This window comes from Ziziphus jujuba, chromosome 12 (assembly GCF_031755915.1).
Source record: "Ziziphus jujuba cultivar Dongzao chromosome 12, ASM3175591v1".
Taxonomy (NCBI): Eukaryota; Viridiplantae; Streptophyta; class Magnoliopsida; order Rosales; family Rhamnaceae; genus Ziziphus; species Ziziphus jujuba.
This window is the reverse complement of record NC_083390.1, coordinates 3924972-3994418: the sequence shown is the minus strand read 5'-3', so window position 1 is coordinate 3994418 and position 69447 is coordinate 3924972. Positions and strand designations below refer to the sequence as shown.

At 34.2% G+C, this 69447-nt stretch overlaps 8 protein-coding genes and 4 non-coding genes across 21 annotated transcripts; 3 read left to right on the top strand and 9 right to left on the bottom strand.

Annotated features, from left to right (window-relative positions):
• Positions 1–4960: 4960 nt before the first annotated feature.
• On the bottom strand, positions 4961–9532 carry LOC107433969 (receptor-like protein EIX2). Its single transcript, XM_048461948.1, has 6 exons — positions 9083–9532; positions 7352–7545; positions 6837–7125; positions 6209–6723; positions 5916–6107; positions 4961–5462 (listed from the first exon to the last, which is right to left on the bottom strand). The coding sequence occupies exons 1-6, from the start codon at positions 9530–9532 to the stop codon at positions 4961–4963; spliced, it is 2142 nt and encodes a 713-aa protein (XP_048317905.1).
• Positions 9533–13194: 3662 nt separating this feature from the next.
• On the bottom strand, positions 13195–16782 carry LOC107433971 (receptor-like protein EIX2). Its single transcript, XM_016045372.4, has 2 exons — positions 13754–16782; positions 13195–13617 (listed from the first exon to the last, which is right to left on the bottom strand). Exon 1 carries the CDS (start codon positions 16778–16780, stop codon positions 13754–13756), a length of 3027 nt encoding a protein of 1008 aa, XP_015900858.3. The 5' UTR covers positions 16781–16782; the 3' UTR covers positions 13195–13617.
• A 591-nt stretch (positions 16783–17373) lies between these two features.
• On the top strand, positions 17374–25240 carry LOC107428386 (mannosyl-oligosaccharide glucosidase GCS1). 2 transcript variants are annotated; one of them, XM_016038919.4, is made up of 22 exons: positions 17374–17920; positions 18045–18118; positions 18273–18524; positions 19201–19372; positions 19538–19624; positions 19741–19809; positions 19914–20010; positions 20273–20355; positions 20585–20692; positions 20821–20942; positions 21162–21269; positions 21353–21426; positions 21673–21798; positions 22080–22147; positions 22904–23053; positions 23142–23192; positions 23494–23550; positions 24001–24150; positions 24308–24399; positions 24506–24615; positions 24717–24780; positions 24880–25240. In XM_016038919.4, exons 1-22 carry the CDS (start codon positions 17609–17611, stop codon positions 25022–25024), a joined length of 2571 nt encoding a protein of 856 aa, XP_015894405.1. In that variant the 5' UTR covers positions 17374–17608; the 3' UTR covers positions 25025–25240. The 2 variants fall into 2 exon arrangements, with proteins under 2 accessions (XP_015894405.1, XP_015894404.1); XM_016038918.4 differs by having other exon boundaries at positions 20579–20692.
• Positions 25241–32778: 7538 nt separating this feature from the next.
• On the bottom strand, positions 32779–36837 carry LOC107428389 (F-box/kelch-repeat protein At1g67480). Its single transcript, XM_016038922.4, has 4 exons — positions 36502–36837; positions 35176–35245; positions 34195–35079; positions 32779–33574 (listed from the first exon to the last, which is right to left on the bottom strand). The coding sequence occupies exons 3-4, from the start codon at positions 34722–34724 to the stop codon at positions 32947–32949; spliced, it is 1158 nt and encodes a 385-aa protein (XP_015894408.1). The 5' UTR covers positions 34725–35079; positions 35176–35245; positions 36502–36837; the 3' UTR covers positions 32779–32946.
• An 8862-nt stretch (positions 36838–45699) lies between these two features.
• Positions 45700–45850, bottom strand: LOC112493268 (U4 spliceosomal RNA). The gene has a single exon (XR_003057695.1). It is a non-coding gene; the product is annotated as a U4 spliceosomal RNA (small nuclear RNA).
• A 1386-nt stretch (positions 45851–47236) lies between these two features.
• Positions 47237–49965, bottom strand: LOC107428381 (large ribosomal subunit protein uL22y). The gene is made up of 7 exons (XM_016038912.4): positions 49843–49965; positions 49682–49718; positions 49452–49492; positions 47975–48205; positions 47792–47894; positions 47633–47700; positions 47237–47536 (listed from the first exon to the last, which is right to left on the bottom strand). Exons 1-7 carry the CDS (start codon positions 49843–49845, stop codon positions 47468–47470), a joined length of 552 nt encoding a protein of 183 aa, XP_015894398.1. The 5' UTR covers positions 49846–49965; the 3' UTR covers positions 47237–47467.
• LOC112493262 (small nucleolar RNA snoR74) lies at positions 48548–48681 on the bottom strand. Its single transcript, XR_003057690.1, has one exon. It is a non-coding gene; the product is annotated as a small nucleolar RNA snoR74 (small nucleolar RNA).
• LOC112493261 (small nucleolar RNA snoR74) lies at positions 48925–49058 on the bottom strand. Its single transcript, XR_003057689.1, has one exon. It is a non-coding gene; the product is annotated as a small nucleolar RNA snoR74 (small nucleolar RNA).
• On the bottom strand, positions 49209–49337 carry LOC112493263 (small nucleolar RNA snoR74). The gene has a single exon (XR_003057691.1). It is a non-coding gene; the product is annotated as a small nucleolar RNA snoR74 (small nucleolar RNA).
• An 829-nt stretch (positions 49966–50794) lies between the features above and the next one.
• Positions 50795–59607, bottom strand: LOC107428382 (uncharacterized). 5 transcript variants are annotated; one of them, XM_025078550.3, is made up of 22 exons: positions 59450–59607; positions 59089–59332; positions 58507–58592; positions 58186–58287; positions 57863–57969; positions 57666–57766; positions 57087–57174; positions 56571–56659; positions 56191–56330; positions 55924–56089; positions 55640–55775; positions 55361–55457; positions 54756–54885; positions 54285–54344; positions 54048–54166; positions 53797–53936; positions 53196–53420; positions 52794–52954; positions 52023–52186; positions 51344–51426; positions 51141–51226; positions 50795–51026 (listed from the first exon to the last, which is right to left on the bottom strand). In XM_025078550.3, exons 2-22 carry the CDS (start codon positions 59287–59289, stop codon positions 50883–50885), a joined length of 2625 nt encoding a protein of 874 aa, XP_024934318.1. In that variant the 5' UTR covers positions 59290–59332; positions 59450–59607; the 3' UTR covers positions 50795–50882. The 5 variants fall into 5 exon arrangements, with proteins under 5 accessions (XP_024934318.1, XP_015894400.1, XP_048318519.1 ...); XM_016038914.3 differs by lacking the exon at positions 59450–59607 and having other exon boundaries at positions 53797–53921; positions 59089–59428; XM_048462562.2 differs by lacking the exons at positions 53196–53420; positions 59450–59607 and having other exon boundaries at positions 59089–59431.
• Positions 59608–61986: 2379 nt separating this feature from the next.
• On the top strand, positions 61987–65095 carry LOC107433981 (probable arabinosyltransferase ARAD1). Its single transcript, XM_016045382.4, has 4 exons — positions 61987–62575; positions 63365–63661; positions 63749–63844; positions 64317–65095. Exons 1-4 carry the CDS (start codon positions 62072–62074, stop codon positions 64740–64742), a joined length of 1323 nt encoding a protein of 440 aa, XP_015900868.1. The 5' UTR covers positions 61987–62071; the 3' UTR covers positions 64743–65095.
• A 1723-nt stretch (positions 65096–66818) lies between these two features.
• On the top strand, positions 66819–69180 carry LOC107428351 (flavonoid 3',5'-methyltransferase). 5 transcript variants are annotated; one of them, XM_016038872.4, is made up of 5 exons: positions 66819–66977; positions 67950–68038; positions 68173–68314; positions 68410–68541; positions 68684–69180. In XM_016038872.4, the coding sequence occupies exons 1-5, from the start codon at positions 66939–66941 to the stop codon at positions 68972–68974; spliced, it is 693 nt and encodes a 230-aa protein (XP_015894358.1). In that variant the 5' UTR covers positions 66819–66938; the 3' UTR covers positions 68975–69180. The 5 variants fall into 5 exon arrangements, with proteins under 5 accessions (XP_015894358.1, XP_015894357.1, XP_024933900.1 ...); XM_016038871.4 differs by having other exon boundaries at positions 68681–69180; XM_025078132.3 differs by having other exon boundaries at positions 66820–66977; positions 68170–68314.
• The last annotated feature ends 267 nt before the right edge of the window (positions 69181–69447 follow it).

Genomic DNA, 69447 nt, shown 5'->3' with positions numbered 1-69447 from the left:
ATCTTGAACTCATTTTAAGGCTTTAGCTTATTCGCGTTAACTTGTAATTTGTTTGTGATTTATGACCTAATTAAGCTCGTCGAAGACATAGTGTTATCATGCCCTTCCCTGCTCACAACAATGGACATCATCCTTCAGGTAAAGCGTGAGTAGGTGATTTTGTGAGCGTGTCTTCGACAATAACCGATAAGAAACAGGTTCACTATATTTATCAATTTTTGTTGAGGATATATATGTGTGTGTGTGTGTGTGTGTGTGTGTACAGTACTTCACGAACAATTTCTGGTATTTGTTTTGCTGGGTATTATAGGTACTGTTTTGTGAGTTGGTTTTCAAGTCCAGAGTATTGTAATTGTACTGCATAAATGAGAAGATAAATTCTAAATTTTTCATGTTAGATAAAAAATTAATAGAATTAAATATATGAATTAAGATTTGGCATATAAGCTGGTGTTTGTTATTAACTATGACAAATTACAAAACACTTTTAAAAATGGATTAAGCAGGAAATTACTTTCAAATTGACAGATAGTTGATGCAATTAGTGGCGGCTTGCTATATATTATTTCCTTTTATCAACCTTTTTGCATAAAACGTTGACCTATAAGTAATCAATAGTTGGTATGACTTTAATTAATAGTTGGTAATATTTGACTTTCGGGTGAAATTTCTTAAGAAAAAAATTCAAACTTGTAGATACATTAATATTTTAGATTAAGGCGGTGTTTATTTTATACAAGCGAAATTATCATACAATATTATAGAATAAGGATAATGACGATGAGATTATTAAATATTGGGACAAACCTCGTACCTTATGCATGCAACTTGCTATTTTTATTTATTTTAAAAAAGGAAATCCAGTCTTTAGGAAGTTTAAAAGGACAAGTAGAATTAAAAGGAAACTAGAGGTGGTGGTTCTGCACTCCATCGGCAACTCTAAATTAAGCCGCAGTTTGGGAGATACTGCAAAAACGTATTAAAAATTGCTATTTTTTCATTAACTAATATATATATATATATATATCAGTGAAAGACAATAAAAGTAATCAACTTATATCTCTTGACTATAATTGAATTATGTCTCTTGAGCATCTCAATGAACAACTAATAAGTCAGACTTTTATTCACTTCTTTGACCTTTAATAATTAATTAATGGCTTAAAAACTCATGCTTTATTTTTTGTTTAATGCTTTTTATTGAAATTTTTGAAGGTAAGCTTTAGACTGGAGTTGCTTGCATGTTTTTGAGGAAAAGACTAAGTTTGGAGCAATTTTTACAAACATAAAAGTACTCCACGGTAAAATGGAGTAAACTAAAATGGAGTAAACCAAAGATTCACCGCTTGCTCTGTGCCATTTACCCATGCCAGGACCAAGCTCCACGCCTTTCTTCCTTGCTCCAAGCCAAAATGGAGTAAAGCCTAAGGTCTACATCATGCTCCACGCTAAAATATAGTGAACCCTTATAGCTCCATGCCATGCTTCATTAAAGGAAGAGACTCTATACTTTAATTTATGCCAAGCTAGCGCATTCAGCCAAGCTCCATGCCAAGGGGGGCATGTTCAAGCCTTTTCATATCTCACTTTACACCAACAGCTTTAATCACGTGAAAAGAAAAAGTATCTTCATAGTGAGGATGGCGTGAAGCTATGCCAAGTTGGCATGTATCATTTAAGCTCCATATTTCTCATCTTCCTTTATGGAGTGTTCATCAACTTTACACCAACACTCACGTCACAAGTCATTTCCACACAAGGGGAGAGCTGTATTTAACAGATTCAGTAGTATGGTTCTATTCCAAAATGGCGCGTTGTCTCTTTAGCTCCATGCCATGCAGATCCCTCTTTTTCACACATCATTATTTTTCCTGAGCATAAAAAAATGATGATGAGGTGTAAAATGGGGAGGGCTTTTGATCAAAATGGAGGGTTGATCTTCCATTTTAGTAAGGTTTAAGAAAGGAAAAGGCTAATTTTTTAAAGGAGAGAAGAAGAAAGGAGGCACAAACATCAAGGAAGATTTTAAAGAGAGAAGAAGAACAGCTAGATAGAGAAAGCTTGGATTAAAGGAGATTGAAGTCTTTCAAGACATTGACATATTAAGATCTTTTATCTAATAAGCTTTTTTTCTTCCATCTCTTATTCACTAAGTTGTATTGGGTTTATCGAATTATTTACTGAAGATTATGCTTTCCTTTATAGATTTTTTCTTTGATTTTGGTCAGGATAATTATTATGAACATGTGTAGCTAAATTTTTGTATAAAATTTTGATAGAACCTCTACTTTGATAATATTTGATTAATGGGTTTATTTTTATTTTGCTTTTATCCAATTTTTTTGTGAATCTTGTATTTGTTATTTAAGAGCATCCCCAAGGGACTCTCTATATGTTTAATTTGAAGATCTAATATATAAAATCACCCTCCAACCCACTCTGTATTTTAACTTTTAAAATACAGAGTGAGTTTGGTTCTCCAAATTTGGAGAGCCAAAAACACTCTTCATTATTTAATGATGATCAAATTCCAAGACAACTATAATATATTTTACTTGCTAAAAGAAAAAAAAAAAAACTAAGGGAAAGAAACATAATAATAAATGTTTATTGAACAAATAAAAATAAAGAGTGTTGTTAGAGAAGATTTTAAAGCTTAACTCTTTAAACATAAAAATGCTCTCTATTTGACAAAAGATGCTCTTTATTTTTAGAGAATCCATTGGGGATGCTCTAATATACTCTTGCATTTGTGAATTTGCTTGGCTTTTGGATAGATTTACTAGTTTATACTTGAAAATGTTTAATTTGGTGAATTGGTTACTAAATTTATACAACTTTGGTCCTAATTGATATTGGGAAGTTTAATTGAGAATTGGTTAGCTGAAAAAGAGAGGGCTTAAGGTATGAGGACTTAGTAATTTTAGAAAGAATTTCTAATTTTTATTAAGGACTCATAGATTCTAATTTCACTTTGGAAAAAAAGGGATTAGATTAAATTGAAAACCCTTTAGGCTAGCAATTGTATAAAATTTGGTTTTTTCTCAAACTAGTTAACCAAATATAGGAAGGGTAGAGGTAAATCAAAATCTTAGGTTTCTAAGTTCATTTTAATTCCATTTTAAGTTTTTAAATTGTGTGTTTGTGACTTGAATTTCTTTTATTTTGTCATTTACTTTGGTTTAGTTTACAATTCCATTGTTTAATTTTTGTTTTGTTTTTATTTTCATTGTCTAATTTCAATTGTATACCCAGATAAGAACAATTAACCAAAATTTTGGTAATTAGTTAAAATACCAATCCATGTAAGAATGATACCCTCTCATCATTCTATTACTTGATACGACTTGTATACTTGCAGAATTCACACACAACAACGTATCTTTTTGGTTTGGAATCTATGGAGAAGAAAGTCAATTGGGGACCACATAACAAAATTCCAAAGAAAATGACAAGGAAGAAGAAATCTCATTCTATGCTAATTAAGCAGCTAGTATTTCTCGTACGTAAAAGTAAAAATGTATGATAAAGAAGCGTGAATGTGAACCATCCATGTGTATTGGTTACATGCTTTGTTACTAATGAAGTCCTACAGTTTTATTCTTGGATAATATCTTTGTAAAAGAAATTGAAAATTGACAAAGAAGTCACAGGTAATGTCCAGCTTGACGTCCGTCCCGTCTCATCTGGATTTGGCTGGCTGATAGTAGATGCAATTAATGTTGGCCTGCTATATATCTATATATGTATGGCTTTCTTAACCGTGTTATATAAAAGATTGACGTATAAATGACGTCGAACTTGTTTCACCGGCCATTTCCTTGAGACTGATAGACATATGGTAGAGGCAATTAATGTTCGCATGCTAATATATCTTGTTTTCTTATACCGTGTTAGATGAAATGTTGACTTATTATAAGTTACTTCCAACTTAATAGATATTTAAATGCCTTTGAGGGCCAGATTATGTGTCTTGGAGTCGTGGAGGCACATAAAATTCTAAATACTGTAACATAATAAACTGTGGATTACATTAATAACAAATGCATTAAATTTGATCTTAAACCAAAAAAAAAAAAAAAAAAAAAAAAAAATGAAAGTTGCAAACCCAAGATCTGAAAGGAAGGGACTTAACCATCGGACTAGGACAGAGATTGAGGAAAATATATCTATACCACAAGTAGAAGAACTCCAGATCAACTGCACATATATATGGCCAAGAGCGACAAAAAAGTGTCTCCTTTATTCAGCATCTTCTTCATTAATGTTAGAGTAATGACACTTTTGTTGCCGGTCATTAGTTACTTTTTGATGTTTAGTTGCTTTATATTCAGCTTTATGTAAAAATACTGTTGTATTAGATAACCAAAATATGGTTTGTCTTTTGGTAGTATGATTACTGCAGTATTAGGTGAAAATTAGGTGTATTACTGTTGTAAGTTTGTGTTTATATGGTTTTTGTCCAGAAGTGAATGCAGAGCAGTTTTCACACCAGATTATGCTTCATTTTTCTTCTCTTCATTGTTGCTGTGTTTTTTGTTTTTAAATCCTACAACTAACGTTCACTAGCCATGACTCAGTTAGGATATCAAACGTCATTCACTGCGTAGACCAAATAAAAAAAGATAAAGTTTTGTGAAAATAATAATAATAAAAACAGAGAAAAGCAATAAAGAACACATATGGTTATTTTTCATGTGGTTATGTACCTAGCTAGGTGTTTTCCACCTCCCTCATCCTTCGGAAGCGAGTCACATTGATTGAATGACAAGGAGGAGCCTGTCTTTAAGTCGGTTGAAGAACAGGAAATAGGCCTCTCTCCACGACTTCTTAATTGCCAGACTCCCACAAACTGTCCGAAATCCCATGATGAATCCCAGTCCCATGCTGACGTAGAACCAAAACTTGTCGTTGGACTCATCATCTTCAGCAAAATCTTCTTCTGTTCCTCCATCTTCATTCATCGTAGGCTGTGACTTGAGCACATGGTTGGTAGTGGTGATCCACAAAGTCCTGGGTTACCCTCGTAAATCGATGGATCATTGAAGGTCTGGAACTGGTTGGTTAATGGAATTGGTCCAGACAAGTTGTTATTTGACAGGTTCAAATGGCTCAATGAAGTTAGAGAAGCCATGCTTGTAGGAAGTGGACCTTCAAGATGGTTGCATGAGAGATCAAGAGTCTCTAAACTCTTCAGGTCTCCAATGTTATCCGGTATATTTCCTGTCAACTGGGACCGTGACAAATTTAGAGTTCCCAATTTCGAAAGATTAGTCAAAGCCGCTGGGATTTCACCCGAGACATTATTTCTTGAAAGATTAAACGCTTTTACTATCGAAGTTTGATCATCGGTGTACTCATTTTGTCTTCCCTTGGTAACCAAATCCATGTACTCGGGGTAGAATTGTTGTTCTGTGGGTTGTAATTTGAAATAGAATTCTGGAACTTTGAAGCCAGCTAACCTGTCCAAACATGCAGGGATTGGTCCAGAGAGGTTATTATGTGCAAGGTCCAAGATATGGACAGAGGTGAGCTAACACAATTCTTGAGGAATAGTTCCTGTAAGAAAGTTACTTCGTAGGCGTAATTCGCCTATTGATGAAAGCTTCTTGCCAATCCAATTTGGTATGGTATCGGAAAATCTGTTCATGCTTCTCCAATGGCTATGGATTTCTCCTGATAAACTGTTGTTTGATAAATCAAGATTTATCAGACTTGTTACTTTACTTATGAATGGAGGAATGCTACCATTTAGAAAGTTTCCTGACAAGTCTAGGATTTCTTACTGTGACATTTCTTGGCCCAATTCTAAAGGTATTGGTCTAGAAAGTTTATTGTTCTTCAAATAGAGTTGTGTAACATTGCGCCAAAGCGGCATCGAACCTTCAAACTTATTAAAACTCAAATTGACGTACCATAGGGATGAAGGAAAATAGACACTAGAAAGATCTCCTCTTAAGTTGTTCCTAGAAAGGTCTAATTCCCCAATCGATGGAAGAAATTTACTAAACCAATCAGGTAATATGTCTGAAATTCCAGTTCCACCAAGAGTTAAAACCCCCAGATTTGTTTGACTTTTAAGCCATAAGGGGAATGCTGGACCTACTCTGCAATCAATGATCACAAGTGAGTCAGACTGAATGGAGGAATCCAGTCTTTAGGAAGTTTAAAAACTGAAGAGTTCTTGGTAGATGAGAAAGAAAACGACGATAATTTCGTAAGATTCATGAAATGAATTTCAGTTATGATGCCTTCCCAGGAATTTGAAAAAAGTTCTAGGCTCTCTAGCTCAGCAAGCTGTCCTATACTTTCCAAGACAGTCCCATTCAAAAGATTGTTAGAAAGGTCCAGTTTTTCCAAATGTGTCAAATCTCCAAGGGATGGTGGAATTGGACCAGAAAACAAGTTTGAATAAAGAAAAAGGTATCTCAAATGTTTGAGGTATCCAAGAGAATTTGGCAAATTCCCTCTAAGTTGGTTACTACTCAAGTCTAAAACCTCTAGGCTAACATTACTACATCCGGATAAAGCGTCCACAATTCCATTTATATCACCATTAATATCATAATTGCCGGATAGATCAAAAGTATGCAAATTGCATAGACATCCCCTGGCAACCTCAGGAATTGGGCCTCTAAGATTAGACATGCTAAGTTTGAGGTCTGTGAGAGTAGTGATATTAAACCACCATTGAATAATTGAAGAAGAGTTGAAATAATATAGCTGAGATCAATAACTGAAAGTGAAGTTAAATTTATAGATGGAGGAGACTCGGGAAAGTTATGGAGTTGACATGAGGGCAAATGCAGCTCCAATAGAGAAGGAAGCATATTCACAGTTTGCAGCCAATGATTAGCTGCTTTGCTTATGTTCACGCTTCCTAAATTTAGATACTGCAGAGAAGAAAGGTTAGGAAGCCAGTACAGATCCGATAACCAAAGATTTCCCGAAGAAAAATCTGGATTTAGATCAAGATATAGCAACTTTGAGAGGTTCCCAAGATTAGAAGGAACCATTCCAGAAAATGATGATCCTGAGAGATCCAAGTATCTCAAATTCCTCAAAGAACCCACAAAGTTTGGAATATTAATTCCTCGGAAGTCATTGCCATGTAGATCCAGGTAACTCAAATAATTTAGCTCAAGTAGTGAAGGACTTAACTTACCACCTCAATGCAGCTCCTTGCATGAAAATCCTGTTTTGTCTCCTTCTTTGGATTCGGTACAGACAACTTGGCCATGGAGGTCGAGTTCTATCACATGCCCTGTTTGATTGCTGCAGCTGACACCAAACCAGTTGCAACAGTTGTGGCCAATCCAAGAGGAAAGTGCATTTGAATGATCTTTAAGACCTTGTCTGAATGTAAGAAGAGCGTCTCTCCTTCTTGATGCAACCGATAGTAGAATTTCCATCACTAGAATTAGACCATATGGCTAGAACAAGATCTGCTTTAGCCAGTAAAACAAGGAAAAGTAGAAAAACAAGTGGATCAAATGCTGTTCTTCTGCTATCCATTTGCTTTTGAACAGTGAGGCTTGGTTGACGCTACACTATATACACCAGAGCTACTTATAAACTTACATGGAATTGACATCCTCATGTTCTATTATTGTTAAAATTTTATTTTCCTTTTTTAGTTTCTTAATTTTCCTGGAAATCACAAGGAAAAGACAAGACAAATAATTGAATCAATGTAGAATTACACTTTCTAGTTGGATAGGAAAGTTGTGTGTGTTTGATAACGAAGCAACTGAGGTAGCTTGTAACTGCATAAAAAAAATGGAATTTAATTAGGTAGAACAATCCCATTCTATATTATGTTTCATCCTCTGGCATAAAAATGATTTATTAATTGATTTTGTAAGTTTAGTCGGTTGCCATACATTCATTTTTTTTATAATATTTTTTGGCCCTTATGATCGTGAGGTAAAACATTACTACCATCATTGACAATTAAGTCCTTTCATTCCTAGAATTTCTTATTAAAACAAGAAGAAATCACTATTAGATTCCTTTGTGTTGTATATATTATATCACTATTGGATTACTTATAACTAATTAAGGTCCAAAACCCAGCATTAAAAAAAAAAAAAAAAAAAAAAAACACAAAAATGAACAACAAATTAGAAGTCACTCGTTACAACAACTCACCAAGTCACTGGCAGTTTCCCAGGAACAGATATATTACTGATGTAAATTTTAAGAACAAAAGTCAAATATTTAGAGCAAGGCTTGGTATATATTATTTTCTTCAACCGCAATTTTTTATTTCAAACATTGACTTGCAAGAGAACATTAGTGGTTGTTAATTTTTCGATTTCAAGTTTGCTTTTTGAATTAAAAAGTAACATTCAAACACACAGATGGTTTACTCTATTATTATGTGTATTCAACTAACGTTATCTAGTCTTTCCCATAAAAAAAAAAAAAGAAAGTAACATTTTCTAGGCGTGGCATTAGTTTAGCATATGGCACTGCATGATACACGGATCGAGTTAATCATGACGAGATTATTGTGCTACCGAATTCTGATCCCTTGGTGGAATAATCTTCCATTCAAAAAGAGCAACAAAAAGTTCATCAACCAAAACACTTTGTTTTTATGCTTTGTATTGCCCGGAGAAGTAGTTAATTAATAAACAGGCATTTTTTTTTTTTTGATTTAATTATCATTCTTTATTAGATGATAATTAAGCGTAAAGAAAACTAAAAGTACATTTAGTTTTGACAACGTAGAAAAGATTGAACTCACACACCAAGCTACTTCTTTGAAATACAAAGTTCCATGGTTGATACAAAATAGTCATTATGTATACCTGCCTTTATTTCATGCCTTGAGATCTTCAGTTTGTCTTTCGAAAATTGTTCAGCATCTTCTTCCTCTCATGGTCCGTTAGGTCCTCAATGAAAAATATTCACTGCACAACTAAAGCACTATAAAAGTTTTTAAAAAAAGGGGGAAAAAAAAGTAACAAGAAAAATAATATTAAAAGAGAGATGGAAATGGGAAAAACAGAGTAAAAGACATAGCTCTGTATATCTTTCTCTAATTACATACCTACTTATCTTCCAACTTACCCACCCTTGGCAAAAGAGCCATATTCATTGCAATGAAAAAGAGGAACTTATCTTTCACATGGTCCAGGAACCGAAAATAGGAGTGCCTCCAAGACTTGTTTATTGCCAAACTGCCACAAACTGCCCAAAATCCCACAATGAATCCCAACCCCATGCTTACATAAAACCAGAACTTGTCGGACTCATCTTGATCTGCATCCTTGTCCGTTGTTCCTCCATCTTTAGACACCGAGTCTGCGCACATGGTTGGTAGTGGTGATCCACAAAGTCCTGGGTTACCCTCGTAAATATATGGATCATTGAATGTTTGGAACTGATTTGTCAATGGGATTGGTCCAGACAAATTATTATTTGACAGGTTCAAATGACTCAACAAAGTTAGAGAAGTTATACTTGGAGGAATAGAACCTTGAAGATGGTTGCAAGAGAGGTCAAGTGTCTCTAACTGTTTCATGGTTGCAAGAGAGGTCAAGTGTCTCTAACTGTTTCAAGTCTCCAATACTGTCCGGTATATTTCCTGTCAATTGATTCCACGACAAATTGAGGGTGCCCAATTTTGAAAGCTTGGTCATTCCTGCTGGGATATTCCCTGAGAGATTGTTCCTCGAAAAGTCGATCATTTTTAACAGGTCATCCGGATACTGATCTTGTCTTCCCTTCAAAACCAAATCCACATATCTGGGGTGGGATTGGTGTTCTGAGGCTGGTAACTTGAAGTAGAAGCCTTGGTTTTGGAAGCCAATCAACCTGTCCAAACATGTAGGGAGTGGCCCAGAAAAATTATTATGTGCAAGGTCCAAAACAGGGACACAGTTCTTGAGGAATATTTCCTGTAAGAAAGTTGCCCCGTAGGCGTAATTGACCTATTGAAGAAAACATTTTTCCTCCAATCCATTTTGGTATGGTACCAGAAAATCTGTTCTCTCCAATATCAAGTGTTGCCAATCGACCTGTGCAATTTTGCAAAGACGAAGAGAGCTCTCCCGAAAAATAATTGCCACTCAATTTTAGCCAAAGAAGTGAAGGTAGTGAGCACATGGAAATGGGGATTCTACCAGATAAGTTGTTCCTGGATAAATTTATTGCCCATATTTTTTTTCATGCTCCCCCTTTGGTTATGGATTTCTCCTGACAAACTATTGTTGGATAAATCAAGGGTTGTCAGATTCGTCAGTTTAGTTATGGAGGAAGGAATACTAACATTTAGAAAGTTCCCTGAGAGATCTAGTTCTTGTAAATCAAGCATTTCTTGGCCCATTTCTAAAGGTATTTGTCCAGAAAGTTTTTTGTTCTTTAAATAGAGGTACGTAACATTTGGCCAAAGTGGGACTGAACCTTCAAACTGATTAAAACCCAAATCGACCCACCATAGGGATGAACCAGTATACAACGAACTAGAAAAATCTCCTTTCAAGTTGTTACCAGAAAGGTCTAATTCAACAATCTGTGGAAAAAATAATTTCCAAAACCAATTAGGTACTGTGTCTGAAATTCCAGAATTAGCAAGCGTTATAGTTGTAAGTTTTGTTTGAGTTCTGAGCCATGCAGGGAATGTTGGACCTAATTGGCAACCACTGATCTGGATTGTATATAGATCGAAACGAGAAATCCAATCATTTGGGACTTTAAAAACTAAAGAGTTTTTTGCAGATAGGGAAAGCCAAATTAAATTTGTAAGATTTATGAAATGAACTTCGGTTACTATGCCTTCCCAAGAAATTGAAAAAAGGTCTAACATCCATAGCTCAGCAAGTTGTCCTATACTTTCCGGGATTGTTCCATTCATAACATTAAAACTGAGGTAAAGTTCTTTCAAAAGTGACAAATTTCCCAAGGATGTTGGAATTGGACCAGAAATTGAGTTCGATTGAAGATTAAAGTTTGTCAAATGTTTGAGGCATCCAAGAGAATTTGGCAAATTCCCAGCAAGTTGGTTAGCGCTCAAGTCTAAAACCTCTAGGCTAGCGTTGCTACATGTGGATAAAGCATCTATCAGTCCCTTACTTCACCAATAATATATGAATTTCTTGATAGATCAAAAGTATGCAAATTGCAAAGATATCCCTTTGCAACCTCGGGAATAGGGCCTCTAAAACCAGAGGATTGAACTTTAAGCTGTGTGAGATTGGTGATATTATACAACCACTTAAGAATTATTGAAGAAGAAGAGTTGAAATCATTAAGACTGAGATCAAGAACTGAGAGTGAAGAAAAATTTATAGATGGAGGAGAGAGAGGAAAGCTATGGAGTTCACATAAGGTTAAATGCAACTCTAACAGTGACGAGCATATTCACAGTTTGCAACCAATGAGTTGTTGCTTTGCTTAGGTTCACGCTTCCTAAATTTAGATATTGCAAAGAAGAAAGCTTAGGAAGCCAATCTAAATCTGATACCCAAAGAGTTTCTTGAGAAAATACTTAATTGAGATCAAGATATCGCAGCTGTGATAGATTCCCAAGATTAGGAGGAATCATTCCAGAAAACGATGATCCTGAGAGATCAAGGTATCTCAAATTACTCAAAGAACCCACGAAGTGTGGGATGGGAATTCCTTGGAAATCATTGTCTTTTAGATCTAAGTAACTCAAATATTTAAGCTGAAGCAAAGAAGGATTCAACTTACCACCTAAATGCAATCTTGTGCATGAAAATGTTGTTTTGTTTCCTTTTTTCAGTTCAGTGCAGAAAAATTGGCTGTGGAGATCAAGTTTTTCCACATGGCCTGTTTGATTGCTGCATCTTACGCCCAACCAGTCGCAACAGTTTTGGCCATTCCAAGAGAAAAGACAGTTTGAAGGATCTCTAAGGTCTTGTTTGAATTCAAGAAGAGCGTCTCTCTCTTTCTTAATACAACCAAGAGCAGTGTTTATTTCAGCTAGTAAAGGAAGGAAAAGTAGAACAAAAAAAGGATCAAATTTGGTATTACTACCCATCTGCTTCTGACGAGCCAGGGATGGTATTCTTGCTAGACAATGCAATATATTAGTGCCATTTATAAACATTCATTGGCATCTTCAAGTTCTTTTTTCAAACAAAATTAAAGAAAAAATTATTATTATTTATGTGGATTGATTGGAACATGGAAAAGAAGAGGTACTATTGATTAATACAAAATCATCGAGCATATATAACATATTAAAATATGCCCATAGAGTGGGAAGGATGAGAAGTCTCATTTTTATGCTATTTCCATACCCTATCATATAAAAATGATGTCTGGTTTAATTAAGATGAGTCGCTATAGTATCAACCATAGCGTTGCATTTTGCAATTTCTGATCCTTATCATTAGGCAACATTACCATATATATCACTGAAAATCAAGTACAACTTTCTTTTATAAAAGAATGAGATTTTCATTAGTTTTTCTTTCATATATGATATAGATTAATTCTAATATTCAAAACCCATAAATAAAGAAAGCAAAGAAAAACAAATCAATCTTTAAAACTTGAAAAGACTTTCTCCAACAAGTTGCTGCCGATAATGCATGCAGCTTCCTTAAAATTTCATAGAAACGTATGCAAGTTTATAAGTCAAATATTTAGAGCAATAAATCGTGTATAATATTGTTCTCTTGAACCGGTTTTTAGGGAAAACGTTGACTTGTGAATGGCACAGATAGCGTTTGGTAATCTTTCACTTTCAGATGAGTTTTTATAAAATATAATTCAAACTTTTTTTTTTTTGGGTAAATAAATAAAATTCAAAAATTCAAACTCAGGGATATTATAAAGTTGAGTTTTTATCGCCAGCTTTAAATATTATAAAATTGAGTTTTTATCGGTGACTTGGACTTCAAACTTCTACATGCCTAACATAATTACTTTGGAAAGCAAATTACACAATTATCATAGATCATCTCTCTGCATTTTGGTCTTTGATACAGTAGTCTTCAAAAATAGCCATCATGAGGCCTCCTTGGATTTTAGAAGGGCTTTTGCTCTTATAAATGCGAGCAGTAGGAAGGTCCCTAGAACTGAATGCTATTATTAATTAAACAAGAAGAAATGGAAATCATGAAGCTTTTCCCACAATCAACGGACTCTGTTTGTTTTCATATGCTATGCATTGCAAAGGACAAAGAGAAGCAGTTAATTATCTAAATTGTTTATTACATCATAATTAAGCATAAAAAAAGTAGAAGTACATTTTAGTTTAACTTTGTAAGAAACATAGAATTCACAGACAAAGCTAACTTCTTCAAACACTTACATGTTGATACATAAAAAACATAGAATTCACAGACCAAGCTAACTCCTTCAAACACTTACATGTTGATACATAACTTCTTCAAACACTTACATGTTGATACATAACTTCTTCAAACACTTACATGGTGATACACAAAAAACATAGAATTCACAGACCAAGCTAACTTATTCAAACACAGGCTAACTTCTTCAAACACTTACATGTTGATACATAATTGCTATGTATCCTAGTCTTTCCATTCCTTGAGACTCAATTTGTCTTCGAAATTTATTTAGCACCTTCTTCCTTTCATGACCTCCGTTAGGTCAATGAACACTTATCCACTGCACTAATAAAATGTAATATTATAAAACTAAAAATGTGAAAAAAAAAAAAGAAAAAAAGAAAAAAAAAGTGTTTATTATAATAAAACCACCGTAATAAACAGAGTAATAAAGATTAAATTGTCTGATTACATACCTAGGCGTGTTCCATCTTCCTCGTCATCCTTCGCAAACGAGCCACATTCAATTCAACCACTAGGAGGATCCAATCTTTAGCATTGTTAAGGAACCGAAAATATGAATCCCTCCAAGACTTCTTTATTAGCAAACTACCACAAACCCCCCAAAATCCCACGAAGAATCCCAGCCCCAAGCTTATGTAGAACCAGAACTTATCAGACAGAGATCCATCTTCATCATCCTCTGCTGTTGTTCCTCCATCCTTAGGCACTGAGTCTGAACTGCACATGGTTGGTAATGGTGAACCGCAAAGTCCTGGATTACCTTCATAAATTGATGGATCATTTAAGGTGTTGAACTGGTTGATTAATGGAATTGGTCCAGATAAATTGTTATTTGACAGGTTCAAATGGCTCAATGAAGTCAGAGAAGTCATGCTTGCAGGAATTGGACCTTCAAGATTGTTGCATGAGAGATCAAGAGTCTCTAAACTCCTTAAGTCTCCAATGTTTTCTAGTATATTTCCTGTGAACCGGTTCCATGACAAATTTAGAGTACCCAATGCTGAAAGATTTGTGACTGCTGCTGGAATTTTCCCTGAGAGATTGTTTCTTGAAAGATCCAACATTCTCACAATCATGATTTGGCCAGGGTCATATTCATACTGACTTCCCTTGGTATACAAATCCATATACCTTGGATAATTAAGGAGTGATCTAGGAAATGAACTCGAGTAGCGGCCCTGATTTTTGAACTCAGTCAACTTATCCAAACATGTCGGGATTGTCCCGGACAAATTATTATGTGAAAGGTCCAAGACATGGATAGAGGTGAGCAGACACAATTCTTGAGGAATTTTTCCAGTAAGTAAGTTGCCCCTTAAGCGTAATTGACCAAGTGAGAAAAGTTCTTTGCCAATCCATTTTGGAATGGTACCGGATAACTTGTTGTCTCCAAGATCAAATGTGACTATCCTTGTGCAGTTATGCAAAAATAAAGAGAGCTGTCCAGAAAAATAATTGCTATTCAATTGTAACCAGCTAAGCAAAGGCAGTGAGCAAAATTCACTGGGGATTGTACCAGAAAAATTGTTTTTGGACAGATCTATTATCCATAAGTTTCGCATACCGCTCCAGTCGATATGGATTTCTCCTGACAAACTATTGTTCGATAAACCAAGATATCTCAGACTGTTTAGTTTATTCAGGGACAATGGTATGCTGCCCTCAAGAAAGTTTCCAGACAAATCTAGGACTTGTAACCCAGGCATTTCATGGCCAATATCGGAAGGCATTGGTCCAGAAAGTTTGTTGTTTCTTAAATACAGTGAAAGAACATAAGGCCAGAGTTTTAGCGGACCTTGAAACTGATTAAAACTCAAATCAACCCACCATAAAGATGAACCAAAATTCAATGAAGAAAGGTACCCTTTTAAGCTGTTTTGAGAAATATCAAGTTGAGATGGACAAATTTTCCAAAACCAATCAGGTATTGGACCTGAAATTGCCCCATTGCTAAGGATCATCATTGATCCTGCATAAATATTGGTTTGAGTTTTGAGCCATGCAGGGAATGATGGACCTAATTGGCATCCACTTATCTGGATGGATTTCAAATTGAAAGGAGGAATCCAGTCATTTGGAACTTTCAATACCAAAGCATTCTGTCTAGATGACAAAGAAAGCCAAAATAATTTTGTAAGATTCATGAAATGAGTTTTGGTCATAACTCCTTCCCATGAATTAGAATAAAGCTCTAATACCCTCAGCTCATCAAGTTGTCCTATACTCTCCGGTATGTTCCCGCTAAACATTAAGTTGTTAGAGAGTTTTAATTCTTCCAAATGTGACAAATTCCCAATGGACTGTGGAATTGGACCCGATAATAAGTTTGAGAAGAGATCAATGTCTCTCAAATTCTTGAAATTTCCTAGAGAATTTGGCAAATTCCCTGTGAGTTTGTTTGTTCTCAAGTCTATAAACTCAAGGCTGAAATTATGACATCCTGACAAAGCATCCCAAAGTCCTTTTAAATCACCATTAAGAGAATTGGCTTCTAGATCAACAGTATGAAGATTGCAAAGACTTCCTCTTGGAACCTCAGGAATGGGGCCAACAAGATTACTCCTTTCGAGTTTGAGGCTTGTTAGAGTAGTGATATTAAACCACCAACGAAGAATAGAAGAAGAGTCAAATTGATTATTACTGAGGTCGAGAACTGAGAGAGATGTAAAATTTACAGATGGAGGAGACTGAGGAAAGTTAAGGAGTCCAGAGAAGGACAAGTGAAGCTTTGACAATGAAGGAAGCATATTCACAGTTTGCAGCCAATGAGTAGTTGCTTTGCTTAGGTTCACACTTCCTAAACTTAGATACTTCAAAGAGGAAAGATTTGGGAGCCAATATAAATCAGAAACCCAAAGTTCTAGACTCAAACTTAGATCAAGATATTGCAACTGAGAGAGGTTCCCAAGATTAGGAGGAACCATTCCAGAAAAAGATGATCTTGAGAGATCTAGATATCTCAAATTGCTCAAAGAACCCATAAAGTTTGGAATGGTAATTCCTTGGAAATCATTGTTGCTTAGATCCAAATAACTCAAATACTTCAATTCAAGTAAAGAAGGATTTAACTTACCACCTACGTACGACCTGTCGCATGAAGATCCAGTGCAGAAATATTGATATTGGTTCTGAAGGTCAAGTTTTGTGACGTGGCCTGTCTGATTGTTGCAGCTTATACCGAACCAACTGCAGCAGCTTTGGCCATTCCATGAAGAAAGAAGATTTGAAGGGTCTTCAAGATCTTCTTTGAATGCAAGAAGTGCGTCTCTCTCTTTCTTTATGCAACTGGGAGTAGAATTTTCAATACTAAAATTAGGCCATACAGCTTCAACAGGATGTGTTTGAGCTAGGAAAAAGAGTAGCAGTAGGATAAAAAAAGGACTAAATGTGGTGGCTCTGATATCCATTTGCAATTCTCCAGAGACAGTTTGCTGATACGACAAATATATTAGTGCTATATATACACTGAAGTCGTTCATAGGAATTTAGTTACATACTTCAAAGTTACTTCTGTTATTTTCTCAGGAATAGGCACAAGCCAAAGACAAGACAACACCTGCTGATCAGGAATATATTTAATTATAGAACCTTTGTGTTTGGTAAGGAAATTTCCTTGAATTTGGTAGATAGTGGATGCAATGAAAAAATAAGTAATTTATTTAGTGTAAGTGCTTTCTTTTTTTATTATTTTTACGAGGGAGTAAGTGCTTTATTTTTGGGCTTTATTTTTGGTGAAAAGGGGGTCTCACTGTTTTCCATACAACACTTTCTTCGACCATTTTATGTTAAACATTGACTGATAAAGGACTTCAACAGTTGGTAACATTCGACTCCGATTTGAATTTTAGACAAGTGACGTTATTGTTTGGATTGGCATGACAATATTAAATTACTATATATGTAATGAGTAGATTGAGAGTATTTTGTCACTAAAATCCATACATGGAGACCTGTCCTCTTTCGTAATTATCTCTCATCATGAGCCTAATCCTAAATTCCTAATACGCGTCTATCTCAGTCTTTCTTTATTGTTTTCTAAAATAAAAATATTATATTTTTCAAGAAAAAAGCATCCATACTCGGCCAAGCCCTGCTGCGGCCTTTATCACGACGTGTCGTCCGTGGACCGGCCTGGACTTTGGCCTTACACGGGTCGTCAAGTCAACCAATACCTAAGGCCGGGCATCCACCCGACCCGAATAACTTCAACAGGTCCATCATTTTCGTTTTGTCTCTCAGAGCTGGTTCTAGTTAGCGGGAGAGCTCGTATATTCTTACTGTTAACCGATCGTAAGACCCTGGTCAACATGAGCGGGAGTGGTAGAAAAAATGCTCGAACCAGAACCAGATCCTCCGCCGATGCCAGTAAAGACGACGATGGCGACGATCTTTCTCTCCGTCAACCAAAACCTGGTTTCAGACCTCGTAGAGATAGAGGGAGAAATCAAAGTTCGCTTCGGATTTTCAATGTCGATCTCAAAGTCATGCTAGGGCTTAGCGTATTGGCATTCTTCGTCATCTTGTTCGTGATCTATAACCTAATTAAGCCCGCTGAAGAAGTTCAGAGACCTAGAGTTGTCACGCCCTTCCCTGCACCAAAAATCATGGACCTCCCTCAGGTAAAGCATGAGTTTGAGTGTGAGTTTGTGAGTATGCCAGCGTGTGACTTTGTGTCCGCGCTTGCGAGTTGTGTGTGTTTTAAGTTGTGGAGGTGTCGTATGGATGAACTTTCGGCTATGGCAGTTTCAAGGCGAGCACAAGGAGAGCTTGTATTGGGGAACTTATCGGCCTCATGTTTATCTCGGAATTCGTGCTAGGTATTTGCTTCTCTTTGCTTCGAAATTGTTCGTTCTGAAAATGTATAAATTAAATTCTTTAACTAAAGGATGAGGGATTTATGAGCTTTAATTGATGCTATATTTTATCGAACTTCACCGGTTGTGGTGGTAATTTGTTGTTGCAATTGTTCAGAACTCCTCGGTCATTGGTTGCTGGATTGATGTGGCTTGGTGTAAAGGACGGAAGGTATTTCATGCGGCATGTCTGCCAAGATTCTGATGAGCTGAGCAAATATGGTTGGACTCATCATAATGGTCGCGATTTTGGACGTCAATTGTTGATTGACCAGGACATGACCTTGGAAACTAGTTTCTTCAAATCAAAAGAAGCCGGTAGTGGCTATGGAGGAGATTGGGCAGTTCGTGTTGATGTGCAGAATGAGAAGTAAATATTTTTCACCTTATTCCATAACATTCGCTTTAAACCTTTTGTTTCATAAGAAATATATGTATCCTTGACATGTTAAGACTTTTTAAGTCTTTTGTGCTAAGAGGTAGGTAGTCAAGGTAGTTTGAATTGATTAATATTTATAGGGAACTGTAGGGAGTGTGGACAAGTAATGTTTGGGAGTTTGTCTCCATCTGTTATTTTTACGTGCTTCAATTTACAATTTTAAATTACTAATCGTTTATGCCTGTCTATTTTCTGTAGATTTTAGGTTTTCTTTATACTGCCGGCGTGCAGTTTTCGTTTAGTTAGGCTATTGGACACAAACTTTGTTGGTCAGTTCCATGGAAAAATATGATTGAAAGTTCAAGGCTAGTGTTAGAATTTTAATTCTGTTTGCTTTCTCTTGTTAGAGTATCTTTGAATGATACTGGTTAATTGTGTGAAATAGTATATACTTTCCTAATTATAAGTTTTTTAGCATTTTCCATATCATGTATTGGTTCTTTGATACTGGTTAGTCTTATTTCCTGCTGATAGTTGTCTGTTCTTGTAAATTAACCTCAATTACACTGTGCATAAAAATTGCAAATGAAGCGTGATTTACCTTCACTACCCAATCACTGCTTACATTCTACTATGTGGATGCTCTTTTATCATGTTCCATTCACAGATCTGGCGATGGGGAACCCTGGAGAAGTGGACATCTCTTTTTCTATGTGGCTGATGAAGATGGACATTCTTTAAGTTTGGGTGGAGATAGCTTGGACATCCATGAGAGTTCTCTTCTTGCATCCGGTTCCAGAATGGATGTTGGAAGATGGCAGCTACATTTAAAATCACTGGTAAGCATTACTGAAACGATTGCTCTTCTAATTCTCTTGTAGATGGTTTTTCCAGATTGCATGTACCCTCTCTGAGGTCCACCCCTTCCCAGTTCTTAATCTTTTCACTTGAAGAAGGTGTTTGGATACTGACATTTATCCTGCTTTGTTTTTGCCATTATACAGGATGACATGGAAGTTCATTATTCTGGCTTTAGGACACCACATATTCACAACTTATCTGATCTTGTCCAAGAAAGTCTCGTTGAACAAGTATGTAGCTTGGATATGCATGCTCTTTAAAGACAGATTTTGTTCAATACATTTGTACGCTTTTTTTTTTTCTTATTATTTTTTTAATTACTCTGATTTTTTGCCCATATTTCCAGGCAAGAAAGTATAATCGACTGCAGCTACCTGACAGATCAGATAATTCTGCAAATATTTTGGTTTTTCAGGTATGTGGTCATCGAGGTCACAGAGTATTTTGGAAAATATGGAACTACATTAACTAATTTTGGGCAGTGCATCTAAATTCTTCCAAAATACTATGTTCATGCAGATTTCTGCTAAGTTTCCTTTCAAGATAGATATTGCATTTGTATCTGGAACTGGTTTGGATAGCTCAAGAGTAGAAGAACGTATCAGCAGCCTTACAGGTTTATTCCACATCCATTTGATCTTGATAAGTAATAAGGAAGAGCAAATGGATGGATGATACAAGTGATAAGGAAGCTCAAAGGGGCACATGATGTAGATTGTAGAATTTTTTTTTATTATTCTTTTTTTTGCATGCTTTTCTTGATTTTATAGACTGGTGCAACTTCCAATTGAGAGTTGGGTTTTTTCTTCTGGGGTAGGGGGGCAGAACAATGAAGAAGTTGTAGTATTTGTTTATAATTTTAAATTTATAATATTCAGGCACCTCGCTGACCAGCAAACTGAAAGAGAAGCAAAGAGAATTTGATGCAAAATTTGAGAAGAACTTTAATATGAGTAGCAAGGTAACTGGAAAGTATTTTCCATTTTCCTTTATTTATGAACTGTTACACCTAGCTATTATCACAGTTGATGCTAAAATATTAATTTCATTTATTTTTGCCACATGGAACTTGTGTTTCAGAGAGTAAAAGATGTAGCTCCTGTTGGCATGAGAGTTCAATTATTCATTAGAATATTTCTTGAAATTTTATTTTGATGTCTCCACTATAAATCATGTTATTCTAGCTTCAGATTGATTCTGAATCTGCTGTTGCTGGTAAAGCTGCTATTGGAAACATGTTGGGTGGAATTGGCTACTTCTATGGCCAGTCAAAAATTGCAATCCCAAGAGATTCCAATGTAAGTAATTCAAATGTGTGCTATATGCCTCTTTCAATCTAAGAAACTGCAATTTTTTGTGCTTATGATCAGACCTTATCTATTTGGGCATCTGACAAAATCATGCAGTGGAAACTTTTCTCTTGCAGCTGGGAAGTCATGAGAATTATATTTATTACTGGCCAGCTGAGCTCTACACTGCTGTTCCAAGTCGACCGTTCTTCCCAAGGGGATTTTTGTGGGATGAAGGCTTTCATCAGCTGTTGATCTGGTCTGTTGCCTCTTTCTTAGTCTGTTATGTTATTTCATATGCCACAGTAACAACCATTATACATGCAATTTCTGGTGATGTCTTAACATATGATGTCAGTTGATCATGTTATTTAACTAAGTTATTTTGGATTTTTCAATAAATAAATAAAAGTAGTTCTTTTGGAAACTCTTTTTTTTTCATTTTTTTTTTAATCAATTTACTTTTAACGTTGAGCAGGCGGTGGGATATCCATATTTCCTTGGATATCATTGGACACTGGTTAGATCTAATGAATATTGATGGGTGGATTCCACGTGAACAAATTTTAGGAGCTGAGGCTCTAAGGTGAACTTGTTCAATTATGTTCATCGCTATGGTGTTTTAAAATTGTATAAAAAATAATCTTTCCATTTTTGGTTTTGTTACAGTAAGATCCCAGAGGAATTTGTTCCTCAGCATCCAACTGATGGAAATCCACCTACTCTATTTATGGCATTACATGGTAAGGATTTTCCCCACAATCAATTTTTCATCAGTTTATTTGCAGCAGGAAAATTTTAAGTATATTGGAGTTTGACTGCAAGACTCCTTACATGATTTTATTTGCTTAATTGATAAAGTTTCTAAGAGTAGATTGTATTGTATTCTATTCGAAGTTCTTAAATTTCCTTTCGCTTGTATGTCTACGGAAATTTATTTCTTTGAAGTGGCATGATCTTAAATGTGTTTTACACATTGCTTGTTTCAGATCTAGTTGATGGTGTAAAGAAAAACAAGTTTACTTCCACTGAGAGCATTGAGATCTCTTCCTTCTTAGAACAGGCTTTTGTACGCCTTGAAGCATGGTTTCAATGGTTCAATACTACCCAATCTGGTAATAAAACAAAATCTGTCATTCCTCTCCCACTTTTTTTTTTTTTTTTTTTTGTCTTGTTCAGTAGGGTAGCGATCATTTTATTGCCGGTAGTTCTGTTTTATGAAAGGACTTATCTTTGATAAATATGCAAGGTCACATCTGTGTGCACTCACATTTTGTTTACTGCATGGATGAAGTATGTGCATGAGTGTTCATGTCTTGAAGTTCTGGAAGTATTACTGTTTATTTTTTACTTAGAAGTCTTTGATTGACTTGGATCAACATCTTTACGAACACAGGTAAGGAAACAGGAAGTTATTATTGGCATGGGAGAGACAGCAAAACAACACGTGAATTAAATCCAAAGGTTTTTTTTCTCACAATATTTCTTATTCTTTGAACTCAAGATAGCAGTATGATTCGGTCAGGACAAGTTGTCATTCTAAATCATGCTTTATCTGTTTTGTCTTTGAACTTGATCTTTAAGTTGGGCTACTTCCTGTGCTCAATTTGCTGTATGAAGCTGCAACTGTTTGGTTGCCTACTTGTTGGAATCTTTATATTTCAAGGTGTCCATTTAGTATTCTCCAGTTGTCTCTCTCTTTTCCTTTTTTTTTTTTTTTTTTTTTAATATAAGTCATCTTTTTTATAGGGTAAAAGATTTTGAAAATTCAGGGCTAGGTTTAGTTATGCAGAAGAGTGATTTAGAATAAAGATATTATGTAAAGCATGTGGAAAGGAGGTTTTAGGAAGCACCAAATTGCCAAAAAAGTTGGTCTAAGGATTAGAACTTGGTGGGATGGCCGTGTACTTAATATCCTGAGGTCTTTTTATCTTATAACTAAGTAATTTGAATTTTTCCAAGGCAGCTTGTTTATATGAATATTCTATGTAGATTTAGTCGATTGATTGTGTACAAGTACTCCTGTTATGATTATGTTCCCATGAAAAAAGCCTCCAAAAACGTGATAGTTGAACCTTGTCAAGGAGCTTACTATTCTTTAACTACAATTAACATGCGAGGTGGATTTGTATTTGTTTTTATTGTTATTTTGGATTTTAGGACAGTTTTAAGGTAGGAAGGCAACAAATATATATTGACATTGTACTCTGGCATCTCCAGACACTTTCATCTGGATTGGATGACTATCCACGTGCTTCACATCCAACTGCAGATGAACGCCACGTAGATCTTAGATGTTGGATGCTTCTTGCAGCAGATTGCATGCATTCTGTAGCACAGCTGCTCAAGAAGGAAAATGGATCTGGAAAGGTAAGATAACTGTAAAAGAAACCTATAAAAGCTACTAGAAGTCTAGAATACAAATAGTACCAATTTAACCTTAATTAAAATAATGCAGGAGTATGGTACCACAGCTAAGATGCTCACAGATTTTGAAGTTCTGAATCAGGTAATTTTTCAGCTTTACAATGCTCTGTGAAATTATAACCCATTACTATTCTTCTTTGATGCTTTAAATTGGTAACTTGTGCTAATCCAGTTTTATATTTAATATTTTTTTTTTTTTACTGCAATATTATTACAATATAGTTCATAAACATACTGTATTCTGAAAATTTTCTTTGTGATGGTACAAGGGTGTCTACTATATGTAGCGTTGAATTATTAAGATGTTTAGATTAAGAGCTGGAAAAATGACATGTAGTTTTCATATGAATCATATCTCATATGTGCATGATGATGCGTAACAGATGCACTATGATGAGGCATATGGAGCTTATTTTGATTTTGGATACCACACAGAAAAGGTACGTTTCATGTACATGCAATTCTCATACTTGAATAAGATTTTCTGATGATTTATTCACAAACATTGATGGCTGTGACGTAGTTCACTAGTCCTTCATAGCTTTTGCTGACATATCAGGGTAAACTTTAAACATTCCAAGAAAGTTTACCCTCTACGCCTTTGATACCCTTTGTTTTTTGTCTCCCTTTTCTTCTTCTTCTTCTTCTTTTTTTTTTTTTTTTTTTTTTTTTTTTGGGATGGTCTGTTCATGTAACTTGGGTAAAATGCTATGTCTAAACCTTGCAAGTGTATTGATCTAAACATTTGGTAAGGAAACAAAAAGACGTTGCTTCCTTAAGTGCTTTCTAGATTGCCTATAAGTGAATGATGGAAATGAATTTTTAAGCTGTTGACAAAATATATTTCCATATGTACTTGGTAATATTGGATGTCGGTTTGCCTGTGCCAGGTCCGTTTAAGTTGGAAAGAAATGAAGGTAGAACATGGTTATCCAACTCGAGAGCTTGTACGAGAAGTATTAGGAAACCCTGAATTGAGGCTGGTCCCTCATATTGGCTACGTGAGCCTTTTCCCACTCATGAGGAGGATTATTCCATCAGTAAGTCACGCATAATCTGATTGTAGACAATTGTTTGCCATTTAGTGATTTTATATTTTATCATTCCTGCATGGAGGTAGGAAGTTCTCTCTTTCTTCTCTCCACCTGCCCTTTTTATTCTCTTGATTTGGTTATAAATTTCTTATCAATCACACAGGAGTCGTGGATTCTACAAAAACAACTAGACCTTATATCTAACCGTAGCATCTTATGGACGGATTTTGGGCTCCGGTCTCTTTCCAAAACAAGGTAATCATGTGTTATATTGTTAGCGTATAGAGCTAACTTTCCCTCAACCAGCTCATGACTATTTTAATTCTAGATATTACTAAATACTGGATCTCGTATGCTACAGCTCCTTGTACATGAAACGCAATACAGAGCACGACGCTCCTTATTGGAGGGGTCCAATTTGGATGAACATGAATTACATGATTCTATCAGCTCTTCATCATTACTCTAAAGGTATAAACTCACAAATAGAAAGTGAAAACCTAGTATGAAAGTTCAGGAAAGCTTTGAGCCCTTATTTTTATGGCTGGCTCATTGTTGACATTGGTGTACAGAGGATGGGCCATACAGAGAGAGAGCGAAAACCATCTATGATGACTTGAGAACCAATCTGATAAGGTATTATTAAAAATACCCTGCACATGTAACGGCTTGTTATGTGCTTATGCTGGCTTGCTTTCTTCAAAGAATGATGGAGCGTTTGCTTCTGTGTTTCAGAAATGTGGTTCGCAATTATAACCGAACTGGGTTTTTGTGGGAGCAGTATGATCAGAAGAATGGTAAAGGAAAAGGTCAACGTGTTTTCACCGGTTGGACGTCTCTTGTCCTATTGATCATGGCAGAAGCGTACGGTGAAATTTAGGACACTATAATTGAAGCATTTTCGCAGAAACCATTAAATAAAATAAAATTAAAATTAGAAACCATTAAATTAAATTAAATTTTGTATTTAGATGTTACCCCTCTTGTGGGAGCACGAAGAATTTTGTTGGGTGTATTATAGGAATACCCTGATTACTTCAAATCGTAGAGCAGGACTGCAAGATGAATAATGATGAAATTACTTTATACTGAACAACCGGAATGAAGGGCCTGAACCCAGGCCCAATAAGAGTGACATGCCTAAACTGAAGGTCCATAGGCCTTATTTAAGGTTCATTATTACTCAAATGAATTCATAGGCCTGGACTGTGGCCCTATAAAGATGAATGGGCCTGATTTTCGGCCCAATTAAGTCAAAAGGGACTCATGTGTCTGAATTTGACTCATGAGGGTTCGTTTCATATGTGAGATTGCTTTGGATTGCAGTGTGAAAAGATAAACCTCTACTAGATTTAACAGTTCAACGTTCCTAGCTAAAATAAATAAATAAATAAAATCTTTATATTAACGTATTGAAGAGTATGTTTAAAAACTATAAAATATATATGCATGAAAAGAAAAGTAGAAAGTGTTTTTTTTTGTTTTTTCCACAAAAAAAGAATTGTGGTGCATTTTTTCATCGTATGAAGTTGCCCTCATTACAACTGCGCACAGTTTAGGTGAGTGCATACAGTTATGATCACTGTCATTATACATACATCTGCAGAATATTATAAGGTTTGTACATCCAATTGTCTTGCTAAATACCCCTTGCTAAATTTCTATGGAGAAATTTGTGTTTTTATACACCCTTCAATTTGTGCTGTGGATATGTAGAGTAATCATCATTTTTCCAACTGCACCTTCAAAATTCGGCTGTATACAGTAATATTCATTACATTTCTAAATACACTGACAATTTTCTATGGTATATGAAGTAAATTTCATTCCTTTTTTTTAGGTGGGTGTATATAGTAATGTTCATCGTACAACTAAATACATTAACAGCAGAATAAAGTAATGCCATCATTAACAGCAGAATATTGTGTAGCTTATAGAGGTAAACCAGTCGTACTAAAAATATCTACTTACAGTCGCGTTGGGTGCATAGTTCTTTATATAATTATTCTAAAGACACCCAGAAAATTTTATGGGTGTAACAGTCCTCAATGTCCTCTTGCAAATACACCCAATAAATTTTGTCAGCGATGTCTTAAGTAATTTTCATTGTTTTTCTATATACACCATCGAAATTTGTTGTGGGTGTATAGAGCAATCATCAGCATGTTACTAAATGCAACTTCAATTTCCTATGGTGTATAAAGAAATATTTTAATTATAGTACTATACACACCCACATGAAATTATGTGTGAGTGCATAGAGTAGTCAACAATATTTCTTCAATCTCACGAATATGGTAGCGTGGGATTGCAGTTGTGTGGGTGCATAGAGTAGTAATCAACATATTACTAAATACACCTGCAAATTTGTGTGGTGAATAGAGAAATCTTATATCTACTACCATATACACTGAAACAACATTTTTATGTGGGTGTATAGAGTATTCAATATTGTAATTATGAATAATCATGAATTGGGGAGTGTACAAAGTAATCATTATTGTATATCCGAATACACCCTGTCATAAGCATTCTAAATACACCCATAGATTGTGCATTAGTCTTTCTAAATGCACCCACCTAATCTCTTTGCTTTGCATATACAATCCTCATCAGGCACAATTTATTTTGGGGTGTACAACGTAATATAAGCATCGCCATTCTAAAAAATTTTCTCGGTGTATACAGTCGGTTTGCACCATCTTGCTAAATGGTAATCCTCATTATATAGCTAAATAGAATTATAAAATTTCTTGTGGGGTTGTATAATGTATTGGGCAGCATCTTGCTATATACACCCTTACAATTGCGGTGGATGTATACAGTGAAGTTCATCTAATAATTTTTATTGCATTTGTTAGTTCATTCTATTGCTAAACACACCCACTAAATTTTGTGTGTTTAAATACAATATTCCTCATCATCTTGCTAATTACACGCGCACAATTCCCACTGGTTTTTAAAGTAGTCATCATCATAATTCTAAATGCACCCACAATATTATTTGGATTTTTGTTTTTGGTATCATAGAGTAATCTCTAAACATTTTGATGAGAAATCATTTCGTTGCTATTGTGTTTAATAATCCTAAATCACGGTTTATTAGTCAAGGCTGGCCAAGTAACAGACCGTGGGCCAATCAGGCGCAATATAAACTGGCTGCTGGCCTAGAACAGGCCCAACACCCAAACGATATGGCTCATCGTTGCGATGACAAAAGTCTACTCTTAAGCTGTAAAGTTTTCGGCAATTTTTCACCCAGAAACTTTGCCGAGATCGATATATAAAATGAACTGAAAAGTAAAAGAAAATTACACATTAATAAAAATCATCACCACGAAGTGATTTGTCTTAAGCCATCTTGCTCATATCTCCTCTCATTTCTATAGTGCATAGTAGCCTCCTTCTACTACGGTAAAACCTCTTGCATTTCAGCAAAAACTTTGTTCGTGTATTTCAATTGATCCTGGAAGAAAAACAGAACCAACACTACCAATAATTTTTTTTGCTTGAACAAGGAAAATGACAAGGAAAATAAATAAATAATTAAAAGAGACAAGGCATATTTGAGTTAACAGTTGTAGATTCAGCTACGAAGAAGCACTTTGATAAGCAAAAAACAGAAAAAACAAACCCAGTTCATTCAGAACCTCAGCTCAGTTGTGAAGACAGAAAGGTTATCCTAGAAGTAGTCTAAAATGCTAAAACATGAAAAGATGGAGAAATCTGTCCATGGATGAGAAGAGAGGGTAAACAGAAATAGTGTGGAAGACAACGTGCAGCAATCAAAATACCTTTGGTTCCCTAGTTTCAACTAATGTGGAGATCAAAATAAACAAGTTATTTCGGCATAAATTTTTCCATTTAAGTTCTATGGAAAAGATTCCTTTATTATATCCAAGGGGGCTGGGGGAGATCCCCCAGTCCAGAATCAGTCTACTTCCAGTCTAGAGCTAAATCAAGAATGATTCATGCATAGATAATTACAGGACTTTACAGAGTGCTGATTTTAAAGCAAGGAGGTTCAAGTGAATGCAACTAATTTAGTACGAACATAACCAGAGAGAGGTTACATAAAGAAGAATGCATTAAATTATAATAAAATTTATCAGCACGCAATTTCCTTGGTAGAACAATCATATGTACATTCAGTGATAAAGTATGAACTGGAAAGCCTGATAATATGAGCAACTGACTGCAAAACCAAGCAACAAGAAGAAGGCTCTCCTGTTTCTCCTTCAACCTGATTTAACATATATGCCTACAGTTAAAATTCTATTTACTTAAAGATAGCACATAAAGTAGCACATGAAGCCCCTGATGAACCCAGATTGATTGCTACACAACTTTTAAGAAAGAAGTTACCTCAGCATTTGTATGAATTGAAGTCATTAGAAGTGAACATATCCAGTGCCACAGAATCAGTTGAGTTTCAATGCTATCTTTTAACAAAAAAAGTTTTACTTGCAAGCTTCAGCATGAGATTCTCAAATGCTTATACTCACTGCTATAATCACCTGCTCATATGGAACCAGCGTCCTGAAAACAGCCAATATAGTCGGACAAAATAAACCTGTAGTGGCAAACCTCAATGAACAATTATAGTAACCATAACCACACCATAACCATAGATGAGTAGTAAATATTGTTTAAAATTATAAAAATGTAACAAACCCAAGACCTCTGAAAGGGCTAATCTTCAGCAATTGGGTTTTTTGGCCTTCCGTATTTATCCTAATATGTGAAACTCAACACGTTGCTATGCAAGTATCACAGCTACTCTGATTAATTCCCTGCATTCTCACCAAAGGAAGAGGCCCAATTTACAATCAACCCAACAGTTGCTTTTGGTCAGCCTCACCATGCTTCACATTAACCTTAAACCTCCCTAAAAGTTCAAGCCTATGGTATCAACTAGGTAAACTACCCTGCTTACAAACCACCTACCATTAACATACAAAAGATAGCGTGTATGAAAAACTCATGTATATAACTTGATCAACTATATGTTGACAGAACACTTTACAATGCATATCACAATAAGCGTAATTTACTAATAACCAAACTGCATATCAGATAAAGGTAAAATGTAAGAGTATCATTCATCAGTAAAAAAAGTCTGGTCATATAATGTTATGTGACTGACATTTAACATGGAAGATAGATTAAATAAAACAAGATAAACAATTTATTAAAAGCCCCCAATAAGTTATAAACAACTGTAGAAAATCTATTGACAGATTCTAACAGTTCCAATCAGCACATAACGATTAAATAAATTATCAGCAAAATAGCCAATGAAGCTTGTTATCTGGTAATACTAACATTAGAGTGGTATGCAGTGACACTTTGAGTCGCAAACCCATTAAACAATGACTCTGAAAGGCTAGTAAAAAGGAATGTCAATAATAATTAAACTTCAAATATCATTCTGACAAGTCTGTCTTATAATAACTTATATTTGTTGCGCATTTAATACATATAAAATACATAATATATCCCCACATGTTAGGCCTATGAAATCAAACACCAGCCCATTTAATTTCTTATTTGCATGGTTATATCAGGACTTATAAAATCCAAAAGAACATAAACGTCCAAGACTCAAAAGGCAAAGAACAAATGCTCTATAATACAAAAAACCTACAATAACAGAGAATCAACCAAAATATGTCTTTTTGGTAGGGTAAGCTATCGAAGTTCAAACAGCCAAATGTGGAGTTGCATGTGGTAATTTTAAATACGATTACTGCCGATTGTTAAACTAGACAAATCTGAACTAATAGGACTATGTACGTATCCAAATGTGTAGCTTCCTAATTCAATTTGCACAGAATTTAAACTAACACCTGACTGGAAAAAAGCAATGAAAATTAAGTTTTCAGAATCCTTCACACTGATAAATAAGATTTATATAAAAGAAAGTTTTCAATAAAAAGAAAGGAATGGGAAAAAAAAAGAAAAAAGAAAAATGATCTTCATGCTGCTTATTAACTACTACTTAACATTCAATACCTAATCTTTGTCAAGAAATACACAAGCACTAAATGCATCCAAGGTGTTCGCCTGTTGTCAATCTTATTAGTTGGAACTGCTAATGCAAGAATGATGTTGGACATTCATGGTTCATGCTACACTTGGCGCCTTCTATTATCTCAATGACCTTTTGGTATCCAAAATAGAAAGATCTCAAATTACACATAGGCAAGCACCAAATGACTAACAATAGGAAAATTGGAAGTAAGTTCTATTTGTCTAGGCAGACATAAAAGCCTAAGTAGGACAATCATGCTTCTGCATGATGTTCAGCAATAGGCAACCACCAGACAGACCACGCTGAAAAAAAGTGGGTTTGCTTAATGGGATAAGACATGTGACTCATGACCACAATGCAAACTAAAAACTGGCCAACCCTTAAAAGGTGCTCTGAAGACCTTGAAATTTATGTCTCATTCATTGGATCCAAGGAAGAGTGTCAGCTGAAAATGTCTTTGGAGCTGCAACAGTATCAATTGGGAACACATAATCAGATTATGTACATAATAATAGACAGACGGTGAAAAGAAAAAGGAGGAAGCATTTTCACATTGCGTTGAGTAGTTCACAAAACTCCCTGCAATTGAAAGAAAGACTTCACCTAGGACATGCACCAACAGTGACACAACATGATTCGGTAACTAGACCAATCACAAAAAAATTATAAAAAGGGAGGAGAACGAAAACCTCATAATAAATAACCTTGCAGTAAATTAAAATGCATGGCTCAACTATCGACCTAAAATTGGAAATGCATGGGATGGGAATTGTATAACACAAGCCTCAGCTACCAGGTACACTTCAATGGTTAAGATTAGGATGTTCTCATGTACATATATTTCTATTGGTCAATGTAAAAAAATTTATTCTGAACAATAATTTATCTAGACACTTCTGTATCAGCATCAACAGACTAAACCACATTGCTTAAGATTACCCAAGCAACAGGTACAACTCATAAAACTAAAGAATACTTATCCTACAAACTAACAAAAACTTCAGAAAGATCTTTAAAATAGTGAAGAAACTGAGGGCATAGGTGCTGTTTGTACTTTCTATGCCTTCAAGCTTCCCCATAGCCTCTGCTCTGCCCACATTATCTAGCAAAGTAAAATACGATAGAAAATTAGCCAAAAGATAAAGAAAAATTATAACAAAAATAGAAGATAGCATTTACAAGTTGCAATAGCCAAAAGAAATAGAATAAAATCGCATCCAATAAACCTGGCGGGATTCACCCTAATACAAAGAATTGGTAACGCTGAAGAGTTAATGCAGCAAAAACCAACAAAAAGAAATAGGTTCTGAATTTTCTGAGCATCCAAACACATTCAATTTCATAGAAGATAACTTAAATCAGGAATACGAACCTTAAAAGCAAATTTAGGGTCTTCCAGGTTCGTCATTGTCAGCGTGCCTAATTCACATAAAAGAATGAGACTAGGTTTAGGTTTTGCTAAAGGTTAAAATAAAATATGACGCAAAGAAAACTACTCGAATATCTTAATCAGCAAGGGAGAAGAGGCCAATGGAACCATCTGAGCAGTCAATTGTGAAGTAGAAAACGGAGTGGAACTGAGGCGGCGTAGAAAATGGAGTTGAAAACCAAAACCACCGGAAGATCCCTCCGACGGCCAAAACAACTGCACTGGCAGTTTCTGTTGTTGTTGAATCAGTGAAAAGAACGGAGTGGAGAAGGAGGAGGAGTCAAAGCCGCCGGTAGCGAAGGAAAGCGTTGAGGGAGTCGTAGGAGGGAGGAATACTGGAGCGGAAGATGGAGCTCCGAATGCAGCTATGGAGGACCGTTGCCCAATGCTGGGGATTGTTGAAGACGGAGTATCGAAAGCCCGCGAGAATGATGAGGTATCGAAGGCAGCTTGAGCTTTGATCGTTTGCGCGCTAGTTTCCATCTCTGTGTTTCAGCTTTCAAGCTAAGCGCCATTTAAAATGGTTACGGCTATCAGCAACTTGTTCTACTATTTTTATAATTATTATTATTATTATTATATATATATATATTTTTTGGTTCTCTCTTTTTTTAACAGTTATGTATAGAGGGAATAAAAATAATGATAACAATAAAGAACGTAAAAGTATACTGCTTAAATAATGATAACAATGAAGAACGTACAAATATACTACTTAAACAGAATACAAAAAATACGAAAATTGATTATGATTAAAAATACGAAAATTGATTATCATTAAAATAAAAAAAAAGTAGTTATTTTAAAGTTTAATGAATAACAAAAATGATTTAATAACTTTATTGAACCTTTTTTTTTTTTTTTGGGGAAAGGAACTAAATTTTAGTCATTCTTACAGAAAGGTTAAAAAGGCACAATGGCATCTTTCTTTGTTTGCTTTAAGAACCTACATTTTTTCTCATCTTTACAGAAATATAATTTGATTAGATTAATCATTATGCTAATTCAAGTGTACATTTTCGTTCTTGTGTCTCAAGCATATGTGTATGTGGCTTTTAATTCACTAGAAACACCGTAACTTTTGGCTAAAGAATGACTCCTTTAACCCCGAGTTTCTTAAGGCCACCTGCATCCACTACTTGAATGTTTTAACGGAGCATCCACTACTTGATTTAGGAACAAAATAAACTGAATTTCACATCCACAGATATCAGCAAGTCTAAACAGTCAATGCATGAAGTTTAGCAGAACCTAGCAAAATAAAGAGAAGTTCAACAAATGTTAAAATACATTCTAGTCTATCAAGATGGTTTATCAACTTTCAGCTGCGGCTTTCAATTCAGGCCTTGATTGTTACACAGCACAAGCACGAACCAGTTGGCTTAATGTCAGAAGTCTGCCACTCTGAGCCTGGGGCTGCATTTGGATCATATAATAGAGTGCTATAACCAGGTTCCTCCTGCAGAGAGAACATTAAGAGTTTCTCACCCAAAATTCCAAACCGAAACCCAATACTACTGCTTCCAGTTATTGGAACTTGCTCCATTTTCCATGAATTGTCATCTGGATTGAAAATCGCAAGTTTGCGCTGGTTCTTCCACTCCATACAGAAGAGCTTCTTTCCTATTACCGCATGAGCAGTCACCATAACACAACCATTCTTCATCTCGCACCAAGAGTGCTTCTCAGGGTAGTAGACATCAACAAATTTCGAATTTCCAATTGTGAAGCTCGATCTTCCACCCATAACATATAGTTTTCCTTCAAATCCACAGGCAAAGCAACCCCACCTTGGGCGGCGAAGACTCTCTATCAGGCTCCAAGTATCATTGTCAGGATTGTACACCTCAGCACTAGAGAGACTGCTGCCATCCATCCCATAACCACCAACTACATAGACCATGCCATTAACTTCTGCACAAGCAAAGTCATATCGAGCTATATTCATATTTGCTAATTTCTTCCAACTGCAATCAAAAAACACCTCAGAGAGTTAGAATAAGAAATTGATCAGAAAAGGGAAAGATTGGCCACGTATACAACAACAAAATTTCAGTTGCATCACAGATAATCACATTTCACATACAATGATGAAATTATAATAATGCAAATTTTCAAAGTCAAATGGAAGTGACTATTATGATGCAAAGCCCCGCTATTCCTCTATAGTTATAACAAGCATTTTTCTGAAGCAGAGAACTTAAAAGAATGTTGAGCCTTTGTATGCTCAGGACTAAGTGCTGGTATTTAAACCGAGACACTGCCTAAGGGATTTCTTCTTCAATAGTTTAACATTTAATCCATATTATGAAAAAAAAAAAGATGACTAAACAATCCAAGACTGCAGAATTAAGCTTACTTAAACAAATAAGCCTGTTGTTTAACCCAAAAACTCAAATTAAACTTGCAGAAACTAAAGAAGACTTCTGAAAATATGCACCAGCCTTTAATATAAATATTGTTGACCACAATAAACCTTTAACTTAAGCTGATTGTGATAAGAATATACAGTCCTTGCTAGTTGAGACATATGCAACACGAGAAGGAAGCAAAACTCCAAACCTTAGAAAGGGAATCTAAAACAAACCTGTTAAGGCAAGAATCATACTGATAAACATCTGGCGAGGCAGAGGCAGTTCCATTAATTACTGAATACCCAGCCATAACAAGAAGCTTTCCATTAAGAACAACCACTCCAAACCCAAATTTAACTGGACCAGGCATCAAAGGAAGAAGACAATGCTTATTCCCCAGACAATCTAAAACCTCCCAGTGGCTTTCCTTTCCTCCATCATCCATAGTTAAAATATAAAGCCACTCCTCAAGCAAACCAGCTAATTTCCGGACAGTGATAAATTCTTTGCTTTGAATAAAAGACCTCCATTTCTTGCACACACCACCCATAGATGGGAAGTTGGAACGAGGTACAAGAGCAAGGCAATATTTGGCAACATCATCAGGCAGCCCAGGTAGAATGGGGCTGTCAAAATCATCTGTTACCTGAGAAGTCAAGCTAGGATAACTCTTTGAATGAATTGGAGTATCTTGCTTGACTGAGTTGGACAAACACATATTTGGTTCTTTGAATCTCTTTTTATCACTCAAAAAACCAGGCATTTGTCTTGGTTAAACAATTAAGTGGATCAAAAGAGACGTAAATCAGTAGTTGATTCTCGTCCTTGATCAGTTATGTTACACAGAGAGTGAATCGATACTTTTTAACAGGAGATATTTGACTAAAGAAATTCATGATAGCCATCACCTATAGGGATTTTACAAGTCCAAGGCATAAAAGATGTTGCAGAGCGGATCACTTGAGCGGTAAATGCCAACGACTTTCTATGTTTCGTCCAATCTGATTCAAATTCCATACCAGAGGTTCTGCTGTTAGAATAGCTGCTACCTTGTGTTTTATACAGTGTATTTGGCAAGCCCCTAGTATTGTATCCTCCACCACACATTGCCCAAATATCTACCAAGTCATGGTACATGGTTATAAGAACCCAGTATAAACAAAACAGTATACATTCATCTTCGATCACAGAATTAGAGAGTTGAGAAAGCATACCAATCAAGGCCATATAACTTAGCAGGTTTTAGCCACCTGAAACTTCCATTATGTTGTAGTTGATAATCACCTGGACCATCATATGTTGGGAAAAAAAATTCGATTCAAAGACTTATCATAACGTTAGTTTAGAGCTTAAAATGTAAAATAATGATCCTGATAGCAATAACAGCAAGTTCTATCCTAAAATTAAAGGCCAAAGGAAAAAAAATATATATATATATATATCACTCCTCTGATTTGACACTCGTTTTAATAAGCATCTGACTTTTAGCTTATAAATTCTCCACGTCATGTATATCATCCAATTGATAAAGAAAAAACTTCAAAATATCTCCTTTTAAATTAAAACTTGGGGAAGGGCTTATCTCAAGGTGAACAGCCCACTGAATCTTACTGCGAACTGCAAAAAAAAAAAAAAAAAAAAAAAAAAAAAAAATGCAAACGAAAGTTTGATAGCGAAGAAAGACCAACCACCCTTCTTTATACTTAAGGTAGCACTGTGCTGCCCCTTCGTTGTACTGGGCTGCGTAAATTTAATTTTCAAGCTACTACGAAATTATTTTTATTTTTTATTTATTTTTTATTTTTTATTTTTTTGAAAACCCAAAGGAACAGAAATGGAGCTAGACATAAGCAGATAGAATATCAAGAAAATTGTTAGGGAATATCCAAATGAAAAAATTTTGGGCTTTCCATTTTTCGCATTCAAATTTTAATCCCGTCAAATACAAACAACTAACAGCTGAGAAACAGGATAAACAGAAAGCTTCGCATTTTCGCTCTTCCGTACACAAAAGTCAGCTTCAGCGAGCTAAAACTTCTTCTCTAACAGCAAATTAAAGACGCAATTTTATCCAGGTTTAAATACTGCAGAAACACATCTATGGAGTGATTTTCCAACCCAAAAAAAAAAAAAAGAAAAAAAAATTATAGCTTTTACTGATTTGGCATTTTGTAATTTCGATAAAAAAAAAATTCATCAAAACCAATCAACGAGATCTACGTTTATTTTCTAGCTCAACTCGTATAACTTTTAGACTAACAAAGAAGCAAATCATGCTTGAAACACGAAATGCAAAAGGAATATTTTTCACAAGACCAAAAATATATATATATATATATATATATAACAATTCGCCAATATGACTTGGGAGGAATAATCAATCAGATTCGAGATTTAATTTTTAAAAAAAAAGGAAAAAAAAAGAAAAAGAAAAAAAGATCAGCTTAAGCTTAATCAGGTTAGAAAATGTTGATAGATCTAAAAGAGAAAGAGAAAATGATGTAACAAAAAACAAGATAAGGAACTAAAAAAGGAAATACCTGAGTAGGAGATTATCCACAGAGAATGATAAAGTATAGGAGAAAAAAGGAAGATATAGAGATCGAATAATGGTGAGATAGGCGTGAAGTGCGTAAAATGAGAGGATTTATAGGTCCCAAAATAGCAAGGTAGCAGGATAAACCTCACACATCCCCCGACCACGTCAGTATGAAATTTCCGCCTAACCGGTAATGAACCAGCACATAGAGACGACTCAACCAGTGTATGGTAATGTTCCCGAAATAAAGGATATTAATGTTATTTATATTTCAATTATTTTTTTATATTTTGGTTTTTGTTTGTCAGATAAATATCGATTAAAATATTTACAATGTATCAATGCTCAGAGGGTGTGATTTCTATGCGGGCGAATCTTGATCGCTGGATCTTTAAAATTTGAGATTGCTTTGATTTGGAGATAACATTCGGTATGGACAAACTTTGTTCACAGCAACAATTGTCTTCGTCTCGCCAACAATAAATAAATAAAATAAAATAAAATTTCTTCAAGTTTAATTATAAGTCGTAAAGATATGTTTGACAGATTGATAAGACTGATTATCGCTTTCCGTAACAGTTGGTCTGAAGTTCCTTTTTTTTTTTTTTTTTTTTTTTTTTTTGGTTGTCTAACAAGCATGGTGGCCACGGACCCAAATAAATAACTCTTCCCTTTATTCACAAGCCAATCAATGCCTTTCTAAGTTTTAAGTTTGTTTTGGTCGGAAATGACTATCTTATAATTTTTCACATTTTCTCTGTAAAAGATGACGTGTAAAACCAAATACTAAAATTATAGTGACATGAGCTGTAAGAATCTTTTAAAATTCTAAAACTAATTGACAACATTTTCTTCGGATAAAAACTTTACTACTAAGAATAAATTGTTGTCTTTTAAAAGACAATCAAAAAACTGAACATTTGAGTTTTCAATAAACATATGTTACCCTTGCTTTTAAAATTATCGCATTAGATATTTGTATTTGTCAAAAATATATAGCCATCTAAAGTAACAACATCTTTGTCAATGGCATGTCAAATCTCTGTATTCAATCTAATATTTCCTTCCTATATGAGAAATGTTTGTGGCATCAAATTACTTATCGCATAAAGTTAAAATATGTGACAGCGATGTTTTTATTCTTTTTCAACCACCAAGACAAATTAACCACACAACTTTCTCTGTCCATTACGATATATATATATATATATACATATCAACAACAAATTTTCATTTCTTAAGCTACGGAACTCACTGAACCAAAGACAAAAGAATCTAAAACGTTTGGTAGGAACAGGGTTTGCTAGTCATGTTCCTAGCATAGAATTTGGTTAGAAAAAATGCTACCCAAAACTAGTAAGTCCAAAATCCAGATTAAGAAATTTCTTGAACATACTTAATTGAGAAATCAAGGTTTTGGAATTGACAAGAAAACATCAAATGCCACATAAAAGTTATGCCTGCGATTTATCAATCGGTCCATTTCCATGTGAACATACTTAATTGAGAAATCAAGGTTTTGGAATTGACAAGAAAACATCAAATGCCACATAAAAGATATGCCTGCGATTTATCAATCAGTCCATTTCCATGTGAACATATTCGTATATTACAAATTAATAGTTGCCACAATTTCAAGTGCAATACTAAACCATGTGTTGGGTTATCGATATTTCCTACAATCTTGGAGGTTTGGGAGTTTATCATGTTAGGTAATATAGGATTTTGGTGGTCCTACGTGGCTCCAACTCTATTGGACACATCCTTAAGGACGTGTTCTATCATATGGTGGTAGGGATAATGGAAATTTCACGTATTTTTTGTTATTATTTTTTTCTCAAATTGCCGTTGCTATTTCTCTATGGCATTGACTTAATTTCCGTTGGAATTTAAAGGCAAAATGGTTGAAGGGGATAAGGTCGTCGACTCGTTATAGTCGTGGCCTCGTGGGCGTGGTGGTTGGCATTTTTTTCTGGGTCAATTGTGGAATACTTTGTTGTAATGGAAATAGTAAGGTTGAAGTTGAAGATGACGGCGGATGGGCCATTTCATCAAATAGGACCCACATAGATAAGGAAGATGATTGGAATGAGGGAAGGGTTAGGTTAGTCTGCCCAATATGGGCAGGGCAGGTTTCTTTTTGGACGCGGTCTTCATTTCGTGTAAAGAACGTTCTGTGTTTTTAAAACAATTTGACTCAGCATACAAAATTTCTGCCCAAATCAATAGAAAAATATAACAATCCTATAAGATTTGAAACTTTTTTTTTTTTTCAAGTTTCTAACAATATATATATATATATATGTTTTTTTTTTAAGATTTGAAACTTTTTTTTTTTTTAAAGTTTCTAAGAATATATATATATATATGTTTTTTTTTTTTTGAAATATGTTTTCTCTTTCTTTACCAAATTAATAAAGCTCTTTTTCACCGTTAAAGGTAATCACCATGAAATCCGCTGTGAGATGGTGAAAATTAATTAGGTTTTATTTTTTTTTTAAATATAAAATATATTCTTATGATAAATTAAAAAAAAAAAAAGAATTACATCACTGGACTTAGAATCCAGAATTGGAAATTGGCACCACTAACTATTGCTAATTGGAACGTCCATAAAAAAAATAATAATAATACTAATAATATAACAATAAAAGATAAACCTATATGGAAAAGTGAAACATTATCTTAGCCTATTAAAATCGTCATATAACACAAATTCTGCATATTGCCAAATAAAATTTATTTTTATGATAAAAAAAAAATATTTATTTTTTGGACCGTGCCTATATACTCCCTCCCCCATATCTTTATTTTCAAACATTCTAAGCACTTTATGTCTCTTCTGTTAAGAATGACGTGATTGGTAAGTAAATTGCACAATCAATTAGTAGTATAGTAATAGACATTGAATTTGATAAAATCGATGTATAAAACTTTGAAACGGAGTTTTTTTTTACTATTATTATTTTGATATATTTATTTTCTTGCGAAGGGAAGTAGATTAGATCTCTGTCCAATTCCAAATAGGAAAATAAAGTGGTAAATTGGGAATAGGGAATTGGGTGAGTGGGTCACATCCTGGCTTCCAGCTCCTACTACGGAGGTCTGCATATTGCGCGCACAGTTTTTAAGTAACAACTTGGCTCTCTTAGCGGCTGAGATTTCATTGCCACAGCTGTCTCGATAAGAAAATGGCAGATCATGTGGGGTATGATTATTGAAATCGCCTATTTTGGGAGGCCAGCTTGATTTTCTGTTCCTCTTCTTGGCTTGGTTAACAGGCCAGCTTGATTACGTTCAGGTTTATCACTCTTTATGATAAATGCATTTCTTTTCTTCTTTATCTTCTTTTTTTTTTTTTTTTTGGGGGGGGGGATACTTTTTTCTTTTGTGTTTTAATGCATTTCCTTTCTTTGATGCGGAACCGTTCAAGCTCTGTACATGAATAATGTTGTACTTTTTCACAAAATAATAATAATAATAATAATAATAATAATTTTGCAATACTAAAGTCTTATCAATAAAATTTTACTTTTCCACTTACAATGACGCCAATTAGACATGATTTTGAAAAGAATAAAGAAAACTTTACTAAGACGCAATGTATTATTAAGTAATAAAGCAGAATATTCTCGAAGTTCTTTGTAAGTTAGTAGTAGTTTTTGTGTACATTTGTGCAAGATTTATTCGTATTACTGTTTTTTAATTATGGTTGCAACTTTATTAATCCGACTTTTCGCGTGTTGAAGAGCTACATATTCTCCATATGTAGAACTTTTTTCTTCTTTAAAAAAATTAACATGATTCACGCAAATCCTCAATAATTAGCAGCAAGGAAAAAATCTCTCTTCCAGTAGTTGGGGGTTATGAATAAGAGATTTATGGTCTAACTATAAGATCTTAATACTATACAAATTAGTTTTATTTTAATTTGTGCACAAATTTCCAGTTGGAATAGGGGGTGTGTGACCAAAAAAAAAAAAAAAAAGAAGAAAGTATTACATGATGGTCCTCATAAGTACAATGTTTAAATTGTTCGAACGCAATGCTGTGTTCATCATGAACCATAATCAATTGGTCAAATGGATGTAGGGTTCCAATTGTTATTAAATGGCAAAATTGGTATTACAACACCCTAAACTATATTAATATCGGTATTTTGCACTTTAAATTATTTTTTCTAATATTTTGGACGTTAAACCCATCAAAATCTTGCATCGTTAGTCCATTTTACACGTTGTGTTAAAATTGGACATATGCTTTGCACGTGAGCCTCAAACAAAGGGGTATTTGTTGTCTTTTTGTTTGCAACGATTTCATTCCCTTGCTTTAGGAAATTAAGGCTGATTTTTTTAAAACAAAATTGCTTTGGTTAGGGAAATTAGGGAAAGAAAATGCAAAGAAGAAACTGTGTACGGCAAAAATCGTGGAAATCAAGGACTCCAAAATCGTGGCCTCACTATGGTGGAAAAGTGTAGGCCATGGCCCAATGGAAATTTTGGTTTCTGCCTTCTGTTTTCAAGATCAAACAGAATATTTCTATACTTTCCATGCGAGACGCTTGGTCTTGTACTACTGAAGATGCAACACCAAACTTCCTTAAGGAAACTACTTTTCAAGATCAATGGCTTTTTCTTCATCTTCTTTCTTTTTGTCTTCTTAATTTGTCATGTGCTCTTATTTTTATTTTTTTTTCCCGCTTCTTTTGTTTTTTTTTTTTATCTAATTTATATCTTAATTTGCAATAATCTATCTCGAGAAAATATCCAAAATTTCATGGGCCAAGTTTGATCAGGTTGGATTTTTTAAATGGGATCAAGTTTGACTTTTATTTAGAGTTAGATTTTGTTTTGACTTTATACTATTATATAGAGCTCATCGATACGATTTCATAAACAGTACACATCTAATTCTGAGTTGAGATTAAAAAGTTATGGTTTTCAAAAATTATAAACATCAATATTATGTAAGTGTTCAAACCAATTCCGGATTTTCATTTGCTAATGATCCAAGGTCCTATATAAGCATTGGAAATCATGTCCAACAATAACAAATTTCAAAATTTTCATTTTTCCCCAAAATCTGAGAAAGTTATTCCTAGACCTATGAATCCAAACTGTATCAACTTAAACCCATTTCCACACCAATCGAGTTGCTACTAATTTTCAATTTTTCAACCACCATCAAGCTACATGCACAAGACTACCAAGAAGTCTATCCCACCGCCGACAAAAACCTAAAATTTCATAGTCTAACTCCATAAGATGCACCCAGATTGAGCCTAAGTTGTGGAGGCGCCGTCACGGGCTTCGGTTGGTTGGCCATAATTTTGGCCATTTCTAGCTAACCCACACACCCTCCTCTCTAATTTGGAACACTTGAATCCATTTCCAACCTATATTTATTGAGATTCCTCATGGTTTGGGAGATCCATCAACTTCAAATTTGGCCGAACTTTTTGATGAGCATTGCAACCATCAGCGACACCTTTAGACTAAGATGAGCACATCAAAGTATTCCCCACCTATTGTGCTTTCTGTTGGTATAAAATTTGTGAATTTTGGATGTTGTTTGATAATTTTTTCATTTTTGAATCAATTAGTTAAATACCAGTAAAATTAGACTATATTTGGATAGCTTAGGACCAAATTGAAGTTGGATTTATGAAATTGGGTGTTAATAGGACCTAATAAAAATTTCAATTTCATAGAATTGATTTTTCGGTTGAAAAATTGTAATTTTGGATACTGGGTTCTAAAGGTTTGCTGTATAATTGAAACACTTGGCATCCAATTTATATAATTTTATGATATTTGGCACAAACCAATTTCTTTGATTTAGTTGTTGTAGCGTAAGAAATATTATTATATTACAAGCCATCGTATTGTGCCTGGAGGTGACCTTGCGGGTAAGTAGAAGTGAAAATCAACGACATCAATGAGTGGTTATATATCTAAATGAATTTGAACATGCTAGTATAATATATATATATATATATATATATATATATATATGTGGCTTGAATATGATATATCTATGATTTGATTTGAATGGTTATTTTATGCATATGTGAATAATTGCTTTTACATATATATGTTATCATTTCATGTGAATTCTGATAATATTTCAAGTGGTTCAAAATATTGATGAGTTCGCAGTGGACTTGTGAATATTGATATTTAAATATCTTAGTATTTGAATCGATGTTTTAATCAATTTGAAAAATAATTGATTTTGACAAAATGAATTGGAAACTATATATATTTTGAAGCATGTTTTCGTTATTTTTCATTGTTCGTATTTGTGCTTTGGCATAAAATAGTGATTTGAAAATTGTGAAATATTTAAATAAATGGTTGGATTTGAATATTAAATTCTAATTTATGGTACAATATTGTTTATTGGAGAATGGAAAAGTATGACCTAAAAAATTATTTATGAATGTTGTACTATTGTTTTTAATTGATATCCATATGTATCAGTATTTCAATTCAGTAGTATATTATAGCAGTAAATTTGCCACGATACCTGTAATACACAAAGGGTCATAAGGTGGGTTTACTCTATAGTTTCATTATTGCCATGATACTTTTTGTACACTAAAGGTTATTAGTTGGGTTCATTTTAAAGTTTTGTATTGTCATAATGCCTTCAAGATGCTAATAATCATGAGGTGAGTACATCCCATAAATTCATATTTATCTCTTATTGTCTGGCGGTGTTCCGAGATGCCGTATACTACTTAGCAGCGTTAGGTATATTGTATGGTACATTATTTATTTTTTTGAGTACATTGTTGATTTTCTGATCTATTGTGGATTTACTATATGAATATATTTATATTATTTTATGCCTAATATTTGAATCATATTTGATCTCATTATATTATTTAAATGATTTATTGATTTATAACATTTAAGTTTCTGTTTTACGATATAAATTTGTAGTGCAAATCTGAATTTTTTGGAATGATTTTAAAAAGGAAACTTTTTGAAAGAGTGAAATAAGAATTATTGAGAGAAAAGTTTATAGAGTTAAAATATTATTTTCTTATTTACTATGTCATTCATTGAGATATTTTTATCTCATATTTTATTTGTTTTAAATTTATTCTACTAGGTTCAGGTAGTTAGTGGATAGTTTACTCGGGCATCACTTGTTGTTCTGTATTTTCCAAGCAATAGCAATATTTATCATTCTTTTTTTTTTTAATATTGTATTATTTAATCTTTATAAATACTTTTAAAATGTTCTGATTTAAATTAAAAACATATTAATAATCCTATTATGTATATGTATTAATGGCTTATAGTATGACGGATAGTAAATATTGATCGTTGTCAGACTTGCCTCCTGTTATAACTCTATCTTTATATATTGAAGTATTATTTTAAAATACATGTATTGATTGTCCTCAATTTAAATGAGATTTTATTAAATCTTCTCTATAAATTGCCCTATGAAATTTCACTAGGCAGGATCATTCGTAACTCCTAGAAGGATTTCGAGAACAGATCCTGTAATAGTTAATGGTGATTTAAGAATTATCTCTTTCTTAATCAATTTTTCAGATGAAGATGCCACTTTACATAGCATGAGCGTTGAAAGTATTCAATTAGACTGGAGCGTTATATTCCTTTTTTGACTTCTTTCAAAGGGGAATGAAGAAAAGAAGAGAGGAGGAAAAGAATATGAAGTTTAGCCTACTTCATAGGTGCTGAGTGGTGGCAGGATTCTTTTCTCATAGACCGTAACCGTCATGGCAATAGAAAGGCAGTTGGAGGCAGGCGATAGGCTTAGATCAGATGCAAGCTCAATCTCAATATGCGCCACTTTGTCTTCTCCTTTTTTTTTTTTTTTTTTTGCTCCATAATTTTGGATGAATGGTGTAGAAGAAAAAGTTAGATTCTCATAACAATAGTTTATCTTCATTAATTGCTTGGGCATCAGGAGAGGACATGGATTCTCCTTTGCGTTCTGTTTCTTTTTTTGGTTGCGATCTGCTTCCTTGATTTCCCTTGGTGAAGCAATTTCGTAAAAGACAACAAATGCCTTTGTGTTTCAGGGTCATGTGCACAACAGGTCTCATTCAGTTTATTATTTAACAGAAATTGTAATAGGGTCCAAAATTGCAAGTTTTTGTTAAGTTTGATGTACAGAATGCTAGAAAAAATAGCTTGGAATGCAAGCAAGCATTGATATAGTTTAGAATGCAACTTATGTCAATTTCCCTACTAAATATGAGAGGAGAAAATCTTTAAATATCGGTGGTGACCGGTCCATTAGATGGTAATAGTATGATATTTTTCTTGTTCAGAAAAATAGAAAAACAGAAAAGGAAATGAAATGAATAAAGCCAGCTAAATCCCAATCAAGGTAGACCCAACTTACTTTCCAGTTATTTCGTGTCTATCCATACAGCATCTATAGATAGCTTGGGTTTAACCCAGATTCTCATTCCTCTTTGGCATAGAGCAGCTTAAAGCTGGAAATTTTGATTCCTTGCGTGTAAATAGCATTGCAAGTCATTGACTCTTTCTAATAATGTATAGCAAAGACAATTGTTGATTCGCCACAATTGTTTGTTCTATTAGATAAACTGGTCAGACAAAAAACATAATCCAAAAGGATTACATAGTCAATTTCAAGCACTTTAAAAGGCCATCAATAAAACCAATAACCAATGGACGGTTATTATCAATTAAACAAAGATAATAAAATCACTATTTCATAGGGACAACCCAGTAGTGTTTCCTCAGATAATGAACCTGAGTTAAATACCACCACCCCCAAATCAAATAACAAAAAGAGTAGAACAAGAACCAGGCACCAACAAAATGAAATTTAAACTGAATTATATATTATATTGTGATATATATATATATATATAAGAAATGAAATGAATGGAGCCCATTGAGTCCCAAATCGGGGTAAAAACTTAGACAGAAACGATGGGCCAACCCAACTCAACTGTTGGTTAGAACTTCATACTTTCCAGGTATCACGTGTTTTTTTTTTTTTTTTTTTTTGAGTGTAAATTATGGAGAATTAACAGAATCTTAAATTCGTTTTATTAAAAATGATGGCCAAAACAGAGAGCAGTTTCAAAGGCCATTAACACAGCCAATCCCAAGTACGTTCTTGTTACATTACGTAAACCGCCACCACTATCACGGTTAAATTTCAAACTGAATTGTAGGGCTTTACCCCGAAGGGAGCCCTTCCAGAAATTCTCAGTGGCCTGGGCTGAACCCAGGCCAAAGAGGGGGTTTGGAAATAGTTTTCAACCAGCAATAGACGCGCCTCGGTTAGAACCTCATTAGCTGCGTCATTGCCCCAAGCGCAAAGATGAGCATACAATGGCATGTGCTTCTATTTTATAGGCTTTGACAGTGGACCTCCTTTCTTAATTTGCCAATGTGGGACAAAAAAACTTTACATTTACTTTACTGGCTGTGGAGTGTGGACATCATCCCACTCTCACACCATCTCACTAATTTGTGGAACAAACTAAAAGGATTATCAGACGGTTAGCGTTAGCTGATCTTGTACTTAGTAGGATCATGAGATTCACAATTTAATCTCCATAAAACAGTTAAAGGAATAGGAGAGATTGGAGTTTTAAGTCTTTATCCTCTTTTCCTTCCCATTAATGCAGCCAATAATCAACTTCTGTTATTGAAATGTGTGCGTTCATATAGCTTAAAATAGTTCCAGTTATTGCTGAGGCTACAAAAGTTGCCTTGCTATGTGGACATTGAAGTTCATCCTTTTGAATAAACATCCAATCCCATGCCTCGTGATTGGCAGCTGAGAGCCTTAACGATGGCTTAGAAAGATATTGAGCTTCAACTGCCATGGAGTTTTGTCTTTGGGAAAATTTGTTTTTGATATTGTAGAATGTGGAAGAAATTTAAAAACTTGATCTTAATAATTGGCGTGTCCATTTTTTTCATATGACAGATACTATGATCTTCAAACAACATTAGTATACTGTTTTCATATACGTTGGTGCCCCCACAAAATTGGAATCAAGGCGGCTCTACTTGACCTTCAAAGCAAAAGGCACTGGTTGCATCTGGGGTCAATATACTGAAAAAAAATTTCTCGGCAAATTTGTTTTGTGGGCAATCTCAAAATCAATTTTCTTGTTCAGCAGTGCCTGAATACTTCTGACAATTACGAAGGATTTCAAGGATAACTTGAAAGAAAAGGAATTTTATTTTTTTATTTTAAAAAGGATAGATTAAAAATAGGTTAGTTTTGATTACCAAAAACAATGGCATTTCTACTGATAATTCAGAGCGAATAGAATCGGCATCGTAATGTTTCAAAACTGTATCCGAAAGCTTCACATAGGAGTTTTAAGGCTTTCCGTGAAAAATTTGAAACACTGACATTCAGCCCAAAACGTTCTTACTTTCCTTTCTCTCTCCCTTTTTTTTTTTTTTTAATGAGATTTTTAGTTACAAAAGTTCAACAAAAATTTTCAATCGCTGCAAGGCAGTTCAATCCAGAAAACTAAAGCACAGCAGCACAGCCAACTAAACCCGTGTTGGATTGAATCAGTCATATTGTTCATGTGTATAATATTTTTTTTTTTTAAACAGCTACGTCCAGAACATTGCATAAATGACCTCTAGGGAAACAATAGCACATGAATCCAACTTTTTAAAATTAATAAGCATTAACAAATTTTTTAAGACAGTGCTAAATCGAAACGTAAAATTTAAAGATTTGCTAACAAACAATGCAGCTACTCAATATATGTAAGGGTTGGCCATAAAAACCAAATTCTCTTACCAGAAATCCTCACAGGACATCAAGCTAAATGTAATTTGAAAATCAACAAAGCAAGCATCCAAAAATTGTCTACATAATGCTATAGGGAAAACAACAAAAAGAATCCTTCCAAGGGAAAGACATGAAAATTGAGTCCTCAATTTGTTTGAGTAAATGCCCATAGTTCAAGAGGAAGCACCACTGCGTAGAGCTTGAGACTTCTTTGACTTGCTAGTTGCCAACTGGGTCTCCGGCTGCAGGAGAATAATAATAGTGTTTAAGATATAACCAAAAGAATACTAGTCACTCAACATATTTAACCTGGCAATATGTAAAAACGTAAAACATACCTCCTTTTTCACAGGCTCTTCCTTTTCAGACAAGATCAACTCAATATGGCAGGGAGATGACATATAGGCTGCAATAAATTGAGTATGTACCCAGTCAACACATGAAAAGCCAACAGATAACTAGTAATTTAAGTAGCTTGTATAGTATTTGAAACTTACGGTTGATTCTTCCATGAGCACGGTAAGTACGACGCCTTTGCTTCTGCGCTTGGTTGACCTGGATGTGAGACACATAGAGCGAATCGACATCCAAACCCTTCACCTGAAAGATAAGTAAATAATTATTAGTACTCTGGAAGAACTAACATTCCTGAAACTGAAAACTACGCAAAAAATATATACCTCAGCATTGCTCTCTGCATTCTTAAGCAAATCTAAAATGAATTTTGCAGATTTGACGGGCCAACGACCCTGCCCGTTGGAATGTCTGTTCTTTGCCTGTGCAGTTCGCCCAACACCACCACAGAACCTTCTGAAGGGAATGGCCTGCTTGTGGGCAAGCACATCCTCCAAGTACCTCTTCGCCTTGGTTAAGGGCAGCTTTCTGATAGCAAAAGCAGTCTCCCTAGTGTTCTATAAATGACAGACATAACAATATACATTCAGTTTATCAATACAAAACTTAAAAACCAGTGTACAAATCTACACAAGGTAACCAGATAATAATATTAACAACAGATGCTACATGAAACTAGGAACATTTATCAACCTCTCAGAAACCAATAAAACACCATGACATATCAAAAAAAGCTTTAAAGGACACTGCTTTTGTCACAATGACTGTAATAAACATATTATGCATTTAGGTGAAGTGTAAATAAAATCAGGATCAACATTAAGGTACAAACATTTTATGAGAATGCTAATATGCAATCATTCTTCAATAAAAACATCAAGGTAATTTATTTCAGATGCAAATGTGCCATCATTTATTGAACCTTCAGCCACAACAAACACAAAACAGAGGTTCACCCAAGAATAATGCCAAGTGATTTCCCTGATGTCTACGAGAGGCCCATTCACAAAAGGCAAGAGGCCCCTGCTTTTTTCACCAGGTTATGAAGATTAAAGCAGATTAAAGTACACCAAATATAAATCACGCTAACCAAGGATTTCAAAAGAAGAAAATAAGACAAGCTTCGGATAGGGAGCTTTTATATTTTGATAATTCAATGATACCACAGACTAAACATCCATACCAATTAGCTAAACATATAACATTATTCAACTACTAAGACATCACTTTGACCGAATACATCCATATAACAAAATAAAAAATCTAAATGTGATGTAAATGTGCCATCATTTATTGAACCTTCAGCCAACAATAAACCAAAAACAGAGGTTCACCCAAGAACGATGTGAACTGATTTCCCTGAAGTCTACGAGAGGCCAATTCAGAGAGGCAAGAGGCCCCTGCTTTTTTCTTCAGGATTTGAAGATCAAAAGCAGACAAGATGAAAATTACAACTAATAAACTGGAAACCAGTAGTCTTTATATACTCCAATCAACAATAGCATAACATAATCATGCATATCACAAAACAACACAAATAAAACTATGCAACAACAAACAAAATGTAGCATTATTTATTGAACCTTCAGCCACAATCAACTAAAAACAGAGGTTCACCCAAGAACAATGTAAATCTGATTTCACTGATGTTTTTACATGAGGCCCAATCACAAAGGCCCCCGCTTTTTTTCATCAGATTTGACATCCACGTGCAAATCTACAATCACAGCATCAATGTCCTTTAAAAAAAAAAAAAGAAGCAAATTCTTGTTTTGACCGAGTGTAACAGAACCACAAAAATACCTTAAAATGAACTCTGAGGTCCGATCCCCTTGCCTTGCAAGCTGCACCATGACAATACAGATCAAAGTGAGAAATAAAATAAAAAATAAATAAATAAACCCACTTCCAAACAACCTAAACGCTTAAAACCCTCTACACCACCCACGAAAGATAAATGAAGCAGCTAATACAAAATAGAGCAACTCATATTTTCAAAACGTAAAGAATAGGAAAGGAAATGAGGGACTAACACTTGGTGGGATTGTCGGGCTCTTTAGAGTACTTAACCTGAAACCAAATAAAACAAACATCCAAGTTAATCGTCGAACTATGGAGATTCAGAACACAATCTACTACTTTTGATATGAGGAAGACTGAGAATGGTATTCGAGGTGATAAACAAGTGAGCTACCATGGCGGCTGCTGGCTACGAACGCTGCTGCTTCAGCCTCCGTAAAAGACTTATGATTTGCTTTTCGTCCCCTCAAGCAGAAGAGCCGCAGTTTAATGGTAGGGTTCCATTTTATAAATGGTAGGAAAAATGAAACCCTAACAATCTTCTTATGTTCATTCCGGTTATGGGCTTACTTGGATTGGGCTAGGAAGGGAAAAGGCTAGCCCGCTTTCGATACATGTGACCTATTTGTCAGCATTGATTTTGTAAAAGTCCAACACCACTCGAAGTCGGGCTTTTTGGATAATTGCAGTTAGTTAACATTCCTCTAAAACAATGGTTTGGTAATTGTTTTATTTCCTTTTTCTTTCTTTCTTTTTATTTAAAAAAAAAAAATCTTGAATCATTTAAAAAATATAATGTATTTGGTAACATAAATTCTTGATTATGAAATGAAAATTTGAAAAGAAGAAAAAAGGAAAAGAAGATTTGTTAATGATGTGTGGAAAGTTTTATTGTTTTGTTGCATAGACAACCTGTTAAAACCCATTCAAACTATTTTTCTTTTTTTCATAAAAAATGATTCAATTTCATTTGATAACAATTATATTGTCAAACAATTTATTCTTTGGGGAAAAAAAAATCAGATGGGGTAAGAAAAGAAAATTTATATGAATAAATTTTTTCCTTTTTATTTTTCTCCTAGTTTTGTAGCACACCCATGTAGAGGGATCTTTCCGACGCTTTTTTTTTTTTTTTTTTTTTTTTTGTGGTGGGGGGGGCCCATTTTGATAGTTTCACTTGGAAAATAAATGATGAAATTATTTTATATCAGAAGCTGACACTTTCCACATTCTTTTAATTAGTTATCATTATTATTATTATTATATTTTTGCTAATCGTAATTTCAAAAGCTTTGAAGAAAATAGGCAAGGGAACGAAAGAGGCGATAATTAAATGAACCATCGGATGATGAAGTTAAAAACTGAATAAGAATTATTTTTTTGTTTATAAAATTGTGTCTTACAAAAATGATTCCCAAAGCAATTGGGACACTGCTAGAATACATAACTAGACAAAAAGCTAGAATAAGCAATCACATCCGCCCACTCTGGAAGAAGGCCGGTCAGCTTCTTTGCTTCGTCAACCAAGTATTGGTCTACCACTGCAACATCCACTCTCAACTCTTCATCACTGTTAACCTGCAATTTTGTTACAACCAAGTTTTAGTAACAAATGCACATTTTGTACTATTTATTATGAATTCAGTAATTGTATAGTAATGCTTAAATATTGCCAACAGGAGTCTAACTTGCCTCTAGCCAGAAGTTCCAACTCTCGTTGCCTGCTCCACTAAGTCGAGATATATAAGATGGCGGGCCTCCCTTGTATGTTTCAGGAGCTGTACCAAGTTATCAAGGATAAGCGTACATATACAACATAGAGAAAGTACAGAAATCAAGTTTATCCAATAAAATCAGTACAGAAATCAAATTTATCCAATAAAATCTTTCTATACCTGGGAGCATATTGTCTGCAAATGACCAACTGGATAACGGGCCAGTAATATTGAGGACTGCCACCCAAATCTCCTCCAGAGAACTGATAGGAAAATGATATACATGAAGCCATAAGACTTTACGAGTTACAACTCTCTACGATGTCTAGAAAACCATATGATAAAAACATAGTATTTATGTTTATGAATTTATCCCCCTAGGCTGTAGCAGTAGCGCATGTACAATCATTTATATATAAGCTATAAACTCATCCAAATGAGTGCAACCTTAGGAGGTCAATTTCTAAACCCATACAAGACTAAGAAAACATTATACTAAAATATTCTCTAATCTACAAAACAAATGAGGGGAAACTTACCTAAATCAAAAACTACATTGAGAAGAACACCAAAATTTATGTAAAGCAACATAAAGAAAGTTATTGATTTATAATATCCCAACAAAACATTCATCATCAGTTAATAAAATGAAATGCAGATAAAACTGTTTCATCAATTATTCAAAATTACATAAATGAAAACCTGCATATATAACAGTTAATTCAAGTAAGACCAGTTTTTTTTCACCGATCATCCATACTGGTGAACCTATTTTCACAAAAGTGTGAACCATGAAACATGTGCATATGTGTGCATATTAAAATCATTTAAATAATGGCAAGCATTTTATTTTACTCACCCTAAGGAAAGTTCTAAGTGAACTCTCCGAGTTTCCCCACTATAGATTATGTGTGGCTCATAAGTAGAAAGATTCGGAAAGTGTTTGTACTGCTTCAACATTTCATCACTCTTTGCTGGGAGCTTCAAGCCTCTTGCAAACAGTAAAGAAACAGGAAAAAGCCCCTGCAAAAGATAGAAGCTATTTCATAATTTTGTTTCACTCATCATAGCTTCCTTGAATTTGAAATTCAATTTGAGCATTTTAATAGAAGCTGTGAAGCTAAAGCTTCAGATTAAGAACTTGTGCGTAGAAACACATGTATGTCATTTAGCACTTGAACAAGGCAAAGAACTTTTGTTTGATAGTATTGTCATTTAGCATAGGGTCTAGCTCAGGTGGTAAAGATGTTGTCGGCATTTAAGTAGAACTTGTAATGGAACTTGCCACCTAAAGGAAAAGGACTGATATCAAATGAGTGCAAGCACTTGTTGCAGAATAGAATGACCTATTGAACCAGTAGGCATTGGTTGTGTGAGCATGTGCATGCACATGCAAAAGAGAGAGAGAGAGAGAGAGAGATTGCCAGTCATGAATTTACTAGCGACTATAACTTGTATGGATGGACATGGGAAAAACCAAAGAATAATGACAAATGCAGGAATCCTTAAACAAATGGCCTATAAGATGAGAAACCTGCTCCTTGAAGGATTAGCAACTGAGTTTGAGAAAGAATAGAAGACCAGCTTAAATCATAAAGTTGACATAGATCATTCTGAAACTGTCACATACCATCCAAGTTTCATGGCGAGACAACCTTGCAGTTTCAAAAGAGAAGTCTGGACTTAGATGTAATTCCTTTGCCACTTGAGGTGCATATTTGAAAAGAAAAGATAAGGAATTGGAATCCAATACAGATATATCATAACTCGAGTCCACAATTCGATTGCTATCTGCAATCAGAAAAGAAAACATATTTTACATGATAACCTACATGAAAAGGAAATAAAAAGCAGGAAACTAAACAATCAGACTTCTACAAGCACCGTAATGATGTATGTTATAGACCATTATTTGTGAAATGGATTCTTAAAATACCACAATGATGGATATCCTCCTACTTAAACAAAAACTTCAAAAAATATTTTAAAACTATGCCACTTATTTCACATTCCATTTAGCTAGCTTTAGTACCTGCAGTCAGAAAAGTATGCTGAAAAACAACCCTCTTAGGTGCAGCTGTGCTATACGGAAAGAACTGAGATGAAAGAGCCAAGCCTAGCACACTAAGATGAAGCAAAAATTGCATAATAGATGACCTGGATAACCAGTGACTGCAAACAGGTATTAGAGGGCCCATAGAAAAACCAGTCACAATTCCAATTAGTGCTGCTACTATAACATCGGGAATGAAATAGCCTGCAAACAAAAATCTAATAATTGTAAAGTTTCTTTGGATTTACAACTACTGGGTGTAAAAACTACTTTCCTTATACTATGAAGTGTGAACTGTCTTACGGATAAACCATATGAACAGACATTCTCATAGTAACAAGATATGAAAAGGGACCATTTAAATCACTGCTGACATCATTCATTGCCAGCTAAAGCGGACAGTTTTATGACTGCACCTTTCTAGAAACTTCACATGAAAAACAGAAGATGTGGTGAAATTGTATGAAAGTAGAGATTAGATTAAGTCATTTTTGAAAGAGAGAGCGATACGAAGGAAATTTGGAATTGACAATAAAATTAATCAATACATAAGAAGTGAAAGAAAATAGAAATAGCTAACCATATGGGGGTGGAATAGTGCCCATCATGCCCATCTTCTCAATCAAGAATTGGACAAGAAAGCCACCAAAATAAACAGAGTATGCAAGGGATGGAATTTGAGCTATCACATAAAACACTGCTGTCCTGGGAGGAGCAATACTAGTAAGACCAAAATGTTTAATTGTTTATGACTTGAAGAATAAAACAGGATAATAAGAGAAATCATCTTGTCACATAACAAAATGAAAAGAGAACTGTTGAAACAAATACCTGAGCAATTGATGACCACAAGATTTGACCGATAAGCAAAACAAAATCCATGCAAGAAGCATATAAGCAGACAGCATAAAAGTTAAGAAGCCACCACTCAGCCCAGCTACAAGATATGCCTGCTTTCACTAAAGTAATTTTAGCTATTATCCCATTTTGACTTACAGGAAAAAAGAAAAACTATATAGTCATAGCTCTTAATTTATTCCATAACACAATCACATTACAGCTACATACCGAAGTCATTGAAGCATATAAACCATAAGCTCCCCAAAATCTTGCTTCATCCGATAGTGCCTGCAATGTTCATATGTTTGATAAATTTGTCACCTTATGTGATTAGAGATACAGCCAAGATTAAATAATTATACTCAGTCTATGTGCTCAAAGAGAGCATGATGCACACAGAAATAATTTGAAAAAAGCGACAAATTATCAGATTAAAGGCTATAATCTTATACAATAAGACTAAAGGGTGGAGCACGACACCGTATTTCATCCGATTGAGATATTTTTATATGAATAGGATGGATTGTAAAGCATATACGATACAAATCAAACAAAATAATATTGAAGCTATAGACGTTGGAATAGCCAAAAAGCTACAACAAACATGAAAAAAAATAATAAACAAAAGAAACAACGGAAAAAAAAAAAAAAATGGCTTTGAACAAGTTAACTTTCTAGAATTTTTGCATGTGTGACTACCTCCGTTGATGTCTTCAGAACTGAAGCATCTTGAGAGAGGGGAAAGCAACCACAAACAGCTCTTGGAATCAACAAACCAATAAGTGCAGGGGGGATAAACATCAAGAAAGCTAAATATGGATGAGCAAACCTGCATTAAAGTTCAGCATGTCAACAAGAATCTTGCAAAACCACCTAATGGACGGAGCTCCATCTTCAAAATAACCTCATTACGAAATGCTGGCACTTCACTACAGTAAATTCTTAAATTTTTATGTTCACAACTTTGGAACTTTTATTTTCAATTCATCACCTAGAACCTTAAAATACTTTAAATGACCCTATCGACTCTTATGTTTAGCTCACTCAAGCCAGGCATACTGGTTTAGTTAGTTTAGCCCCTGGTTAAACCATTGAATACAAAAGGGTTTCACCATGCCAAAGAGGCAGCTCTTTCTCAAACATAATACTATTAAAAGCATAGCAAAATAAATAGAAATCAAGACCTCATATGAACTAACCCCATTAAAAAAGCCTTACAGACAAAGATAAAGCTTTTTGTTGCAACATGCAGAGATAGTTAAAGGACCATAGCATGTAAGTAAAGCATTAAACCATAAACTCACCAGTTCATTGCTTGACTAGTAAACAACAATCTCAGGATAGAAAAAATTATTGGGAAGAGAATTGCTAGTATAACCCCAGTAGCATGGAATAACATTCCTACAAAATTAGCAGATTTGACAAAATTAATGAATATCTTCAATAGGCGATTGTGGATTATATATCTTCAATAGGTGATTGTGGATTATACTTGCATGAGTAGGGAACCAAAACTCTTAAAACAATATTCCATAGCCATATAAGAACATATAAGGAATATCATGAAATAGAATAATTTATACCTTTCATAAAGTCCCAGGAAACTGCAAACCAAGAACGCAACCCGGAGGACCTTAAATATAAAAAGAGTGGCATGGCAAGGAAGATGGCAAGAGGAATATTGTGAAGTATTAGAGCTACCCTTCTTGAATAGTATACCTATAAGATTCGTGCCCCAAAAAAAAAAAAAAAAAAAAATTAAAAAAAAAAATGAAAAGGGGAAAGAGAAGGTAACCAAATTATATGTATCAAATTATAGGCAGTTGATTAAAGTGGACAGTCACATTTCATGGGTTTTGTAGCATACCATGAAAAATGTCAAGTAATCAAAGAAAACAGCGCGTTCACCCTCATGAAGATTTGCATTAGCTTTGACAAACTTTTTTTCATGGGCATTTGTTAGCTGAGAAGAATTGGTGAAGGCTTTTAAAATGCTAAACAAATTCTCTCCGCGTGCTTGGATACTTCCAGGTCTAGAAGTATTTGGATGAATCAGATGAAGTGCTTAGGGATGAAATTATATAAAAATTCTAATTAAGTAAATCTATACCAAAATAGCAGATGTAATGCATACAATAGTCTCTCTACAGTATCATGGGATGTATGGTAAAAATAACCACCAAATAGAAAGATAATATCCAGCCCAGGAATGCTGCCATAATCTTCGGAAAACATTCGGTAATCTGTATCTCCAGGAATAACAGGAAAAACATCCTGCATATAGCATATGAATTAACAATTAAGTCAATACAATATATAAGACTAGCACTGCAACAACATACAAATGTAAATACTATAGTTTTATCACAATTCATGCAGGAAAGAGAATATTCTAATACAGTCAAATAGAAAATAACTTTAATCTACTCGAAAAAGTTTGCCAAACAAAAATCATGCATTAAGGATATGCCTACAAAATTTACAGAGATTAATGCTAAATAAAATAAAATAAACCTGTGCTGCACTATGTGCCATGGGATATATTGCTGATTGAGCATAAACTTTCGAAGGCCATTGACCTGGTCCAGACTGACAAACCAAATCTGTAAATATAGAAGTAGAATCAGTAGACTGCTGTGAATCAGATATGCTCTTTTTGTTCTCTTTTTTTTTCCCCCCTCTTTTTTTTGGTAATAGCTCTTTTGTCCTTGGCAGATATAGAGATGCTTCCTGGCAAATTAACCATTTATTTACAACTTTTAAATCTCTTTATATACCAAAATCAAGCAAATGCTTCTAATTGTTTCACCTTCGATTAAGGTCATTTGAAGAGACTTTGGCCAAAACGGTTCATAACACTAACTAATTCAATATTTTCAAGATGCTAAAATATGATAAAGAGATCTGCCTGTATTACTGATAACAGCCTGTTTAGGAAATTAGTTAGTTTTTGTTTGAGCTATGCAACAAATTATGTAGGTTCTCAAGAATTTTGGAGTTAATAATGTCTGCAATTAAAAAGTACCATACCTGGACCACCTGTCCCAGATGCTTCTACATTTATAAAAGCTCCAATTGTCTCACGCCATTCATGTGTCTTCATGAAGCCATGTGCTCCCTGAATCAGGATAAAAAAAACCATCCGTCAAGATTGAATTTCTTAGAGGGCCAACAATTGATATCATGTTAACTGCATGATTTTTCATCAAGCCTAATTGTGAGGATTGACTTTCTGCTGTTTGATTTGATTTTGCTTTTAGTCAAGCACCCTGGTAAACTTCTCTAGGATGGACTTAAGAGAGTGCTTCACCATCCTATACTATAATTTTAACAATTGATTACTGATACACAAGAAAATTTATGTTATGAACCAGAATGGCTTATTTAGTAAAAAGAATCAGTCTAACATTCTTCCCCTCATAACTTTATCTCATTTATTCTTATGTCAATTGAAGTAACTACAGGGTTTTGACAAACTTTTATCAGTTCTCTCCATCTCTCCTAATTCAATCATATGGCTCATTACCAGCTCAAAACAAGTAACTAAAAAACACTCAAAATAGAAACTGACACTAACCATATTTTAAGTAGGAAACCAAAATATCTTACCAACATAAAAAGCTCCTCAGCACCATTAAAAAGAAAAATAATAGGCCGAGGAGGAACCCAACCAGAGTCTACAACAAGCCTTCCTATTTCCAATAGCGATGCTGCATCAAAGAAATATGCAAAAAATAGTATGACCAAGCAAGAAATATTGAATACCATGTCTCAAGTTCAGTGGACTTTTACTTGAATGTACCCACCAACACATGAACCACAATCACCCGCACCAGGAGAACCAAGTGTACTATCGAAATGGGCATTCATTAATACTGATGGGTCTGAGATTTGCGAGTCCACTGATGACACCCTGCCGTTAAACGAAAGGTAAATTACAAGGTAGGTGATATTTGCTGAAATGGCTGCAAGATGAAAACAGTAATTCTTTCCTTATGTTGGAAAGTAGGCACAGCTATGGCCTAACTAAATGCCCAAGTGGGACCCAATAGCATAAACTACGATAGAATTAAGAACTTTAACACACCAAACAAGGAGTCCAATAAATATTCACAGAAATCGAAGGTACCTCATAAGAACATTTATATGGTTTCTGTATGCCAGAGATATGCTGTGGCCTAAGAACATCATATTGAAACTGCCATTAACAAAGGTCTCCTGTATTTCAATCCTGCACAAATGTTAATTCGCTCTATCACACTTGGAGTTTAACTCCTTTCTTCTCAAAAGGGAAAATTTTTAAAAAAAAAAAAAAAATTTAAAAAAAAAATCCTAAAAGTTAAACACAACAAGAAAAGATTTGGGCCATTAAAAATAAAAAATTAAAAAATAAAAGTTTGGAGTAATGAAACAATAGAAACTTTATTATAAGGGAAAATCTATTATCTACCTTGTATTGGATCCCGCTCGCTTCTTCATCATTTCCAACTGTCGGATAATATATCGAGCAGCTTCTTTCAAACCAGGCCTTCCTTCCTGTCAACAACCGCACTAAATGACTCAAACAACTCAACTAACAACATGCCATCTTTATCATCATCATCCTATAAGTCCATTACCAATTATTATCTCTCTCTCTCTCTCTCTCTCTCTCTCTCTCTCTCTCTCTCTCTCTCTCTCTCTTTGCTAGCCTATCTATAAGGAAGTTGAGGAAAATATATTTTCATCTAGACCTAATAATAAAAAATAAAAATAAAAAAACAAAAATTCAAAGAATTAACATTCCACTCAGTTAAGTTTTCTGCATCTTCTCGGGAAACAAGCAAAGCAATGACATTGAAACTTTCAACATTCATTAACAAAAATTCCAAATTTTAGATTTTTTTTTTTTTTTTTTTTTTGAAAAAAACAAGAAGTAGCCTAAAAGATTTCCCCCCAAAAAAAAAAATAAAAAAAATTCATATTTAAATCAGAAAGAACAAAATAAATCATGCAATGAAATTGCGATTTAGGTATAGGAAGGATGGCTCACTTGGCGACCGCCGATCTCTTTGGCTAAAATTCGAACATGTTCGATGGCTCTAGCTTCCGAGAACCGATCCAGAGGCGCGTCCATCTCCAGAGGCTTAATAAATTTCATCTGGATGACACAATACACCAGCATCGACATTAGACCGTACATGACGGCCAAACCGAACAACAATTTGAAGCCGGAGGCATCCCTGGACGCCATTCTCAATCCCCTCCCGACAGCGTCGATCTCTCGGCAAAAGAGTCTGAAACACGCAAAGAGATTTCAAAAAATAAAAAACCGAAGCTTCCCAAACTGTCTTTAACCACCCCAATGTATGTATGTGCGTGTGTGCGTGTATATATATATATATGTATGTTACATGAGAGCATGAGAAATAGAAGGAAACGTGGGGGATTGAGTTGAACGGCGAAGTTGACAAGTGGATTTGGATTGTTGAGTGAAGTTTATGTTGGAAGTGTCTAGCGGTGACTGACTGACAGGTGAGAAAATTTTCTAAACGGTGTATTGCCTCCCTCCACGGAACGTCGTTTTAACCTCCACGAGGGCGGCTACTGAGGTGACAACGAGAATGTTAAATATGTAGTCAATTCGGCCCGATCTCCAGGTTAGCTGTTTTTTTATTTGTTATACGATAATATAAATTTGAATCAAATAAAAATAAATAAATAATTTATTCAAAAACATAAATAAATTTCAGGGCAATCTCCTATTTGTGGATTAAATTAGGATCAGCTAAAAGTCCAACTACGACATGTCAAGCCCTAACTACAAAATTTGTCATTAGATGATACATTTTATCATTTTTATTGGATAAGTAATATCAAAATATTTATTAAATTATAATATTAAAATATTTAACTGTTAAATATGATAATTAAATCTACAACTAAGTAAATTTTAAGTACATAAATTTGGTTATATCATTCATTAAATTATTTGATAAATAAATTTAGTAAATATTTGGATAGTTTTTATAATTATTGAATCTAGAACCCAAATTTGGAACAGGGTCCATGCCTCTTTTTTTTTTTCTTTTTTTTTTTTTTACTTTCACTATATGTGTGTTAAAATATATTTTAAGCTTGTATTTTATATTTTACATATTCGGTCTTTCCATATTTTATTAGTTTCCATGATTATCAAAAAAATATTACTATGTAAATTTTGCAATTATCTATGACAAACATTGAAACAATTGAAATAATAAATTAATTGGATAAAAAAGAAATTGATCGGCTTGTCAATTAAATATATGTTATAATCTTTTACTTTTTGTTTTAATTGATATAATTTGTTACTCAAAATTAAACTTTTTATAAGGCATGAGACTATAAAAATGAAAGTTTTTAATTATCACATTGAATAAAAATCTCTTAGTTTTTGCACATGATATATACAGACAGATAGGCCTATAGATTCATATCCGATATCTTTCTATAGATAGTAATGATATCAACTCATATGTCCCTGTTCTATTCAGCCGAAAAAAAATAAAATAGAAATTAGCTTTCGGAGAGATGGCCGAGTGGTTGATAGCTTTGATCTTGAAAATCAGTATAGTTTGAAACAAAGAACTATCAAGGGTTCGAATCCCTCTCTCTCCTTTCTTGGTTTGGTGAATAGATTTGTTACTTTTCTTTATTTTATTGGTTTTGCCCTTCCAGTGTCATAAAGGGGAATGGCTATGCTATCCCACTTAAATAAAAATCTCTTAGTTTTTGCACATGACTACTAACTACTTAGCATTATATATATATATATATATATATTTTTTTTTTTCTCTTTCAACATATTTTTTCTTATATTTAATAAAATTAAGTAATTTAATCTATGATTGTTGCATTTATTTTCAAAGAAACTAAAACTATCATGTGTAGATTTTATTTATTTTAAATATTAATTTTCCTTAATAAAAAGTAAATTAATTTTTGCCTTCCACCCTGACATATATGACTTAGCCCCCTGATTTGGATATAGTAGTCATTACTAATTTGGATGTCCTAAAAAAACATTATTTTCCCTTCTAAACTTACAATTGGATTGAAGAAGGGAAATGAACAGAAATAATAAGATTGATAAATAAATTAAATAAAATTTAAAGATATAGTTTTTTGAATAATTATTATTTGGATGAGCTTTGATGGAAGAGAGAAAATTTAAAATATATATATATATATACGGTTTATGAGTTTATAAAAATATCCTCCATATATAATATCACAAACATATAATAATAAGGCTGATTTTGAAATATCATTTTTTCATTTTCTTCTCAATTTTGAATAGAAATTCAACCGTTTAAAATAATAAAAAGCCGTTTCTTTCAAAATTTCTTTCCTTTCCTTCCTTATCATTTCCTTTCCGTTCATTCTTTACCATCTAAATAAAAGAATTAATTTATTTCCTTTCATTTCTTTTCTATTTCATTTGGATTCTACTCCATTAATACAAATATAGTGTTCAAGTTTGTCATATTATCTTTTAAATTATTACTTTTATATTATTTTAGTTCAAAATCACAAATACTAAACAAAAATAAAAAAATTATATATATGGTCAAAACTGTTTTCAAATATTACGTGGAAAACAATATTAAAAATTATTTTTACTTTGAAAGGGAAAATGAAAAACATAAGATATAATAAACCTAATTTAAAATTAATAAAAAGAAACAGAAGTTTATTATCACCCCCAAAAAAAAAAAAATTAAGGGAAACAGAGGATAATGTAAAAAATAATAATACAAAATAAAATAAAATAAAAATGAAAGACTGCCTCGAATTATTATTTTATTTTATTTTTTTCTTTTTGCGCGTCTGGGTAGTGGTGCATCGATACGATTCGTTTCGTGCACTCCAGTGAAATATGATTCGCTGCTGCACGTTTGCCCTTTTTGCCTCCTTAACAAAATCAAACGGATATTTTCATTTGTCAGGGGTGTGGTATTAGAACAACCACGAAGCGAAGATTGTAACATCGAATGGATCCCAACAAATTGTACCGCAAAGCGGTACTCTTTTTCGGCTTCGTACTCCTCCTCCTTATCGCATACTCAATTTTCATCGGCACCGTCGATCTCAGATCCTACTTCTTACCCCAGCTACAGTCACGGGTTGTTGCACAATCCCTCTGTGCAACCAACCCCAACCACCCTCTCAGGGTCTACATGTACGATCTTCCTCGCCGCTTCAACGTCGGAATGATTAATCGCCGTAGCTCCGACCAGACTCCGGTGACCATACGGACGTGGCCGCCGTGGCCTAAGAATTCGGGGCTGAAGAGGCAGCACAGTGTGGAGTACTGGATGATGGGCTCGCTTCTGTATGAAAGTGAAGGCGAGGGTGAGGATGAAAGGGAGGCGGTTAAGGTTTCGGATCCGGAAATGGCCGATGCATTCTTCGTGCCCTTCTTTTCTTCGTTGAGTTTTAATACGCATGGGCACAATATGACGGATCCTAGGACTGAAATTGATCATCAATTGCAGGTACATAAATTGGATTTCAAATTTTTATTATTTTCTTAAAAATTAATTTTGTTTACAATTATTGCCAAAAAATAAAATCGTTTACAATTGGGTTGCTTCTCGGTTATGCTGTTTATTTGCTTTTTTTGACTTGAAGCTGGTGGGCAAACAATGGGAATGGGAAAAACAAGTTAGCATTGTGTGAAATTAAATTTTCTTTTTCTTTTCCCTTCTCAATTATAGTTTTGGATACCATACGCATACTTGGAAAAATTTTGGTGGGTTGGTAGGAATTCACAGGTTTATTAAAGAATAAGATGGTCTTATTTGATTTTGTTAGTTATTAGAACCTCTTTTTCAACCTGTATTCCATTCAGATTACTACTTGTGTTGGTCTATGTCTATGTTGCCCTTCGGTGATCACTATTTACTAAATGGGTGGAATTTACGTTATTAGCTTAGTGGCTTTTCTGTGATAGTTGATTTCTTTGGTTAGTTTGATTAAGTTATTGGGGAACGGTCGATTGGTAACGGTAGAATTACCATGTAGAGTGCTGCTGTGATAAATGGTTGAGTCCTTTGAATATCTTTGGTACTCACTTGCCAATTAACTGTTTAATGAATGATTGTATATCTACGCCTTCTTCCCCCCCACCCCACCCCCTCCCCCGCCCCCCACGGGGGCCCCCTAAATGGCTTAGTTTTATCATCTATATATATCACTGTCAGGAGTAAAAAAATAATGTTTGGTGTTATGTTATATTTCATATTGGCTTCTATAATTAAATTTTGGGATGTTTCCTATTTCAGATTGATTTGCTGAAATTCTTGTCAGAATCCAAGTACTGGAAGAGATCTGGAGGCAGAGATCATGTAATTCCGATGACACATCCCAATGCTTTTAGATTTCTTCGAGCAGAGGTGAATGAGTCGATTCAGATTGTTGTCGATTTTGGCCGCTATCCCAAAAACATGTCAAATCTGAGAAAAGATGTGGTGGCCCCATATGTACATGTTGTGGATTCCTTTACAGATGATGATCCTCCAGACCCATTTGACTCTCGTACCACACTTCTTTTCTTCCGGGGGAGGACATTCAGGAAAGATGTATGTTAGTTTGAGAGAATCTAAAAACAGAGTATGGTCCTAACCAATTCAGCTTGAATTGATTCCCTATGGTTATGATTGGTGCAGGAAGGTATTGTTCGTCTTAAGCTGGCAAAGATATTAGCTGGTTATGAGGATGTCCACTATGAGCGGAGTGTTGCGACTGGGGAAAACATAAAAGCGGTATGTAGTAGAGTTATGTAGTTTCAAGATTGATTTTGTTACATGAATGCTTTGATCATGGGTAGAGAGTATGTCACATCTATTCGCCAGACACAATTCTCCTTCTTCTTTAACAGTTTGATGGTCAAAAAACATTTGTTGGGTCTGCACCATCCATTGGTGCCATTTATGATACCATGCTTGCTGCTATGCTGTCTGATTATCCAGATACATTTTAAAATTGTTGAACTCAATATTCTTTTGCGAGACACTATCTCATGAAGTCATGCACACTTCCATCCGTCCCAAATAAAGGAGACATGCTCTCATGTTTGAAGGTTATTTAGAAAATCTAAATAATTAGCACTGAATATAATGTTATTCATCTTGGATGGGACAAAGGCTGTCTTTGCACTAGGACTATGCAGCTTTTAATATTCAACCTATTTCTGTATGGTTTTTCTGTATCTCATTGCTTCCTTTCTGTTACCAGTCTTCACAAGGGATGCGTTCATCAAAGTTCTGTCTGCATCCTGCCGGAGACACTCCATCATCGTGTCGCTTATTTGATGCTATAGTGAGCCACTGTGTTCCTGTCATCGTGAGTGATCAAATTGAGCTCCCATTTGAGGATGAAATCGACTACACTCGATTCTCAATATTTTACTCATTCAAAGAGGCATTGGAACCGGGCTACATGGTTAAGCAACTGAGGGATTTTCCCAAGGAGAAATGGATGGAAATGTGGAGACATCTTAAGAACATTTCTCATCATTTTGAATTCCAGTACCCACCAAAGAAGGAAGATGCTGTGAATATGCTATGGAGGCAGGTAAAGCACAAGCTTCCTGCGGTAAAACTTGCCACTCATAGGAGTCGAAGGATGAAAATTCCAGATTGGTGGCAAAGGAAGAGATAATTTCAGGTTTCAGGGGTCTAATTTTTGTTGTACATTCTGCATTATTCACCTTCACAGCGACAACCCAATTTTACCCGGTTTGGCTGGTAAAGTTTACCGAGTGGATGGCATTATCTTCATCTCATGGGTCATTGATTATCTGCCACTGTCCGCATTTTGGTGTCATTGTTGAGGGTGACATTTCTCCTGCTTCACCTTCTTATTCTGGGTATCCGATAACCGTAGGGCATGCCTTGTCTAACAATTTTCTGGTTTCTATGGGATCCCACAGAAAAGGTCGAGTTCTTATTGTGTAACTACACGATTCTGCAGAGGGCTCTGTATACAATGACAATTTACTGGAGTTGATCTCATTGGTTGTGCAATTGTACTTAGGAAAGGCTTTTTTTTTTTTTTTTTTTTTTTTTTTTTTTTTTTTTTTAAGTTTTGTAGTGTAGAATGCGATCAAGCTTGTCTGTTTTAAAGGCAAGATTTTGGGGAAGATGCGTTTGTTCATTTTCTTTTATGGCATTTCTTTCTGAAATATCTTGCATCGCAATGACCCTCTCTCCCTTTCCCAAGGACAATTGGATGACAGACCCTCCTCTCTACTCGCTTAAATTTTTATTACAGCCCAGTCTATCAAATTTTACCCCAAATAATAATTTAATCCAATCCTAACTATCAAAGAAGGCCTTCAAAGATTGGTCACGATTTCTGTGTAATAAAATTGCACGTTAAAGTCAGCCAGGGAAATCCTACTTTAAAATTGATCTCCAACTTTTATTTTTTATTCGTTTATTATTATTATTTTTTTTAAAGTACATACAATGAACTGTTTTAGTGTTTTACACCAAGCAGACATGCAATTAAGGACCAAGAGAAAGGATTTTTTTTTTTTTTTTTGATAAAAACCGAGAGAAAAAAAATTAGCGATATGAGGATTTTTTTTTTTTATTGATAAAAACCGAGAGAAAAAAATTAGCGATATGATTGGATGGCTGAATAAATTAAAACAGTTCAACTATATTTTCATATTCATGTATGATGTGGACAAAAATGTCTTTCTATATTTTTTTTTATTTTTTACTTTCTTTCTTTTAGGTCTGATTTGAAAAATATTAAAAAAAAATCAAAATTTTAAAGGAAATTAATTTTTTGAAAATCAATTTCTTAATAATCAATTTTTTATGAATTATTTTTTAAAATGTTTGGATTGTGTCAAGATATTTAAAATTTGTAAATAATTAATTTATTTGCATTTTAAAAATTGAGAATAAAATTATTTTTCATAAAATGTACAAAACTAGTTTTTCAAGCAATTTTAAAATGATTTTTTTTTAAGGATTTATTTTACACTATATTTTCATACATTGTAAAATTTATTTTTCCTTGAATCCACAATTTCCTCAAACTAAAAGACATCCAAACACAGAAATTTTTTTCAGTAAATTTCAAATTCCTACAAATTTTGATACTTCTCAAATAGGATCTTAGAATAAATTAATTTTTTTTTAAGAAAATTTTGATTTTTGGAAATTTTAAAACATCCAATAGAATCTCTAAAAGTAGATTTTCACCATCAAAATATTTATTCTACATCAACTTAACATTTATTTTGACGAAAACAATTAACTCTAGTGGTTGAATATCTTTACCTATACCATGAGCACATGAATTCAAATCATATAGAGAATATGAGTTTTGGATATTTTATAATATTAAAGGAAAAAATAAAAACTCAACATTTATTTTAAACTTATACTATTGAAGGGCATATTTCAAAACAATATTAATATGACGTATATTAAACTTATACTATTGAAGGGTATATTTCAAAACAATATTAATATGACGTATTTGGAATGTTAATTTTTACTATCTACATTTTTATTGAAAATATTGTTATAATTATATGTAATATTGTATGGTATCACAATAAAGCATGTAAATACTGTATAAATTATTGATCATCCAGCTATGGATAGTACACTGCACTACATTATCAATAGCAAAAAAAAAAAAAAAAAAAAAAAAAAAAAAAAAAGTGATAAGACAGTACGGAAGATGCTCCTTTTTTCAGTATTTTGGCTTTTTTTTTTTTTTTTACAAATAGAAAATAAAGAAAAACCTGCCATAAAAGGACATCCTTCTTTCTCATATTCTGATATTCAAGGCCTAGTGAAGGAGCAGTTAGCAGAAGAATACTTTTCAATCATGGAGAAGAGCATCCTCAAAAGCCCGGCCCTTCTAAAGGTTAGTTTCTCTAGTAAAAGCTATTTCTTCCAATGAAATAGACAAAAAGATAAATGAAAAAAAAAAAAAAAATTCAAATTCTGTATTCATGTTATATATATATATATATATATACTGGGTTTGTTTTTTCTTTGTTTGTTTTTCTGATCCGTTTTAGACTTTTGACTAACTTGTTAGGCTTCTTTATAAGATGACCAATTCATCAGCTCGTAAATATCTTATCTGATATTATATATCACTCGGTTAATTGCCGATAAACAAAGTTATTTTACGGTAACTAACAATTAGACCTAGCTAAATGCTAATTAAAAGAAATCAAATTCTCCTTGTTTTAAAACCCTTTGAAAATGATCAATAGCTAGTTGACTTGGAGCTATAGTTTTTCATTCTTTTAAAAGGTTAAGGTATTCTTTTTCATCTACGCACTTATGGTTTATGGTTTGCTTTTGAGTTTGTATATATTTTGCTCCGATGAGTTTTCAAAACTGTAGCGAATTCAATTTGATTTTCGTTTTCTTTATGATATTTTATGTTTTTGGTTTTTCGCTTGCAAAAAGATAATGGTTGGCTTTTGGCTTCAGGAAAACTTTGGTGGTGGGTCAGGGAATTGGTTCCCACCTTTTTGATTAATTAAAATGTGGAATCAAAATATAAAAGCATATATACTAAAATCTGGAAAAAGGATATTTATCAGAGGCTGAAATGGCCATATTGGCGAATCGATCCCTGTGTTAATCCATTAATCTCACGCAAAAACAATATTCTAATTTAAATTAATTAGTGCTTGATAAAAATTTAAATATTTAAACGATGGTTATATACTTGTATTATTGTTTGTAATAAGAGTATATCATAATCCAATTGAAAAATATGTCCAAAATTTAGAAAAAAAAATAAAAAATGAAAACAAAACAAATATACAAAGGCCGGATTTTATTACGTATTATTAACGATTTTCTTGTAAATTAGCAGTATATCTTTGAGACAAGCGCTTATCCAAGAGAAGACGAGCCATTGAAGGAGCTCAGGGAAGCTACTGTCAAGAGATATGACCATTATATGTGCGATTATATTTATTACATATTGTTCTTGGTTGGATTAATTGGAGTATTTTATTTTATATTTGTGTGTGTTACTAATTTGTATAAAAAACCTAATATCCCGATTTTTCCATGCGCATTTATATACGTAGAAGTGTGATGCTTGTGCCTGTAGATGAAGCGCAGCTCCTCTCGATGCTGCTTAAAATCATGAACGCAAAAAACACTCTAGAACTTGGAGTTTTCACTGGCTATTCTCTCCTTGCCACTGCTCTTGCTCTACCTGCTGATGCCAAAGTAACATTAGCATTTCTTCTTCTTTAGTTTTTCCATGATAAACATATAATTTACATATTAATGATGCACTAATTAAGAGTACCTGTAATCTCCAGATCACAGCCATTGATCCAGATAGAGAAGCATACGAGGTAGGATTGCCATTCATCCAAAAAGCAGGTGTGCAGAATAAGATTAACTTCATCCAGTCAGATGCCATCTCAGTTCTAAATGACCTTATTGACAATGTAAGTAAAGTAATTATAATGAATTTGCAGCCCCCCAAAAAAAAAAAAAAGACAAAACTTAAACATTAGTGCATGGAGTTGTAAAAATATTATTCATGGCCATCAAATTACATATTAAAAATAAATAAATATGGTGCAGCAGGGAAAAGAAGGGACATTTGATTTTGCGTTTGTGGATGCTAACAAGGAGGAATACATGAAATATCATGAGCTGCTTATAAAGCTTGTTAGGATTGGTGGAATAATTGCATATGACAACACGCTATGGTTTGGAACAGTGGCACTAGACTGTGAGGACCAAGTGGAGGTGGATTTTAGAGAAAGCAGAAAGCATATATTGGAGTTGAACAGCTTTCTAGCCGCTGATTGTCGTGTGGAATCTTGTCTTGTTTCAATTGGGGATGGACTCACTCTCTGCAGGCGCCTCTATTAGCGAAAGGGCTTCACTTCCATCAAATTTCAGACTTATATTGATGGAAACCAAGTCAAAGTTCATCAATCATCATCATCACCGTCATCATATATATATATATATATATACATAATTATCACAATAAATGAGAGAACTTTTCTTGAATTTTGTTATTTGGTACCATTTGTGATGATGATCAATAAAATTTATTTGCTAAATATATAATACTTGTTGATTGTTTTATTTAACTAAACTAAAATCATAAGAGTTTGTATTAATTTCAATTAAAAACCCAATTTGAAAGTTATATGAATACAAAACTAAGAAACAAATTTTAACCAGACAATTGTTAAATTGCCACATATTCAGGTTAGAAGAGGATCTAAGCCAGCAGAATTGAGTGAATCTTTGTGAACGATCAACTAAATTGCAAAATGGCATATGAGTTTCATATTTGACATTTCCACATGTTAATGGTATGGGAAATGGCATTT

Excerpts from the sequence above, each read along its gene's own strand:
- LOC107433969 (XM_048461948.1), bottom strand. The coding sequence starts at position 9,532 with ATGAAACAGTTAGAGACACTTGACCTCTCTTGCAACCATCTTCAAGGT. Across the intron at positions 7,126-7,351 it reads TCTTCTTACATTCAGACAAG|TTACCTGGATCTACATGGCA; the intron begins GTCTTAAAGATC and ends AAATTATTTGAG. Across the intron at positions 5,463-5,915 it reads TATTTTCCTTCATCCCTATG|GTTAGCTGGCTTCAAAGTTC; the intron begins GTACGTCAATTT and ends ATGTTTGGACAG.
- LOC107433971 (XM_016045372.4), bottom strand. The coding sequence starts at position 16,780 with ATGAACGACTTCAGTGTATATATAGCACTAATATATTTGTCGTATCAG.
- LOC107428386 (XM_016038918.4), top strand. The coding sequence starts at position 17,609 with ATGAGCGGGAGTGGTAGAAAAAATGCTCGAACCAGAACCAGATCCTCC. Across the intron at positions 17,921-18,044 it reads AAATCATGGACCTCCCTCAG|TTTCAAGGCGAGCACAAGGA; the intron begins GTAAAGCATGAG and ends CGGCTATGGCAG. Across the intron at positions 24,151-24,307 it reads TGAGGAGGATTATTCCATCA|GAGTCGTGGATTCTACAAAA; the intron begins GTAAGTCACGCA and ends TCAATCACACAG.
- LOC107428389 (XM_016038922.4), bottom strand. The coding sequence starts at position 34,724 with ATGCCTGGTTTTTTGAGTGATAAAAAGAGATTCAAAGAACCAAATATG. Across the intron at positions 33,575-34,194 it reads TATGATTCTTGCCTTAACAG|TTGGAAGAAATTAGCAAATA; the intron begins GTTTGTTTTAGA and ends TTTTGATTGCAG.
- LOC107428381 (XM_016038912.4), bottom strand. Across the intron at positions 49,493-49,681 it reads GCCCGACAATCCCACCAAGT|CTTGCAAGGCAAGGGGATCG; the intron begins GTTAGTCCCTCA and ends GTCATGGTGCAG. Across the intron at positions 47,537-47,632 it reads AAGAGCCTGTGAAAAAGGAG|CCGGAGACCCAGTTGGCAAC; the intron begins GTATGTTTTACG and ends ATTCTCCTGCAG.
- LOC107428382 (XM_025078550.3), bottom strand. The coding sequence starts at position 59,289 with ATGGCGTCCAGGGATGCCTCCGGCTTCAAATTGTTGTTCGGTTTGGCC. Across the intron at positions 58,593-59,088 it reads AAGAGATCGGCGGTCGCCAA|GAAGGAAGGCCTGGTTTGAA; the intron begins GTGAGCCATCCT and ends GGTTGTTGACAG. Across the intron at positions 51,227-51,343 it reads TGCAGACAATATGCTCCCAG|CTCCTGAAACATACAAGGGA; the intron begins GTATAGAAAGAT and ends AACTTGGTACAG.
- LOC107433981 (XM_016045382.4), top strand. The coding sequence starts at position 62,072 with ATGGATCCCAACAAATTGTACCGCAAAGCGGTACTCTTTTTCGGCTTC. Across the intron at positions 62,576-63,364 it reads AAATTGATCATCAATTGCAG|ATTGATTTGCTGAAATTCTT; the intron begins GTACATAAATTG and ends TTCCTATTTCAG. Across the intron at positions 63,845-64,316 it reads CTGGGGAAAACATAAAAGCG|TCTTCACAAGGGATGCGTTC; the intron begins GTATGTAGTAGA and ends TTCTGTTACCAG.
- LOC107428351 (XM_016038870.4), top strand. The coding sequence starts at position 66,939 with ATGGAGAAGAGCATCCTCAAAAGCCCGGCCCTTCTAAAG. Across the intron at positions 66,978-67,949 it reads AAAGCCCGGCCCTTCTAAAG|TATATCTTTGAGACAAGCGC; the intron begins GTTAGTTTCTCT and ends GTAAATTAGCAG. Across the intron at positions 68,542-68,680 it reads TAAATGACCTTATTGACAAT|CAGGGAAAAGAAGGGACATT; the intron begins GTAAGTAAAGTA and ends AATATGGTGCAG.